The 60948-nt window shown below is 39.4% G+C and overlaps 2 protein-coding genes and 1 pseudogene across 3 annotated transcripts; 1 reads left to right on the plus strand and 2 right to left on the minus strand.

The window, feature by feature from the left end:
* Positions 1-11334: 11334 nt before the first annotated feature.
* bysl (bystin-like) lies at positions 11335-41461 on the minus strand. Its single transcript, XM_062053518.1, has 7 exons — positions 41074-41461; positions 30203-30356; positions 29998-30136; positions 26870-27003; positions 26631-26791; positions 16059-16161; positions 11335-11869 (listed from the first exon to the last, which is right to left on the minus strand). Exons 1-7 carry the CDS (start codon positions 41333-41335, stop codon positions 11515-11517), a joined length of 1308 nt encoding a protein of 435 aa, XP_061909502.1. The 5' UTR covers positions 41336-41461; the 3' UTR covers positions 11335-11514.
* Positions 39675-40362, minus strand: LOC133630863 (transcriptional activator protein Pur-alpha-like; annotated as a pseudogene).
* A 12568-nt stretch (positions 41462-54029) lies between the features above and the next one.
* Positions 54030-60740, plus strand: med20 (mediator complex subunit 20). 2 transcript variants are annotated; one of them, XM_062053529.1, is made up of 5 exons: positions 54030-54180; positions 54387-54532; positions 56897-57150; positions 57214-57400; positions 59915-60740. In XM_062053529.1, exons 1-5 carry the CDS (start codon positions 54167-54169, stop codon positions 60103-60105), a joined length of 792 nt encoding a protein of 263 aa, XP_061909513.1. In that variant the 5' UTR covers positions 54030-54166; the 3' UTR covers positions 60106-60740. The 2 variants fall into 2 exon arrangements, with proteins under 2 accessions (XP_061909513.1, XP_061909520.1); XM_062053536.1 differs by lacking the exon at positions 59915-60740 and having other exon boundaries at positions 54031-54180; positions 57214-57569.
* The last annotated feature ends 208 nt before the right edge of the window (positions 60741-60948 follow it).

Raw genomic sequence — 60948 nt, forward strand, 5'->3', positions numbered from 1 at the left:
CTAGTTTGGGTTGCTCCCGACGTGCAGACCGCTGCTATCAGTTAGCTCGGCTCCTCACGTGTGGTGTGGGCAACGACAGAATTATCCTCGCACAACTCCCCCTCTCGTTCTGCTCCGTAGGTGATCACTTTAGTCACCGCTGCCACCATGAAGTATTATTGTATGTGTATAAATAATACATTGGGTAGTTATGACTGGAACATGTTTTATTTCAACCCGGTTATTTACATAACAGTAGTGGTGTTACATCATAAAAGGTCTGTCGTGCATCCGCCGTGTCATATCCGTTCTCAGCACATATCACTACACCCATGAGGAACGAGAGACCACCAGCTGTCATCATGAGATTCACAAACAGTAAAAAGAAAATTGCACTAATGAGGCAAGGACGCAAACTGGAAGGTACAGATGTTTTCATAAATGAACACTTGACAAAGAAAAATGCTGATATCGCAACGATCACACGACAACTTAAAAGGCAAAGCAAGAATCAAGAAACCTGGGTAACGAACTGTAAGATTTTCATCAAATTAAATGGGACGCCGGAGGAAGCAAAAATCTTGGTGGTGAGGAACATAGAAGATCTTGATAAGTATTGACATTGATGCAGTACTTGGTATCAATGTAGCTTTGTGACTTCTACATCATCTCAATGCTACCCACACCAAGAACATAGACCACATCAAGTATTAATATGGACATGTTACAGAAGATCCTACAACATCAACAAAAAGAACTGGACATGTGTGAGTATCAAGAGCACGCCACATCAGAGACAGATATGGAGACAGACCCTGATAATAATATTTTGTCTGCGATTGTAAAAAACTGTAATTATTTTCCTGTGAACAATATGAAAGCAGTGTAAAATCAGAAGATAGTCTGTCAATAATACATTTCAATAGTCGAAGCATGTACACTAACTTTGAGGCTATCAAGGATTACTTGAAATAATTTAGTCATCCATTTACCATTATTGCAATTACTGAAACCTGGTTCAACAATAAAAAAGGTATTTATTTTAGTCTGAATGACTATGAATTAAGATACATAAACAGAATAAATAAAATAGGAGGAGGGTTCGCATTGTACATTCATAAATCTGTCACATTTAAAGTTTTAACAAACATGACCATAGCAGTCGATGGATTATTTGAATGTTTAACAGTGGAAATCCTAAATGACAAAAAGACAAATATCTTCATGAGCTGTGTATACCGGGCACCTGGTTCAAGCATAGAAACTTTCAATGAGTGGATGGGTAAACTATTTTCCTCTGTGAACCATAAAACCATATTTATCTGTGGTGATTTTAACATTGATTTGTTCAACTCAACCAAGCAAAAACATGTTGATGACTTCATTGACACAATGTACAGCTTGTCTCTATATCCAACCATAACCAAACCAAGCAGAATAACAACACATAGTGCCACAATCATCGACAACATTTTTACTAACATTATGGGAAATCAAGTCACCAGTGGCCTATTTATATGTGATATCACTGACCATTTACCTGTTTTTACTTTATATGACTGTCATCTCAAGAAAACCAAAGACACTATGGCAAAAATCTCTAAACGAATAACAACTGAGGAAACAATCTGTGCCCTAAACAATAGTTTAGCAGTTTAGGATTGGACTTCAGTATACAGAGAACCAAATGTGGACAGTGCTTATTGTAATTTTTTAGACATCTTTACTTCCCTGCATAATAAACATTGCCCCGTGAAAGAATATTTTATAAAAGGAAAAAATAAAAATAGCCCTTGGATCACAAAAGGGATAATTAATGCCTGTAAAAAGAAAAACAATCTCTACAAACTTTTCATCAAAATAAATACAAAAGAAGTCGAACAACGACACAAGAAGTACAAAAATAAATTAACTGATATTATAAGAACAAGCAAACAGTTATATTATAAAAAAAAACTATATGAAAACAAAAACAATATAAAAGGAACTTGGGATGTTTTGAATAGTCTAATCAAACAAGGATATTCAAAATTGACATATCCTGATTACTTTATTGATAAAAACGGTGAAGATTATAATATGAGTAATGTAGTGAATAATTTCAATAGTTTTTTTGTAAATGTTGGTCCTAAATTGGCTGTTTATCTCCCAGACAATGGAGTTACAAAATCAACTATTGAACAGAATTCTTCGTCATTCTTCCTCTCAGCTACAAATGAGCAGGAAGTGACAAACATTGTGCGGAAGTGTAAAAGTAAGTGCTCCACTGACTGCCATGAAATCAACATGATATTGGTTCAAAAAGTTACACTGAATATTGTAAAACCCTTAACTTATATATGTAACCTATCATTCCAGACTGGCTGCTTTCCAAGTCAAATGAAAATCGCTAAGGTAACTCCGCTCTTCAAAAGTGACAGCAAACACGCTTTCACCACTTACAGACCAATCTCTCTTTTGCCTCAGTTCTCAAAAATCTTTGAGAAAATATTTAACTCTCGACTTGAATCTTTTCTTGAGAAGCATCATATAATCAATGACGGTCAGTATGGCTGTAGGTCCAAACGAAAAACCTCAATGGCGATAACTGAAGCTATTGAAGAAATTACTAATGCACTGGAGCATAAAAGATATGCAGTTGGTATTTTTATTGATCTAAAGAAAGCCTTTGATACCATTAATCCTTCAATTCTACTAGATAAAATGGGAAGATATGGAATTAGGGGGCTGTCTGGTGACTGGTTAAAAAGTTATCTAACAGGGAGGGTACAGTTTGTAAAAATGGGTACATTTTTATCTGATACTCTTGGCATTGCTTGTGGTGTCCCCCAAGGGTCCGTGTTGGGGCCAAAACTGTTTAATGTATATATTAATGATATGTTTAATACATCCAAAGTACTGAAATTCATACTATTTGCAGACGACACAATTATATTCTAAAGTAGTGATGACTATAATGAGCTCATAAATACAGTAAACACAGAACTAAACATAGTAAAAAAATGGATGGACACAAATAAATTATCTTTGAATATAAATAAAACTCAGATAGTGATGTTCGGAAATCGCAACATAACGTCTAAACAGAAAATAAGTATTGATGGTACCCAAATTGAAATCGTAAATGAGAATACATTTTTGGGAGTAATAATTGATAGTAAACTATCATGGAAACCTCATGTCAGACACATTAAAACAAAAATCTCCAAAAGCCTCTCAATTATAAACAAAGCAAAACTATACCTCAATGAAAATGCACTCCATACTGCACCTTGGTACTGCCATACCTTACATACTGTGTTGAAGTATGGGGGAATACTTACCCCAACACAATTCATCCTCTGATCATATTACAGAAAAGAGCAGTGTGGATCATTCACAACGTTGGTTATTTAGAACATACTCATAATCTGTTCATGCTAAGGCTGAAACGACGCGTCGACGTAGTCGACGTCATCGGTTACGTAAATACGTCGACGCCGTTTTTGTGCGTCGACGCGTCGCATATTTACGTCACACTACCGTCATGGCGGACCGCAAAGCAGACGATCAAAGCAGACGATGCGAGCGGTGCGAGCGAGGGGGGAAAAGCATGCCAAAAGTGGTCAAAAGTGTGGGAGTATTTCAATAAACGGCCTAATAATGTTGTTGTATGCACACTGTGTCGAGCGGAAATGGCCTATCATAGCAGCACAACGGCTATGAACGAACATTTGAAAAGAAAACCATCAACTAGTCAATCGTCCGCGCGAGCATACGTTGTCATCATTACACAAAAACATGAATGTGTCATTTGTATCTGCTAGGGGTGTAACGGTACGTGTTTTGTATTGAACCGTTTCGGTACGGGGCTTTCGGTTCGGCACGGGGGTGTACCGAACGAGTTTCTAAGCTAAAGCTAACTTTAGCTGCTAAAGTCTTAACAAGCTGCTTCGCTCTTCTGCCTCTGTCTCAGCACGCAGCATTGTCCCACCCACACAACCACCTGATTGGTACACACGCAGCATTGTCCCACCCACACAACCATCTGATTGGTACACACAAAGCATTATCAGCCAATCAGCAGTGTGTATTCAGAGCGCATGTAGTCAGCGCTTCAGCGTGGAGCAGATAGGTGTTTAGCAGGTGAGCATCAGGCAGCGGACTCTCCCCAAATGATAATAAACACCTCCCAGTCAACTACTAGTAACATCACTATGAGCCCGTTGACCTTCTAGAAATATAAACTGCAGCTCAGCTCACTCGCAGTCCTGGCTTGAGGTGAAGGCTAATTACCTCTCAGTTCCAGCCACATCGACCCCTTCTGAGCGCCTATTTTCAGCTGCTGGGAATATTGTAAACAAGAAAAGAACCAAACATGTACACATGCTAACCTTTCTTCATTACAACTGTTAGTCACTCACTGGAATGAGTAGAATTGGTTATTGTGTACTGTGTTGGACTGGATGTTTATTTTGCACATTTTAAAAGCAATACTTAATGTTTACAGTGCTCCAGAATATTTAGATTGGCACTTTTTTGTATTGGATGTTTATCTTTATTTTTGCACATTTTAGCAAATAAGCAATACTTTCACTTTTGTTGAAATGTTTACACTGTTGTTACAGAATATTTTGTTTTGCACTTTTTTTGTACTGGATGTTTATCTTTATTTTTGCACATTTTAAAGTAAAATAAGCAATACTTTTACTTTTGAAATGCTTATACTATTGCAGAATATTAAGATTTGCACTGGATGTTGACTTTTATATTTGCACATTAAAAAGCAAATAAGCTACTTTTAATTTTGTTAAATGTTAAAAGTTTTAAATGTTTACATTGTTACAGAATATTTAGTCATGTTGATGTCAATGTTGACTGAGTGGCCATACTTCTTTTTTTTTGTAAATAAAAGCCATGCCTTTTGAAAAAACGGGCCTACATTTATTTTTTCATCTTCATTTTGAATAAAAAAATAATCGATAAAAGGAAAAATAATCTATAGATTAATCGAAAAAAATAATCTATAGATTAACCGATTAATCGAAAAAATAATCTATAGATTAATCGATAGAAAAATAATCGTTAGCTGCAGCCTTAGTTCATGCAATCAAAGTTGCTAACATTTGATGACCTTGTTAAATATAATACAATTAATAATCTTATATAAAGCATTTAACAAATTATTGCCGCCTAATCTACAACGTTTTTTTTATAAGACGAGTGCAGGCTCATAACTTGAGAGGCTTTGGACATTTCTTATTGCCGAGAGCTCAAACCACTCGTAAACGTTTTTGTGTGTTTGTATGCGGAGTAAAACTATGGAACAAACTGGACTTACAACACATGCAATGTCAAACTATTAATCGATTTAAACTATTATACAAACATGGGGTCTGGTTCAAATATAGAGATGAGGGTCTTTAATTTGACCTGCTGCTGTAATTTGTCTCAAAGTGTTAACATGTGCTCAATGTTTTCTTACCATTATTGCTATGTTGTCTATTACCATTATTGCTTTGTTGTCTATTACCATTGTTGGTATATTCATTATTCCTACATTGTTGATACAAATTATTGTTACAGTGTAATAATTATTGTTACCTGTGGTAATGCCACTATGATACAACATCTGTATTATAATCCTTGAACAAAGTAAGAGTGAAACTCATGTGAATAATCACTGAATGGAGAACTGGGGATGGGATTAAATAAATGATCTTCTTCCCACTCCCTTTCAGGCAAAACTGTACAATCATGCATTACATACTATACATTACATTTTGCACTATATTAATTTATATTATTATGTGTTGTCAACTTTGTACTTTTTTATGTCGTTGCCTAAAATAAATAAAAAAATAAAAAAATGATTAGTGATTTAGAAGTAGCTAAAACACTGCCGACTGCGGATGGACGTTAGCCGCTAGCTAGCTAGCCATGTCTTAAAGCACCTCTTCCTGAGGGCGTTTCAGTGTTATAGCTTCACCTTTATCTTTAGTTTTTAAGGCAAAATGCGTCCGTTCTCCCTTTTCAGTCTACACACTGTGTCTGCTTGTAAGTACTCCGTGATTGTGCGCTGCCGAACATGCTCCTCTGCTCGTAAAACAAGCAATGTCATGATGTGACGGCACTGGTACTTTTCAAACAGAGTATAGTACCGCTTTTGATTCATTTGTACCGCGATACTATACCAGTATCTATACAACCCTAGTTCGGTCATTAAAATTTAAGAATTTGTGCACAAGTAGCAGTAACTTAGTACATGTGCAACGTTCGACTTGTCCTGATAAGAACTCTTGCAGCATTGTCCTAAATGGCCGGCAGCTGTTTAATGCTGCTTTACTACCGATGAAAGCTACTCCAGCCTTCGTTAAATATTTGTCTAATAATCATTCTGACTGTGAAAACAAACAGCATCATTGATGGAATTAGTATGTTTAGTTCAAACAAGAGCCACGCCACTACTGTTTTCTTATCAGCTCACAATTCCTATTGACATTTGATGTAACTTGTTATGTAACCCACCGATGCTGCCAGGGCCACGTAGAAGCCAACGTGTCTGTGCACGTTGGGAAGGTGCTGGGCTCCAAGAAAGGAGAGCGCGTGAAGAATCGGCTCCAGGGCAGTCTAACCTGGACACCGTGGACAACTCCCACCCAAACACACACACTCCTTGAAAGTCATACATGACGATAGCATTAGCATTAGCATGTGCCTTTGTTTTGGTCATTTCTAGCTGCGTATTGTCTTCTAAAAGTACCTGGCAGGAGTGCTTCTGAATGTATTTATACACGCTCCATGTGGCCTGTTGAGGCAAAGGATGTCATTCAAGAGATGTTTCAGAGATAAATTATCCTGTTTACTGAACCGGAGGAATATTTGTGCAGCTCAAACATGTTTTTCTGCTGCTCTGTCCTACTAACCTTAGGACCCCTTAGTGTCCAAATGTTTTCTAGATAGAAAATTTAAACATTTTGTACATTAAACATTTTAAAAAATACTAACGATGTGAACAAAGCATTTGTCATTAGTAACAAAAAAAAAAGTTTGTTGTTATATATGTCCCCATTATTTGTAGGTTTGTCTACGACCCATAAAGTAGACGGGCACGGAGCTATTTCTTAGCGTGTCTTTATTTCAGCCGGCACTTCAATACGACACAACATCCGGATTCCCATCATGCATTGCTTACAACTACGACAAGTTGCGATGTCCAAAAACATAACATTTGTCCTCTTTGTCACTTACGTGCGCATTCATCTGTGCGCTGCGCAGAGCACAACTCCGAGAGCGCAACTCCAAGAGCGCGCAAGGCACGCGCCAGACCAGCTGCAGCAAGCAGCTGCAATCAATCGCCGGCAATTAGCACACCTGGAGCTGATGATCAGACCCGCTTTGATAAGCCTGCTCAACCTGCTATCCCGTGGGGAGAACTAAATCATTTGTTCCTGTTCCGTAAGCGATCCTTAGCTCTATGCAACCTTGCTCTCTCTCTTCCCCTCCGTGTTTCATTGTGCGTTGTCCTGTGTTCTGTCGTTCCTGAAGCAAATCCCCGTTCCCGTTTGACGAGCTGTGCTTCTCGTCTTCATCATTTGTTTCTCTCTGGTTCTCTGGCTGCCCCTTTGGATCTCAACCTCTCGCCTGGACACAGACCTTCTTCTCCCCGCTATAGCCCCCCCGACTTCCTGCTTGTCTTACGGACATTCGAGCCTGCTTCTTCGCTCAACACTCACGGTAACACTCAACAAGTAATTCCCACACATAGTCTCACACCACACACCCTTTGGATTTTTCTCACACTTCATTCACTTGTTGATTATTATTATTGTTTGATTATTATATATATTGTAGATATATATAATTAAAAAAATAGAGCTACTACGCCCCCATGTGGTCTGTGCCGTCTACTTCCCCCAGTAAACATAAAACTCTTATTATTATTCCTTACAAAAATATGTCTTCTTCCCCCTACTAAAATCTTATTGAGGGTTTTTTAGCTAGCTTAAAACATTTCCATATCTAGCAAGAAATCTTGTGACAGAATATATGGAAATCATGAAAAGGCCATATCGATTACAATTGCAATGATAAACAACAGTAAAATTCAAGATGATTGGTATTACCGTTTCAAATGACTTGTGGTAAAACTGTTGATTGCTGCTGAACAATTATTAGTCGCCTTGAGACCATCGCCCTGAAACCTAATAATCAAGTTAGAAATCTAGGAGTAATAATGGACTCACAGTTGAATTTTAACAGCCACATTAAGGCAGATTTTTACCACCTGAAAAACATTGCCAAAATCAGAGGAATTATGTTTAAACCAGAGTCAGAAAGACTAGTCCATGACTTTGTCTCCAGCGGATTAGACGACTGTAATGGTCTTCTCACTGTGCTCTCTAAACGAGCAGTAAAGCAGCTCCAAGTACATCTAAAATGCTGCTGCTCGAGTCCTGACTAGAACCAGGAAATACGATCGTATTAGTCCAGTGCTTAGGTCTGTCTTGGTTGACAAGACTCTGCAACATTGCGTGGACATCGGGGGCGGTATCTCTGGCAGACCGGGGTGGTGGTTCCTCTCTTTAAGAAGGGGAACTGGAGGGTGTGTTCCAACTATCGTGGGATCACACGCCTCAGCCTTCCCGGTAAGGTCTATTCAGGTGTACTGGAGAGGAGGCTACGCCGGATAGTTGAACCTTGGATTCAGGAGGAGCAGTGTGGTTTTTGTCCTGGTCGTGGAACTGCGGACAATCTTTATACTCTCGGCAGGGTCCTTGAGGGTGCATGGGAGTTTGCCCAACCAGTCTACATGTGTTTTGTGGACTTGTAGAAGGCATTTGACCGTGTCCCTCAGGAAGTCCTGTGGGGGGTGCTCAGAGAGTATGGGGTATCGGACTGTCTGATTGTGGCGGTCCACTCCCTGTATGATCGGTGTCAGAGCTTGGTCCGCTTTGTTGGCAGTAAGTCGGCCCCGTTTTCAGTGAGGGTTGGACTCCGCCAGGGCTGCTCTTTGTCAACGGTTCGGTTTACAATTTTTATGAACATAATATTTAAGGCGCAGTCAGGGCTGCAGGATTAGGTCTCTGCTTTTTGGAGGTGATGTGGTCCTGATGGCTTCATCTGGCCAGGATCTTCAGCTCTCACTGGATCGGTTCACAGCAGAGTGTGAAGCAACTGGGATGAGAATCAGCACCTACAAAGTCAGAGTCCATGGTCCTCGCCCGGAAAAGGGTGGAATGCCATCTCCGGGTTGAGGAAGAGATCTTGCCCCAAGTGGAGGAGTTCAAGTACCTCAGAGTCTTGTTCACGAGTGAGGGAAGAGTGGATCATGATCGGCGTCTTCAGTAATGCGGACACCGTATCGATCCGTTGTGGTAAAGAAGGAGCTGAGCTGTAAGGCAAAGCTCTCAATTTACCGGTCAATCTACGTTCCCATCCTCACCTATGGTCATGAGCTTTGGGTTATGACCGAAAGGACAAGATCCTAGGTACAAGCTGCCGAGATGAGTTTCCCCCGCAGGGTGGCGGGGCTCTCCCTTAGCGATAGGGTGAGAAGCTCTGTCATCCGGGAGCTCGAAGTAAAGCCGCTGCTCCTCCACATCGAGAGGAGCAAGATGAGGTGGTTCGGGCATATGGTCAGGATGGCACCTGGACACCTCCCTGGGGTGGTGTTAAGGGCACGTCTGACCGGTAGGAAGCCACGAGGAAGACCCAGGACACGTTGGGAGGACTATGTCTCCCGGCTGGCCTGGGAACGCCTCGGGATCCCCCGGGAGGAGCTGGACGAAATGGCTGGGGAGAGGGAAGTCTGGGCTTCTCCGCTTAGGTTGCTCCCCACGCGACCCGACCTCGGGTAAGCGAAGGAAAACGGACGTATTAACAGTTACGACACTAAAAGGGCAGCACTGAATTAGTGCAACAAAAAATGTTTTGAGTCTGGAATGACTATAATTAACCCTTGTTTATAGCTGTTAATTGGTTCTGGGCCTGACCATGGTAAATTAATTTGCGCAAAGTAGAAATTAAAACTCAAATATTTTCATGGCTTGTTTACAACATTTTAAATATTTTTTAACACTGAGAACCCTCTAGACATGAAATAACACTCAGTCATCTTTACACTAATTTAATCCAAAATGCTAATGGTGCGTTCCGGGATTTCCGAGTTCCTTATCGGAAATTTCAACTGGAACGCCCCTCGAGGTCGGATTTCCAACCTGGAATGTCGGTGCAAAAGATGGCTGCTCTGAATGTAAACAATAACATAAGCTTCTATAATATCCGTTATTAGCACTTCTGATCATTTTTTGTCACACTATATCAGCCATAATTGATGTATTGTTGGACGTTTATAAACGGTAACATTACTGTGGTGTAAACAACGTTTTTCATGTGGTATATAAAAGGGTCTGTTTCCTCTTTATCCACCATGTTTTAAGGTTGCAGAAAGAGTGCATATTTCCCATAATTTGTTTAGATTCAAGCAAGGAAACGCAAGAATAGCTCTCGTGGATATGGCCACCTTACGTTTTTGTTAACAAGTTAAAGGTGTGTAATGATAATACAAGCATGTTTAACACATATATATTCCTTTCTTTCATGAAGACAAGAATATAAGTTGGTGTATTACCTGATTCTGATGACTTGCATTGATTGGAATCAGACAGTAGTGCTGATAACGTCCATATTTTCAAAGGGAGGAGAAAAAAAGTCCTCCTTTCTGTAAAATACCACATGAAAGTGGTTGGTTCCATACTCGTTTGTATACACTTTACAAGAAATAGATTGGTGGCAAACTCCGCAGCTTGCTAGCTTGTGCACACCAGCTTTCTGAGACTCTTATTTTGTTAGCGCAGGCCGGATGAAGCAGCGCTTTTATTGTGAAGACAGGAACTGTGCAGTCTGTCTTTTGAGTTTTGACGGCAGGTATGGCGCGAGAGTCTGTTGAAATAAAAAGTGTTTTTCGCCTTCCTGTCGGTCGTTTTTTCTTAATAATGATCTGGCAGCAGCCAGCGTCATCTCACAAGACCCTCGGGTGTCGTGAATGTCAATCAAGTGACGAAAGTGACGTCTTGGTGAAGATTGATGATTGCTCATTTTTAGGTCTATTTTTTTTAATGCCTGACTGAGACAACGTCCGCGATCGACCGGTAGCTCGCGATCGCCGTAATGGTCTCCCCTGATTTAGACCAAAAATACATAGGATATTCTTTTAAAAAATACAAAAAACATTTGTGATAATAGTAGAGCCGCAAACTTCAAAGTGCTACTATGTGACAGTAAACTGTAGTACTTGGAGATATGGTTTCATACAATGGATGCTCCATGATCCATAACAAACATACAGAAGTAATAAGCCATTCTCATGTCCAACTTTTACAGATTCAATTAGCTTTTAATTCAAAATCCTGCATCAAAATTTATTAATAACCACATACACGCACAAGTCAGTCCAAGTAGTTATGAACCCCTGCTGAGATAACTGTGTGTTTACACAGTTAACAGTTAACACAGTCCTCGAGTTAAAGAATGATGCCTGAAACAAAATAATTCTTAGTCCATATCGACACAAACAGGAAGCCCGATTTCAACATCCCGCGACTCTGAATTCTGCAGTTCTCTGCGGATCTCGGCGCAGAGCTCAGGGTGTGTTTGTATCTTAAGCAGCTCCAGCAGGGCCGCCTTCTGTTCTGAGGCCAGGTCGGCCTTGTAGCGCTGCGCCAGCGTGAGTAGACTCTGATGCCAGAGCACAGGAAGCGTGCGCTTTTCGCTGCGGAAGGACAGGAAGTGAGCCACCAAGGCATCTAGGACACGGAAAGGCAGGGCGTATTTCTTGTCGAGCAACAGACGCAGGAAAATGCTGTTGGCGCCGTTGTAGTCCATCTCTGCCAACTTGAGCAGGGCAGCGCTGAAAGGAAGGAGACGGGAGAAAAAAGGCATGTTGTGCAATTGTCTACCAAAGACACTCAAAGACAAATTGTATTATCTTAATAAGTCGGTGTATTGCATTTTTTCTTTAATATTATTATAATATAAAATCAACATATTTTTTCTGTAAAGCAAAGGTGTCAAACGTATGGCCTGAGGGCCGGATCAGGCCCACGGGATGAGTTTGCTAAGTATAAAAATGTACCTGAAATTTCTGAATGAAAGAAACTGCTGTTCTAAATGTCTGGATGTCGCAATAGCAATTCTTTGTATCTTTGTAGATGATGCTACATATGTTCAAAATAAACCACATGATGTTAGTGCATCAGTCGAGGAAAATGAGCAAACTACATAAATAACATACTGTAATTTGATTTTGATATTATAATGATGTTATAATGATATTATAAAAAATATATAAATAACGACAAAAAAAGATAGAATACTATTAACTGCAACATGTAAGTGTAAAAACAACAACAACAACATTATGATTTGTGCAATTTCAGAATGTGTTTTTTTCTATTTTTAAACAAAGAAAACAATCTGAAGTTGTCTTTATTTCTAAGTTATCGTGCCGTGATTTTACCAGTTTGTCCAACTTTGGAGTAGATTTTTCTCCATGTGGCCCCCGATCTAAAATTAGTTTGACACCCTTGCTCTAACGTCAAAGGGTAGAGTCTCGAGTGTTTTAATAAAGTGGTACATGAAGAGCGTCAACACGCTTTCTCACCAAGGATGCCAAAAACCTCCGAGGCCAATAAGGATCATTCGGGACTTGAAAGCAAAATAACATCCAACATGATGCTTGTTATTAGGGCTGCAAATCTTTGGGTGTCCCACGATTCGATTCAATATCGATTCTTGGTGTCATGATTCGATTGTAAATCTATTTTTTTCGATTCAACGCTATTCTCGATTCAAAAACGATATTTTTCCGATTAAGAACAATTCTCTATTCTATCTAATCCATTATTATTATTTCAGCAGGATCTACCCCAGTCTGCTGACATGCAAGCAGAGTAGTAGATTTTTGTAAAAAGGTTTTATAATTGTAAAGGACAATGTTTTATAAACTGATTGCAATAATGTAAATTTGTTTTAACTATTAAATGAACCAAAAATATGACTTATTTTATCTTTGTGAAAATATTGGACACAGTGTGTTGTCAAGCTTATGAGATGCGATGCAAGTGTAAGCCACTGTGACACTATTGTTCATTTTTTATTTTTTTTATTTTTATAAATGTCTAATGATAATGTCAATGAGGAATTTTTAATCACTGCTATGTTGAAATTGTTACTAATATTGATACTGTTGTTGATAATATTAATTTTTGTTTCACTACTTTTGGATTGTTCTGTGTCGTGTTCGTGTCTCCTCTCAATTGCTCTGTTTATTGCAGTTCTGAGTGTTGCTGGGTCAGGTTTGGTTTTGGAATTGGATTGTATTGTTATGGTATTGCTGTGTATTGTTTTGTTGGATTGATTAATTAAAAAAATAAAAAATAAATTAATTAATTTTTTTTAAAAATCGATTTTTGAAAAATGAGAATTGATACTGTACAACGTGAGAATCGCGATTTGAATTCGAATCGATTTTTTCCCACACCCCTACTTGTTATATTATATTTTTATTATAATATAATATAATATAATAACAATATAATATAGTGGGAATGTTGTCTGTCTATCTGTGTTGGCCCTGTGATGACGTGGCGACTTGTCCAGGGTGTACCCCGCCTTCCGCCCGAATGCAGCTGAGATAGGCTCTCGCACCCCCCGCGACCCCAAAAAAGGGACAAGCAGTAGAAAATGGATGGATGGATGGATATAGTAATATAATATATCACTACATATTATATACTGTATATCCATATATCCATTTTCTACCGCTTGTCCCTTTTTGGAATATGACTGATCTGATAACATGGTCAGAGTGCAGAAATGTTACTACCGTGATGTCAATCTCCGAAAATAGCCAAAGGTATTCGGAGCGGGATATTCAAAATGGCGTACTGAATTTGAGGCATTTTGTGATGTTTTAAGGGGTAATGCACTTTTTTTGGAATTTTGCCTATCGTTCACAATCATTATAAAAGACATGACGATGAATGGATTTATTTTATAATGCATTACAGCAGAGCTAATGGGAGGTCCTCTATTCTGCCCATAAAACCCAATAAATAACCATCCAAAAACAGCCAACAATACTCCATTTCATAATTTGATTATAAACCAAGTAATAGTCATATTTTTATTATAAGCGCTAATGTAGACAAACTATTTATAGCAGCGACGTGATCATTACCGTGTGTACCAATAATTTAGTACCGTTACCGGTACCAAAATCTATATCGATACGTTGATACTTTACCAAATAAAGAGAACTATGAAAAATATCAATATTGGCTTTATTTTAACAGAATGAATGGATCTTACACTACACACTAAGCACTCACAATCAAAGAACAATTTTACAAGGTTAAAATATAAACTAAAAGATATTGAAATTGCATCTACCCTGAAGGGAACGTCTTCCCTGTGCTCCTCGACTACAGTCTGCACCAGACCGAACAGCAGGACAGGTGTAACAACTACATTATTACTTGTCACTTTTTCTAACTCCTTGTGCAGATCAGAATGCTTATTATTTAAATGTTTACCTAAGTTTGAAGCAAAGGTGGTAATAGTAATCGCCACATTTGGCGAGGCGTGTTTTAAAGCAGCTGTTGTAAGAGTAGCGTATGTGTGTGTGTGCTCCTTTAAGAATGGCAGTATGTTGGGTGAGTGACGTGAGTGAGTGAGCAAGTTAGGAGAGGTAGCGCTAGCATGTGCAGGAGTGTCAATAGCATGGTGGATGTCCGGTTGTGCCCTGTGGAAATGATAAATTAAGTGACCAAGTTGTAACTAATCGTCAGCCTTGTCATTCTGACCAAAGAGCGGAGCATTACGAAACAATTTTAAAGTGAAATGTCTCCCCTGCTCTCCTCGACCACGGTCTGGTAGCCGACAAGCACGAAAGGTGTAAAACGGTACTTGCAACACGGTGCTTCCCTGTTTAAAGTGTTAGTTTTGAAGCCCAAATACCTCCATATTGCACTTCACTCTTTATTAACCAGTAGAATTGTAGTTTTTTGCCATTTTTCCTCTCCCAGATGTTATTAATTGTAAGCACTTTGTGTGTGCGTTTTGACACACTCTACATCATGCGCCTCGGCTCTGTAGTCACCACCGCAAAGCGGCACTCAGATGAAAGAGCGGTACCGGTACTTTTCAAAGGTGGTATAGTACCGATTTCAATTGATTAGTACCGCAATACTTTTTTAGTACCGGTATACTGTACAACCCTAGTACCTATGTTTACATCATTGAGTGGTCTGCTGTTTTTGATTCCCGGCTCCTTGAAAGTTTATTGTAGATCATAAATCATGCCTCTCGCCGGTACAGAAAAACGGCTTAAGACGTATTCCGACAAGTTGGTACACTTTGACATCCAATTTAGACCCAGGAACGACACAAAAAGACGCTTGGTCACCCCTCCAACCACCACCACCTTAATGGAGGTGTTTGGATGTTTTTAAAGGACTTTATAGGCACAATAGAGCGGCTCCCATAAACTCTATTTTAAGCAGTCTTTTGATCGCATTAAAAAAAACATCCGTCATTATGTCTTTCATAATGATTGTGAACAATAAGCAAAGTTTTTTTTAAAAAGTGCAGTTTCCTTTTAAACTGTGTTTTCACATACTTTACGGATTGTAAATACTATTGGATATGGTTTAATGGATACAAAGAAACACAAATAAGCATATAAAGTCAATTTGTTTTTCCACTATGCTCGTACTTTAAGGCCTTTTAATCAAATTGTTGGATTTAAGAGTTGTTAAGAGCTCGCAGATACCCCACAAACATAAGTTCTAATTAGACAGTTGACGCTCAGAGAAAATTCGATTGACCAAAATGTGCGGGGAAGTTGCGGGCGGCGCATGATTTGTGGCGGTTAATTAAATTTGCGTGAACTGGCACAATCGCGACATCGCAAATTCCTGGAGGGACTGGTTTGTAGCCGAGCTGGCACAATAGGTTAGTTACAGGGACAAAATGCTACATTTATAAACAAGACAATAACGTATGCTTGCGTCTTTCTCAGGAGGGAGAATCATTACCTGGAGTGGAGCACAGGGATGGAACACTTTGTGAGGATGCTTCCGATGATGATGGCCTCTCTGAGGGTGCACGTCCCAGATTCACACAGCGGTATCAGTATACCTGTTGGACAAGGAGGAAAAAAAGACATTAAGTTGTAATGTAATATGTTATCATTTGATTACTTTGGGGACACATTTGGATAGTATACATGATTAATATATTCTATGAATAAATCTTACTTGCATTTGGTTGTAGATTAGGTCTCATGACATAACTTTTATGTAACAGTCATAATTCCTCACGGCTGGGAATACCTATCATCGCATTTGCAAAGTTTATAGACGGCAAGGCAAACAAACTTAACACACACACACACACACGCACGCAAGTAGTACTTGCTCTTCAGGTGGTGAACATGTTACACAACTCTTGAATGTTAAATTGTAATTTTTAAAGTTGAACTCTTGTTTAATCCGTATTGAATAGTATACCACAAATGGCAAACTATATTGACTTGACGATGGGATGTAAATGACATGTAGCAGCGGTTTTCCGAGTGGAAGGCGCCAAAAAGACTGAGGAGGAAGCGCCGCAGTTTGAGAAAAAAGAAAAATATGCTCCAAAAAACCTGCTGAGCCAAATTCAGTTATATTCATACAGAAAGAAGAGGAGTTGTTCAAGATGACAAGATGGCGCCAGCATGGGCCGATTGCAGTCTGTCTGCTCTGCTCAGATTATTGCTAACTATAGTTTTAATTGGTGCTTTATGGCAAGATATCTCTGGTCTAAGCCATGTCCACACGAACATGGAGAGTTTCAATAACGCATATTTGGGGTTAAAACGATCTCCATCTACAAAAGTGTACCGTATTTTCCGTACTATAAGGCGCACTTAAAATCGTTTTTTTTCCTCAATACTCAACAGTGTGCCTTATAACCCGGTGCGCCTTATGTATAGAATAATTTGGGTTTTGCTTACCGACCTCGAAGCTATTTTATTTGGTACACGGTGAAATGATAAGTGTGACCAGTAGATGGCAGTCAAACATAAGAGATACGTGTAGACTGCAATATGATGGCAGTCACACATAAGAGATACGTGTAGACTGCAATATGACTCAGGTAAACAACACCAACGTTTTATATGTTCCATTGAAAATATAGATCATTACACACGGCGCTCAAAAATCTATCAAAATATTTTAGTACAACTTTGGTAAGCTATGAAACTGCACCGCTTGATGGATTGTACTGTGCTTCAACATACTGTACGAGCGTTATTATGGTGTGTGTATAAGGTAAGACTTTATCTGGCGTTTTGTTTTGCAATATTATGCAAAAGCAACTTTTCTTACCTTCTGGTACCTGCTGATCTGTATTTGGTATCTGCATAAGTCCTGAAAAACTGCGCGAATCCGCCTTTGTAGTCCGTGCCGACACCAGTCGATAAGCTTTTTCTTTTTCTCTATCTTCTTGTTATGGGACATCCATCCTCCGCTGTTGCCATTTCTAATACAAAGTAGTGTAAAGTTCTTACTTATATCTGTCAGTAAACTCGCCATGAAAGCGCTGAAACATACCGGTGTAGTGAGTTTACATTATATACCCAAGGAACTTTAGTTATTAGAGAGTTCCAGTCGGACGCTTTTTCAAGGGACACATTTCCGGTGTTGTTGTTTCCGGATGAGGAGATGCTGCTCCGTTATTGATTGAAGTAAAGTCTGAATGTCATTAAAACAGTTAGCTCCATCTTTTGACACTTCTTCCACTCCCGTCCTTGCACGCTACACCGCTACAACAAAGATGACGGGGAGAAGACGCTGCCGAAGGTGAGCTACGTAAATAAAACCGCCCACAAAATGGCGCATCCTGAAGCGACTGTCAGATGATCTGTAAAACATAATCTATGGTCACTTGCCGCTGGAGACGCCACAGTGTGGATTTTGGATGCCTGCGGACTCTGTGCCGCAGCTCCCCGCGGGATTCCTTCACTCCTTTTCCAATATCACCTTTTTCCCACCTTTTTTTTAAGGAGCGCCGTAAGTGGCTGATCTGTTGGCGGTCCCGTCTTGTCTCCCTGTACGTATGTCTGCTCTTAGTGGGACTGTGCCGAAAATGTAATTTCAGTTCTTATGTGTCTTGTACATGTTAAAGAATGGACAATAATAAAGCATCCTGAATCCTGAGTCCTGAATCCTGATCACGAAGATCTGACGCCCCGTCTCGGCGTACTGAATGCTAGATCGCTAGCGAACAAGACGTTTCTCCTGAATTAATTTTTTACCACACGTAAACTAGATATGTTGCTCGAAGCCAGTGAGTTTACTGCCTTTTCAGAACTTTTACCTCCTGAGTGCGCATTTTTGAGAACACCACATACCACTGGTAAAGGTGGAGGGCGAGCAACAGTGCACAAATCCAGCTTCATCTACCGGAAGGTACCAACAGATTATTTTTCCAGCTTCAAGTTTCAGACCTTTATTATAAAACTCGATAATCCGATCTTGTGCGCACTGGTGTACCGCCCACCAAAATATGATAAAGACTTCATACAAGACTTCCCAGACTTCGTAACCAGTCTAGCTTTGAGCTACGATCGATTTTTAACAGCTGGGGATTTTAATATCCATGTTTGCTGTGAATCACGACCCTTGGCTAAAGACTTTTTAAGCATAGTAGACTCTTTTAATTTGACGCAGTTGGTGTCGCGCTCGACACATGAAAAAGGACAAACACTGGACATTGTGTTATCTTTTGGCTGCAATGTGTCTGAAGTTGAAATTGTTGAAACACATTCCTTGGATCACTTTTTTACATCAATGAACATCTTACCAAGAAGAACGCTGACATTGCAAGACAAGCACGCATCCTCAGAAAAGAAAACAAGATACAAGCAACATGGACACGGAACTGCAAAATCATGATTCGGCTAAATGGACCATATGAAGAAGCCAAAGTTGTCATGATCCGAGAGCTCCGCGACTTGGATCAATATAGATGAGACCTGCTAGACTTATGACTGACACGGCTCATCCTTGGCTGGAGACGGGGAAGGCTACGCAGCGAGAAGGTGAGACAACTGAGAATCAAAAGTTTCTAAGAGCTGAATACATGGACTATAAACTGTATGACTTTGAAAATGATGTTGACCCAGAAAACCATCTGTTCAACTCAATCAATGCTACATGTGACTACTACACAGAGGAACAATTCAATGACAATGTTAGTTTAGATAATACATTTTCTTTAATACATTTCAACTGTAGAAGCTTATATGCAAATTTCTCAAAGATTGACGAATACCTGAAGACTCTAAATGGCAAATTCAAAATAATAGCACTTTCTGAAACATGGATCGATAAAGACAGAGGTATCGATTTCTCCATTGACGGGTATGAGTTGTATCACTGTAGTAGAAGAAACAAGAAGGGAGGAGGTGTGGCCCTGTTTGTTGACTGTGAATTGAAATGTAGACCTGTGGAATGTATGACAGTGGTAATTGATGATTTATTTGAATGTGTAACTGTAGAGGTAGAAATAGAAAAGAAGAGAAATGTTATTGTTACGTGTATGTATAGGACACCTGGGTCTAAAGTAGAAGCATTTAATGATAGTTTGGAAGAATTATTGTGTAAGGTGAAGGAAAATAAAACATTTGTCATGTGTGGCGACTATAACATAGACCTGCTAAGATCACCCAGAAATAAATCAACAAGAGACTTCTTGGATGTGGTATATAGTAGAGGGCTTTATCCATTGATCACCAAACCCAGTAGAATAACGACAAATTGTGCAACGTTAATTGATCACATCTTTATAAATGACATAAAAAATAATATAAAAAGTGGACTAGTAATTAATGATATAAGTGACCACTTACCTGTGTTTCTTACTTATGACTGTCCAATTGATAAAAAGAGGGAGGAAAAAACTCATAGATATGTAAGGAAAAGAACTGAAGAGGCAATAAATAGGTTTAGGAAGGACTTATTTGAAACAGACTGGAATGAGGTGTATGGGGGAGAAGCAAATGCTGCATATGAGGCTTTTCTTAATATATATTTATCATTGTATGAAAAGCATTGTCCGAATGTATGGAAACAAAGAGACAGCTACAATAAAAAGCCTTGGATTATAAAGGGACTACAGAATGCTTGTAAAAAGAAAAACAAACTTTATAGAGATTTCATAAAAGTAAAAACAAAGGATGCTGAAACAAAATATAAGGTTTACAAAAACAAATTGATAACAATAATGAGACAAGCAAAAAGAGAATATTATAATAATTTACTAGAAAAAAATAAAAACAATATCAAAGGAACTTGGAATATTCTGAACAAGGTAATAGGAAAAACATCTGGGCCTACAAACCCACCAAGCCATTTTATCAATGAGGATAATAAGATGATAACAAATATGAATGAAGTGGCAAACGGATTCAATTCTTTTTTTGTGAATGTTGGACCCAAATTGGCAGAGTATTGGAGAACATAAAGATATACAGAGTGGATGGAGAGGGGGAAGCAAAGTGCTACAGTCCATGCTTCTAGGAGATGTTAGTGAAAATGAAATTGTATCGGTGGTAACAAAACTGAAAAATAAGACATCAACAGACAGTGATGGTATAGACATGATAATTGTAAAAAAGACTATTGACTGTATCATCAAACCTCTTTGTTATATTTTTAATCTTTCTTTTCAAACAGGGACCTTTCCAAATAAAATGAAGGTAGCAAAGGTAATTCCACTCTTTAAAACGGGAGATAAACATAGATTCACTAATTACAGACCAGTGTCACTACTGTCACAATTTTCTAAAATAATTGAAAAAATATTTGTAAAAAAATTAGATAGTTTTATTGAAAAGAACATGCTGTTGAGTGAGAGCCAGTATGGATTCCGGACCAATAGATCCACTGCTTCAGCTGTAATGAATATAATTGAGGATATAGCAACAGCAACTGATAATAAGAAATACACTATAGGGGTATTTATCGATCTTAAAAAAGCATTTGATACTATAGATCATTCTATATTATTGTCCAAGTTGTATTCATTTGGTGTGAGAGGAGTAGTTTTAGACTGGCTAAGAAGTTATTTAGATAATAGACAAGAGTTTGTGGATTTTATGGGTAATACATCTGAACAAATGAGGATTGAATGTGGAATTCCACAAGGTTCGGTTTTGGGACCAAAATTGTTTATTTTATATATTAATGATATATGTGAGGTATCAAAGTTATTGAAATTTGTATTATTTGCGGACGACACCAACTTTTATAGTTCGGGACACGACTTAAAAGCATTATCAAAAATTATTGAACAGGAAATGATTAAACTTAAGAGATGGTTTGATGCCAATAAATTATCATTAAATGTAGAAAAAACAAAGTTCATGATTTTTTGTAAGAGGAAAAGGGAGGAAACGATCAAATTGTCAATAAATGGAATAGATATTGAAAGGGTTTCTGAACTTAGATTTTTAGGAGTGATACTGGATGACGGTCTGACATGGAAATCTCATATTGCACATCTGCGGAAAAAGATGTCTAAGAGTATTTTTATATTAAATAAGGTAAAATATGTGTTAGATTATAGGGCAATGCGTATATTGTATTGTGCACTTATATTGCCATATATCAACTACTGTGTGGAAGTGTGGGGGAACACATATAAGAGTAACATAAAGGCATTGTATCAACTACAGAAAAGAGCTATAAGGATTATTCATAAAGTAGATTACTTAGAACACACTAACATATTATTCATTAATTCAGGTTTATTGAAATTACAGGAGCTAGTAAAGTTACAGACATTATGTGTCATGTTTAAGGCTAAAAGCAAAACATTACCAGCAAATTTACAAAAAATGTTTGTCATCACTTCTGAGAATGAAGAGCATAGAAGAAAAGGTCATTTCCAACATCAGTATTCAAGGACAACTTTAAAACAAATGTGTATATCAGTGGTGGGGGTTAAACTATGGAATTCTCTTTATAATGAGATAAAAGATTGTAAAAATATATTCAAATTGAAAAAAATATATAAAGACAGAACAATAAAATCATATGGACAGCCATAAGTGTTTACATTTTGCTTTATATTTATTAATTTACTTGTTTTTTGCCTGGTTTTGTATCTGTTTTGTATCATCCTGTGAGGTGTACCTGTATATTACTTCTTTTGTATTTTTGTTCGGTTTGTACTTCATGAAGTTTTGCACTTGTGTTTTTTTTGTTTTGTTTTGTTTTGTTTTGTTTTCGTTATATTTGGATGTAATTGTTGGTTCACATATCATTGAGTAAGACTATGTATTATGTGAAGGGGGCAGGAAAATATAAGATTTTTCTTCATCCTGCTCCTTCTCAGGCATTGGTGTGTAACGGTGTAACTGAATAATTGTGGTATAATTGTCTATCAAAGATGCACATCAATGAAGGAGATAAATAAAAATGATGATGATGATGATGATATTGTTTTCTGTAACGTGCTTACAAAGCCAGGTTACTCCGTGCGTCTTTGCGCGCCAGGTACGCAAAATTAACCCGCAAACTGCATCATTGTTTTCCGAATCTATCACCTTATCCGAGATCCTATCTCATTGTGATTTGCTTAAATCCACCCCAGATGAACTGCTCTGTTATTTTAATAACGCCTGCATGGAGGTCCTGGACACAGTGGCCCCATTCAAACAGACATGCACCAAACCAATGACGCGTGGCTGAACAAGACCTCCCACGAGCTCAGACGCACATGTCAACGCGCTGAGCAATAGTAGGAAAAAAGACAACCTTTGCGTCTCTCTACAACAGACCTGGGCAAATTAAGGCCCGGGGGCCACATGCGGCCCGTTAAGCTTTTCAATCTGGCCCGCCGGACATTCCCAAATATTTTTTTTAGATCTTTAAGATGGAAAGTGTAGCTGCCATTATGATGTGCAGTCATGTTTTCTAAGGACCGTAAGTCTTGAACTATACAAAGTATTTCAATGGTTGGAATCTGCGCTTATGAATGATATACCAGTTACTATGGTAATCTAATTAGTTACTATGGTCATCTAATTAGTTACTATGGTCATCTACGTCACAGCAGCTCAGACGAGGCACCAAGCAGTGTGGGCGGGAAGCGTTTTCACAGACGCGGAAGGAGATTTTCACAACAAAGTTCTAAAGCTTAGTGATATATCAGATATATCAGATTGTAGGTGGGTTTATTTTGTACCCTTCGCGTTCCTATTTCACTGTTTGTTGCATTTTTGTTGCGTTTCACTTGATTGTAAAATATGTCGATCGAAAGGGGGTGTGACGTTCATATTTTGTCAATATTCAGTGTTTTATCGTTCATAGAAAAATGTAAAATTCCATTACGTTTTTTAACGTTTTTAGCATTCAATTAGACTTTATTGTGAGGTTTTGTATAAGTGTTCTTAAAAATAGATATACCGGCCCCCAGACACATTTTTTTCTCTAAATGTGGCCCTGGAGTCAAAATAATTGCCCCGGCCTGCTCTACAAATATTAAGGGACAGTCTAGTAAAATATCAAAGAGATGTCAAAGCAGCAAAAAGCACCTATTTTTCTCATCTTGTGTCTAACAATAGCCACAAACCACAGGTGCTATTTAACACTTTGAATTAGCTTATTAATCCACTGAACTGTGATGCCTTCTTCTACTCTCTGTGAACAATTTTTGAGATTTTTACAGAGAAAATATTGATGATCAGATTGTCCCTTCCTGCTGCTGTAGTCTCAGTGGAAACATGTCCTACTGCCTTCCAGTGTTTTGAGCCAGTGTCCCCCCCTGACTAAACAAAAATAGTTCAATAGATAAAACCATCTGCATGTCCACTTGACATTATTCCATGCCGGCTTTTTAAAAATGTTTTTAACTCTATTGGGCCTTTTATTGTCCATCTAGTAAATTATTCCTTGATGTGTGGATGTTTCCCAACCTCCTTGAAACATACTGTGGTCCAGCCACTAATCAAAAAGAATAGTATTGACCCCAATATTTTATCAAATTTTAGACCAATCTCAAAGTTGCCAATTCTTATCCAAAGTCCTAGAGAAGGTTGTTTATGATCAACTTCTTTTTTATCTTAACTCAAATGATATTGGGGGAAAAATTACAATATAGCACTGATGACCTGCTTTTAGCTGTGGACTCAGGTCAATCTGCAGTTCTTGTGCTTTTAGATTTGACTGCTGCTTTTGATACAATAGATCACAGCATTCTTTTAACTCACCTTGAGTCTTGTGTGGGTATTAAGGGTAAAGATCTAAAATGGTTTCAGTCATTTTTGACCAGCAGGAGTTGTAAATCTAGGCCAGGGGTCGGCAACCCGCAGCTCCGGAGCCGCATGCGGCTCTTTGACCACTCTGATGCGGCTCAGCTGCATACTTGCCGACCCTCCCGATTTTCCCGGGAGACTTCCGGATTTCAGTGGCTCTCCCAGAAATCTCCCGGGGCAAATATTATCCAATTTTCACCCTAACAACAATAATAAGGGCGTGCCGTGATGGCACAGCATTTAACGCCCTCTACAACCTGTACAAACAGCGTGCCAGCCCAGCCACATGTTGTACACTGCGTACAACATGTACACCCCCCCCCCCCCCCTGCCGTGCGTCGGTTGAGGTGTGCAGGGTTTGGTGGTAGCGGGGGTGTATAATGTAGCCCGGAAGAGTTAGGGCTGCATGGGATTCTGGGTATTTGTTCTGTTGTGTTTATGTTGTGTTACGGTGCAGATGTTCTCCCGAAATGTGTTTGTCATTCTTGTTTGGTGTGGGTTCACAGTGTGGCGCATATTAGTAAGAGTGTTAAAGTTGTTTTATACGGGCACCGTCAGTGTAACCTGTATGGCTGTTGACCAAGTATGCCTTGCTGTCACTTACGTGTGCAAGCAGAAGCTGCATACAACATGTGGCTGGGCTGGCACGCTGTTTGTACAGGTTGTAGAGGGCAATTAATGCTGTGCCATCACGGCACGCCCTTATTATTGTTGTTTGGGTGAAAAACAGCAGACATTCGAGAGAATAGTTGCCCTGAAAGTCGGGAGTCTCCCGGAAAAATCGGGAGGGTTGGCAAGTATGACGCTGTCAAGCGGCATTCATATAAAACTTGCGGGTCGCACTAACATTACATTTTCATATTAAGGTGCGGGCCGCGTGTCTGAGACCCCTGGTTTATACATAGCACAAAGCAAAAAAAAACTTTGTATGCAGTGTTATTTCATTTTAAATTTCAAAAGAGTTTTGTGGCTCCCATTGTTTTCTTTAATTTGTGAAACTGGTCAAAATGGCTCTTTGAGTGGTAAAGGTTGCAGACCCCTGACCTAGGCCAATACTCCTCCTCTGAGCCTGCCCTTAAGTATGGTGTACCCCAAGGTTCAATTTTGGCACCTGTCCTCTTTTCTTTATACATGCTTACCCTGGGTGCTGTTTTTAAAAAGTGATATGTCTATTTTCACTGTTTCGCAGATGATATTCAAATATATGTATCAGTAAGCAATAACCAGGTTGGTATGACTACTCTGCAGAACTGTTTGCATGATATACAGGAATGGTTGGTGGACAATTTTCTATACTATGCAAAAATAAAACAGAAATTGTCGTATTTGGTCAAACGAAACCCGCTGCAAGGACATGACAGTGTTATTGGTCCTCTGTCCTCATATTGCCACACATCAGCAAGGAGCCATGGAGTTATTTTTGACAGCTAGCTTAAGCTCAACAGACAAACCAGCTGTCATTAAATCTAGCTTCTTCCAGCTACAACTCCTTACAAAAATAAAACAATACATTCCACAGGCTTTGAAAGAGCTATCCATGCATTTGTGTTGTCACGTCTGGATTACTGTAATTCTTTGTAAAACCAAACAACGTGAGCACATTAGCCCTGTACTGGCCTCCATTCAGTGGCTCCCATATACTTTTAGAGTTCATTTTAAAATTGGACATACATATTGTTTTTAAATGCTTAGACCAAGTAGCCCCACCCTATCTTATTGAGCTGCTGCAGCCTTATTCTCCCAGCAAGACCCTGAGATCTTCGGTCCAGCTCCTCCTGGCTGTCCCTAAAACCAGACAAGCTAGAGCCTTCTTAGTGGCAGGGCCCAGACTGTGGAACAACCTTCCACTATCTATTAGATCCTCCCAGTCTCGGAGCCAATTTAAATCTCGGTTAAAAACCTATTTTTACTCCCTGGCGTTCAAATCCAGTTAGGCAGGATATCTTGGTCGTTTTTGTTTCTTATTTTAAACATTTTTATTTATTTATTACAATTTAGTATATTATGTGATATATTTTGCCCTTCTTGTAAGATATATTTTCCTATTATATTGTATTAATCTTTCTGTGTTACAATGTAAATGTGACACTGTGTGCACTTTTTTTTGTTTCAAATTGTTTCTTATGTCTGTACAGCACTTTGGCCAACTGGAGTTGTTTTTAAATGTGCTATATAAATAAATAAATTGAAACTGGACAACGTAAATTAGACAACGTAATTTGTTAAAAATATCTCTTCTACGGATTTCAATAGATTTGGATATTTTTTTAATTTGTGAGCAATCGCTCTCTCGCCTCACCTTTAAACCATGCCCCTGGTTTGAACAAGGCCTTCTTCAGAGCACTGTAGAGGTGAAAGTTGAGCTTCTTATACTCCGCAATGTCATCCCGAATTCTGGGCAGCAACACCAAGTTGTAAAACCTTTGCGCCATTCGCTCTTTCAGATTGGATGAAAAGATTCTACAAAAAAAGCCAAAAAACTTTGTGATGTATGTCGCATGGGTCTGATAAAACTCCTCACTGAGGTAGGGCACTGACCTTGTGGCTTGATACATGGCAGCTGCAGTCCAGGTCTCAGGCTCAGTCAAATAGAGGACCTGCTCCCAGTTTGAAAGCGATGGTATGATTTTGAAAGCCTTTGGCAACTTACCGCTGCGATATCTGGACAGGACCTGAAGTCAAATGAACATGACTTTAAGTGTGGCTAATAGGGTTCGTACACCTTTTTCATGGCCAAATTCAAGCACTTTTTAAGGACTTTCAAGATCAATTTTCCAGTTTTTCCAGTACCCTTCAAAAGGCGAAAACCAGTGTGAATCAATCCATAGCCTTGTTGTTTGAGGTCACCAAATGCTGTCTGTAGGAAAAATACGAAAAATCTGCTAAAACCTAAGCCTAACATTGAACCAGCAGTTATCATGAACTGAATGGGGCATAAAAAATGAAACAGTGTTTCTGTAGACTATTCCATGTCATTGGTGTTTGCAAACGTGTCTCAATTTGTGTTGTCTTTTTCTTACTTACACACTCAATGACATCGAACAGTAAGGCTGAAACGACGCGTCGACGTAGTCGACGTCATCGGTTACGTAAATACGTCGACGCGTCGCATATTTACGTCACACTACCGTCATGGCGGAGCGCAAAGCAGACTGTGCGAGCGAGGGGGAAAAAATCACGCCAAAAGTGGTCAAAAGTGTGGGAGTATTTCAATACACGGCCTAATAATGTTGTTGTATGCACACTGTGTCGAGCGGAAATGGCCTATCATAGCAGCACAACGGCTATGAACGAACATTTGAAAAGAAAACCATCAACTAGTCAATCGTCCGCGCGAGTATACGTTGTCATCATTACACAAAAACATGAATGTGTCATTTGTATCTGCTAGGGGTGTAACGGTACGTGTTTTGTATTGAACCGTTTCGGGACGGGGCTTTCGGTTCGGTACGGGGTGTACCGAACGAGATTCTAAGCTAAAGCTAATTTTAGCTGCTAAAGTGTTAACAAGCTGCTTTGCTCCTTCTGCGGCTGCCTCTGTCTCAGCACGCAGCATTGTCCCACCCACACAACCATCTGATTGGTACACACAAAGCGTTATACAAAGCGTTACCAGCCAATCAGCAGTGTGTATTCAGAGCGCATGTAGTCAGCGCTTCAGCGTGGAGCAGATAGGTGTTTAGCAGGTGAGCATCAGGCAGCGGACTCTCCCCAAATGATAACAAACCCCTCCCAGTCAACTACTAGTAACATCACTATGAGCCCGTTGACCTTCTAGAAACTTAAACTGCAGCTCAGCTCACTCGCAGTCCTGGCTTGAGGTGAAGGCTAATTACCTCTCAGTTCCAGCCACATCGACCCCTTCTGAGCGCCTATTTTCAGCTGCTGGGAATATTGTAAACAAGAAAAGAACCAGAGCATGTAGACATGCTAACCTTTCTTCATTACAACTGTTAGACACTCACTGGAATGAGTAGAATTGGTTATTGTGTACTGTGTTGGACTGGATGTTTATTTTGCACATTTTAAAAGCAATACTTAATGTTTACAGTGCTCCAGAATATTTAGATTGGCACTTTTTTGTATTGGATGTTTATCTTTATTTTTGCACATTTTAGCAAATAAGCAATACTTTCACTTTTGTTTAAATGTTTACACTGTTGTTACAGAATATTTCGTTTTGCACTTTTTTGTATTGGATGTTTATCTTTATTTTTGCACATTTTAAAGCAAAATAAGCAATACTTTTACTTTTGAAATGCTTATACTATTGCAGAATATTAAGATTTGCACTGGATGTTTACTTTTATATTTGCACATTAAAAAGCAAATAAGCTACTTTTAATTTTGTTAAATGTTAAAAGTTTTAAATGTTTACATTGTTACAGAATATTTTGTCATGTTGTTGTCAATGTTGACTGAGTGGCCATACTTCTTTTTTTTTGTAAATAAAAGCCATGCCTTTTGAAAAAACAGGCCTACATTTATTTTTTCATCTTCATTTTAAATAAAAAAATAATCGGTAAAAGGAAAAATAATCTATAGATGAATCGAAAAAAATAATCTATAGATTAACCGATTAATCGAAAAAAATAATCTATAGATTAATCGATAGAAAAATAATCGTTAGCTGCAGCCTTATCGAACAGCATGAATTGATTCACACCGTACTTGTGCTTGTAAACTGCATAATGTGATATAAATACACGCACCCTCAAAATGTCAATTTCACTCATTTATTAACAAAACTGTTCCACATTAATATAAGGATAATAAATTAAAGGAAAATATTTTGTTTCACAACACCTCAGTCACCTTTCATGAAGCACATCTAGCCGTATAACTGTGGCTATGACAAAAAATTAACAAAAAGAAAAAAGTTAACTTTTTTTTGCTTTCACTGAGGTAGCCAGATAAGTTAAGTAGACAACGAAAATAATAGAGCAAGAAATGCATACAACCATGTTGTCTAAAAACTACAAAATCATTCGTATTAACTCAGCTCTAAGTTGTGAAAAAGGTTACAAATTATACATTACATGACCTTCACAGTAAAAAAAAAGTCCAATAATGTAACCGTTTTAATGCAATTAACCAAAACGACAAAATGTAACTGGTTTGCTTTAACAGAGGTAGTCAGACAAGTTAAGTAGACAACCAAAATAATGGAGCAAAAAAACACATCGAACAATTTCCTTTTTGCATACTTTGCGGCAGGCTACACGTGGATTTGGTCCACATTTATCCAAAGTTTGTATTTGTCATTTTCCATCCATAATTCATTAAAACGACAACCTCCCGGCATGATGGACCGATGCACCACTGTCCTCTTGGGGGCGACACAGAGCCGTATATACAACTCCGGCATGTCAACAACCTAATGTAAGGGCTCTTGCAAAGCCAAGAGATCAAGCGTGTAGCTTTTATTTTTAAGGAAACGTATTAAATTTTTTTCCATTTAATAATTAGCCTAGTGAGTCAGACTGCCGAGAAATATGATGAACATTTCCAAGCATTTACAAGCACTTCACCCAAAATTCAAGCATTTTTCAAACCTTGAAAACACAACATTAAAATCCAAGCATTTTCAAGGTTTTTAAGCACCCGTACGAACGATGGGCTAAATTCTTGCAGCTATATTTGTTGTGTTCTCCAGTGAAACTCACCTTACTGACACCTCTGTAGACTTCTACAATCCTGGGATCAAGCTGTTGGATTGGACAACCGGACACTTCAGACATCACTGTCCCCACTTCAGTCTGCTTCTCTGTAATCTTCTCCATAATAATGTCCGCTAGGGTCCGCCTGCAAAACCCAAATGAGGTCATTTATGTCCAAACTCTACTGAGATTAAGTCAATATTGTCCTTGCCTCATTGGCGGGTTCTTATTCATGAACATCTGAATAGCTTTCTCATCGTCAGGGTCGACCACAACTTCAGTGTCGCACTCAACCGTGTCACCATCACCAGCGGCTCCCATCGCAAGCCACTCCTCGTCTGAATCTGCATCCTGGGACTTGGAACCTAAACAAACCAAACAAAATAATCCAATAAATCAAACACATGCCATGCTTCCTCGCCCCACAAAACATGTATTCATGTAATTATTTATTTATTTATAATCAAGACTAGTCCAAAGAAGAGTCAATAACAAATGATAACGAGCGTGTCTAGCCGGCCAAGGCAGGGGTGCAAAGTTACCTGGCGTGCAAAGCTACCGAGGACAGGGAGAACAAAAAAATTATACATTAAATCTCATGTTAGCGTTAAGCAAGATCACATTTTTTAGGCAAACCAAGTGTGAATGTTTGTTTGACTACATATGTCCTGTGATTGACAGGAAACCAGTACAGAGTGGAGATGTAACGATTACCAGTATAATGATAAAGCGCCGTAAAATTCCATAGTTAGTATTTCCATTTCCAATCTTAATTATTCTAAAACTGTGATTGATTACCACACATTGAAAAACTTTGCGAATCTGCACATATCCCAGAGAAGCATCTAGCATGCTTATTGCTTACATGGTAGCATAAATAGAGGGCTTCGATTTTTTTGGCTAAAATTACCCCACAATGCATTGCCAGAAGCCATAATAAAAGGCTAGTGTCCTCATTCACAATAGCGCTACACATAATATTTCCAAACTATTCTAACAGAAATAACACTGTGATACGATGGAGAAATACTGTGAGTCATTATATAAGAAGTCCCTTTGTCCTTATAAGGATAAAACAGACGTAACTGGATGCAAGGATCCTTACGAGATCGATAAGTCTCAGTGTAGTAGAGACCACAAAATTTTTCCCAATGTCTCATATCCCGACTTTGTGCACTACTTAGTTTTTCAACCCAGCCCATTTATTAACACATTGAAGAATTTCCAAAACTATAGGAGTATAGAAAGCTATGGGCGCTTTGTTTATGGATGGGTTCATGACATTTGTGTTTTTCTGTGGAAAACCCAGTGGACATCGTGTTGTCAAGGCGACAGTCATGCACTTTCAGAAATGATCCGACCCAAGTTTGACACCCTGCATAATTACAGATAACCAATCTAATGCCATACAACAAAATGTTGTTCTCATGTTCCTTCAGTTTTGTTTTATATGGAGGCTACAGTCCTGATGAGAAATATGGGTACTGTTTTTATCAATGCAACTACTATCAAAGTTAATTGACCAAGCCCATCAAGTTACTGAAATGTGGAGCAGTCATTTATTTTAGATTTATTTTTACTTACATTTTATATATATATATATATATATATACATATATTTCTATATGGCCAACTGCAATGCATTGTGGGAAATGTAGAAAAATCTGAATCCTCTATACAAGACATATTATCCATCCATCCATTGTCTACCGCTTGTCCGTTACGAGGTCGCAGGGGTTGCTGGAGAGCTGCACATGGGCAGAAGGTGAGGTACACCCTGGAAAAGTCGCCACCTCATCGTAGGGCCAACACAGATAACATTTTAAAAATAAATCTTGGTTAAAAAATTTCAGTATGTATGTAATTTGTAAGTAGTTTTTGGGCACTTTCAAAAATACAGTAATAATAATGATAAAAGTGTTAAAAAACTGCGATGTACATTTTTCATATCGTTACCATCTAGATTCTAAAGCAGGGGTGTCAAACTAATTTTAGATCGGGAGCCACATGGAGAAAAATCTACTCCCAAGTGAGCCAGACTGGTAAAATCATGGCATGATAACTTAAAAAGAAAGACAACTTCAGATTGTTTTCTTTGTTTAAAAATAGCACAAGCACATTCTGAAAATGTAAAAATCATAATGTTGTAATTTTTTAATAATTTGTCTTTATTTATATTTTCTGAATAAATTATGTGATCATGTTTATCAGTCAACTCATTTGTGTTCATTTTCAATCAAGATAAAAAAAATGATATCAAAATCAAATTACAGGATGTTATTTAAGGCTGAAACGACGCGTCAACGTAGTCGACGTCATCGGTTACGTAAATACGTCGACGCCGTTTTTGTGCGTCGACGCGTCGCATATTTACATCACACTACCGTCATGGCGGAGCGCAAAGCAGACTGTGCGAGCGAGGGGGAAAAAAGCATGCCAAAAGTCGTCAAAAGTGTGGGAGTATTTCAATACACGGCCTAATAATGTTGTTGTATGCACACTGTGTCGAGCGGAAATGGCCTATCATAGCAGCACAACGGCTATGAACCAACATTTGAAAAGAAAACCATCAACTAGTCAATCGTCCGCGTGAGCATACGTTGTCATCATTACACAAAAACATGAAAGTGTCATTTGTATCTGCTAGGGGTGTAACGGTACGTGTTTTGTATTGAACTGTTTCGGTACGGGGCTTTCGGTTCGGTACGGGGGTGTACCGAACGAGTTTCTAAGCTAAAGCTAAAGTCTTAACAAGCTGCTTTGCTCCTTCTACTTCTGTCTCAGCACGCAGCATTGTCCCACCCACACAACCATCTGATTGGTACACAGAAAGCGCTATCAGCCAATCAGCAGTGCGTATTCAAAACGTTACCAGCCAATCAGCAGTGTGTATTCAGAGCGCATGTAGTCAGCGCTTCAGCGTGGAGCAGATAGGTGTTTAGCAGGTGAGCATCAGGCAGCGGACTCTCCCCAAATGATAATAAACACCTCCCAGTCAACTACTAGTAACATCACTATGAGCCCGTTAACCTTATAGAAACTTAAATTGCAGCTCAGCTCACTCGCAGTCCTGGCTTGAGGTGAAGGCTAATTACCTCTCAGTTCCAGCCACATCGACCCCTTCTGGGCGCCTATTTTCAGCTGCTGGGAAAATTGTAAACAAGAAAAGAACCAGAGCATGTAGACATGCTAACCTTTCTTCATTACAACTGTTAGTCACTCACTGGAATGAGTACAATTGGTTATTGTGTACTGTGTTGGACTGGATGTTTATTTTGCACATTTTAAAAGCAATACTTAATGTTTACAGTGCTGCAGAATATTTAGATTGGCACTTTTTTGTATTGGATGTATATCTTTATTTTTGCACATTTTAAAGCAAAATAAGCAATACTTTTACTTTTGAAATGCTTATACTATTGCAGAATATTAAGATTTGCACTGGATGTTTACTTTTATATTTGCACATTAAAAAGCAAATAAGCTACTTTTAATTTTGTTAAATGTTAAAAGTTTTAAATGTTTACATTGTTACAGAATATTTTGTCATGTTGTTGTCAATGTTGACTGAGTGGCCATACTTCTTTTTTTTAATAAATAAAATCCATGCCTTTTTAAAAAACTGGCCTACATTTATTTTTTCATCTTCATTTTAAATAAAAAAATAATCGGTAAAAGGAAAAATAATCCATAGATTAATCGAAAAAAATAATCTATAGATTAACCGATTAAGCGAAAAAAATAATCTATTGATTAATCGATAGAAAAATAATCGTTAGCTGCAGCCTTAATGTTATTTATGTAGTTTGATCATTTTCCTCAACTGATGTACTAACATGTGGTTTATTTTGTACATATGTAGCGTCATCTACAAAGGAACAAAGAATTGCTACTGCGACATCCGGTGGACACATTTACAACAGCTGTTTCTTTCATTCAAAAATTTCAGGTACATTTTTATACTTAGCAAACTCATCCAGCGGGCCGGATAAAACCTATTCGCGGGCCTGTTCCGGCCCCCGGGCCGTACGTTTGACACCCCTGTTCTAGAGTGTAACGATATGAACAAAACTAGAGTCTAGAAAGTGAACCCCACCTCTGACCCAAAATGAGCTGGGATTGGCTCCAGCTCACCCATTACCCTTATGAGGATAAGTGGTCATGCCATTTATCCATCTATTTTCTACCGCGTGTCCCTTTAATTTACAGTAAGGCTATGTCTACACTAAGCCGTATAACCCCTTAAACTAATAATTATTTAGCCTAAGCCCCGTTTCAGCCACATTAAATCAGCGTTTAAGGTCCCCCTCCTCTGAAAAATTTGACACGGGTAAGTGCGCCGTGTATTTCTTCAATCTCCGGCTCTGAGCTTTGTATGGACTCATTGATCATTTACAAACTGAGTTCGGAGAGGAAATGACGCCAGAAAGACCGCGCCCACACAGGAAGTGATGTCAGAAAGAACGCGCCACAGCCAGCTTCATAATAAAGCGGTTTTGTAACTCGGAGCTAACAACTGGAAATATGAAGGGAGTCATCCAGACATGCCCATGTTTCTCCTCCTTCTACATGTACAGACGCTTGTGGAAATCACACATGAATACCTTAAGAGAAAGCGATTACAGCTATTTGGGATACAACACTTCTCAGACGGCAAGAGAACTTTTCAATGTCCAGGTCTGCTGTGATTCTACATAGCGAAAAACTTCGTCCACTTGTCGAAGGAGAGACAACGAGAATATTTTTAGGCCATATCGCGATACACAATATACCAGGGGTGGGCAATTAATTTTTACCGGGGGCCGCATGAGCAACCCGAGCACTGCTGGAGGGCCACATCGACAATATTTCAATTAAATTTTGCTCAATATTATTTTTGATATATACCGTAAGATAAATAATAATAATGATAATAATACTAATAATTAATAATAATAGTAATACTTCAACATAGTGTGTGTAACAGCATTCCATGACTAATATAAATAAATTAACATTAATAATAAATGACAGTAAAATAAGCACACGTATGACTGAGGAGTCATGGTGTAACTTTGTGTGGTGTTTGAGTTGTCCGACTTTTTGTGTGGCCATAAACGCACCAGTGGTTTAGTGCTATGCGTGTTGGTGACAGATGACAAGTTGGTTTTGGCCTGGTTTCGAGATAGAAGTGTTTTACTTATGTTTTTGGTGTGGTTCTGGCCGAATACAAACAGTTTTGCTCAATAAAGTGATCGATATAATTCCTGTCCTCGAAGCATCTCGATAGACGTTACAATAATTGAACGGCGTTCAATTGAACGGTGTTGACGAACACCGTTAGGGCCGCTTGTTGTCACTGTCACTCAAAGTTGCATTGCAAAATTACATAGAATAAATATGTTTATTTTGTTTAGAATTCAGATGGGATTTGATTTGGTGCGCGGCATATATTTGCTGCGCGCAGCAGACGCTTGAGCAGTGCGCCATTGCGCAGGCACGCACCTTAGAGGGAACGTTGCATGGCAGTCCATGTCTTGTTGGAAACACGCCATTCTTCATCAACTTTTCTCTTTTTAGCGTCTCGGGTGTAAACCGTGCATCACTTGTCGCTGCATGTGCACCTTCACTCGCAGGTTACACACGGACACACGCCCATGAATAATACTTTTCAAAATAAAAGCAGCACAGTTGCATTGCGCGCACGACATAGATGTTTTTTCAACTTTATTTTGTAACTAATGATTGCAGCTGTTCACATTCACTCACAATCACGCACACGCATACGTCCACACGGAAGTAATACAAATAACGATTTTCAAAACAAAAGCAGCACCGTTGTATTGCACACTCGACATAGATACTTTTTAAAATTTATTTTGTAATTTATAATTGGCCTCACGCGGGCCGGACAGGGACGCACAAAGGACTGGATGCGGCCCGCGGGCCGCAGAATGCCCAGGTCTGCAATATACTGTATATCTCGATATTTTGCCTTAGCCTTGAATTAACACTTGATACATATAATCACACCAGTATGATGATTCTATGTGTCTACATTAAAACATTCTTGTTCATACTGCATTAATATATGCTCATTTTAAACTTTCAGGCAGAGAAGGAAATCACAACTAAGTCAATTTACCAAAACTGTATTTATTAAACTGTTATTAAGCAGTGGCACAAACATTCATGTCATTTCCAAAACAGAAAGTGCAATATTGTCAGAGACATTTTAAAACAAGCTATTAGTGCACTTTTGTGCATGGTGTCACTAAGATGCAGTGTTTCCCACACATTTATTTATTTGTGGCGGCCCGCCACGAAAGAATTACGTCCGCCACAAATAAATAAATATAAAAAAATATATATATATTTTTTTTTTGTCCTGTCCAGCTTCTCAGGCAAATCATATAGTTGATGTATCATATAGGCTGTTCAGATTTACTTTACAAAAGAGAAGTGTAGGATACTTCTCTTGTTGCCTTATTTGTATTTGACCACTACTGTTTTCTGTTTATTTGTTACTGACTGTGGCAGGACACCTCTGCCTCTGTTTCACTTTATGTTGCTGGTAAATAATATGGTTGTAGTAGTAGGCTAAAGTTAAATTATTTAGTATGCACTAATTAAAGGGGCAGAGCTTTAAGAGACATTTTAGCTTTTATATTTTATAAGATATATTTTTTGTAAGAACCACAATTAATAAATATATTTCAGTGAATAACTTATTGTTCAAATCTGTATATAAATATGTACATAAAGTGTTGTAATTATATTGTAAAATAGATGGATGGATGGATGGATGGATGGATGTTTAAAACAAAACTGTTATTATTAATTAGTAAGTATACATTTTTTGAGCCTTTTTAGAGAAAATCATATCATTGTAGTAAATTATGCAAATTACTCGATGATGTCATGGTGACCACGCCCATAGCCACGCCCCCACCGCCACAGGTATCTTGGCAGTTTATGGGAAACACTGAGATGACTTATTAAAACCACACTAAATTAAAGTGCACTTTTTGTACAGAACGCCACTACAATAGTTTAAAAACATGATGTCACACAAGATATTTCAATAAGTGTCAAATAAAAATGAGCTACATAATAGAAAATCAAATAGTGTTCTTCCTTCGCTACGTGGTAAGTTCCTGCGGACATTATCTCCTTTTGTTGTCGACTCTTTTTTTATACGGTGTTGATCTGGAAATGTTTGCCTCTGCATTTTGATGGTGTGGCACCGACCGGAGATGTTGATATGCGGAGTAAGCACTCTTCATTCTCTAACAGGTGACTTTTCAAATGATGCTACATATTAGCAGTAATGCTACTTTTTGTAGAACCGCTTTTGCCCCACACTTGACAAATTACGGTTGTCTGTTCGACATATTCCCACTTGAAGCCAAACCACCGCCAGACGATGGACCTCCTCCTGTTTTTCTTGGGAATTAATTATTCCTTCATTTGTTACCAGATTCGCACCTTCTTTCTCTCGTATTATCACTCGCACCACAGCTAACGTTACCCATGTTGCTACCTCTCTGCTCCGCGAGGGCGTATACGTATGTGACATATGACGTGACAGTATGTGACGTATGTAGAAGGTGCGCTCGCTGTCTGTGAGAAGGAGACACAAGGAGTGGGAAGAGCCTGTAGTGCAGGGGTGGGCAATTAATTTTTACCGGGGGCCGCATGAGCAACCCGAGCACTGCTGGAGGGCCACATCGACAATATTTCAATTAAATTTTGCTCAATATTATTTTAGATGTATACCGTAAGATAAATAATAATAATAATAATAATAATTAATTATAATAGTAATACTTCAACATAGTGTGTGTAACAGCATTCCATGACTAATATAAATAAATTAACATTAATAATAAATGACAGTAAAATAAGCACACGTATGACTGAGGAGTCATAGTGTAACTTTGTGTGGTGTTTGAGTTGTCCGACTTTTTGTGTGGCCATAAACGCACCACTGGTTTAGTGCTATGCGTGTTGGTGACAGATGACAAGTTGGTTTTGGCCTGGTTTGTACGGCAGAAAATGACTAGTTTTTCGAGATATAATTGTTTTACTCATGTTTTTGGTGTGGTTATGTCCGAATATAAACAGTTTTGCTCAATAAAGTGATCGATATAATTCCTGTCCTGGAAGCATCTCGATAGACGTTACAATAATTGAACGGTGTTCAATTGAACGGTGTTGACGAACACCGTTAGGGCCACTTGTTGTCACTGTCACTCAAAGTTGCATTGCAAAATTACATAGAATAAATATGTTTATTTTGTTTAGAATTCAGATGGGATTTGATTTGGTGCGCGGCATATATTTGCTGCGCGCAGCGGACGCTTGAGCAGTGCGCAATTGCGCAGGCACGCACCTTAGAGGGAACGTTGCTTGGCAGTCCATGTCTTGTTGAAAACACGCCATTCGTCATCAACTTTTCTCTTTTTAGCGTCTCGGGTGTATGCATCACTTGTCGCTGCATGTGCACCTTCACTCGCAGGTTACACACGGACACACGCCCATAAATAATACTTTTCAAAATAAAAGCAGCACAGTTGTATTGCGCGCACGACAGATGTTTTTTCAACTTTATTTTGTAATTTGGGATTGCAGCTGTTCACATTCACTCACAATCACGCACATGCATACGTCCACACGGAAGTAATACAAATAACGATTTTCAAAACAAAAGCAGCACCGTTGTATTGCACACTCGACTAAGATACTTTTTTAAATTTATTTTGTAATTTATAATTGGCCTCACGCGGGCCGGACAGGGACGCACAAAGGGCCGGATGCGGCCCGCGGGCCGCAGAATGCCCAGGTCTGCTGTAGTGTAATGCCAGCAGCTAAAAGCAACTGCGTGAGAATGTATACTCGAATATCACGATATAGTAATTTTCTATATCGCACAGAGACAAACCAGCGATATATCGCGTATATCGCCCAGCCCTACTTAGAATATGTTCCTCTAGTGTCCAAATAACTCTAAATTAAGTCTTTGTTACTTAGAATATGTTCCCCATACTAAAGTGTTACCAAAAACATATAACTTTATCTTGAATTTGAAAAAAACTAAACATTTTATTTTTCATTAAAGAAGGGTTCAGTGAATGCGCATATGAAACTGGTGGGGTTCGGTACCTCCAACAAGGTTAAGAACCACTGGTCTAGGTCCAGAGTATATAAAGTCACCAAAAACGAATGGACAATGAAGATGAAGGCAAAAGAGTGAGGAATGTCCTGACCACATATCTAGATCCCTAGTTTGATTGATGTAAAATGTTCTTTATCACATTGTGTACTTTTGTGTCCAATAAAGATGTGATTAATGTATGATGGGTCAGGTGTGAATCACTATAATGGGTGAGGGCGGACCTACGTCACTTCCGCCTACCAATCCCCTAGCAACCGGGAATTCGTTGAAAACAAACCAGCTCACAGCGAACACAGCATTGACAGAAAAAGCATTTAACGAGCGTTGTGGCTTGGAAGTCGGCGTTAAATCCTTCATCTACGCATTTTTACTTATTCGCATATCTTGTGAAAAAACGAAAATGTATTATTTGCGTCAGACTCGTCTCAGTGAACTTTAAAGCTTCTCAGGCTTAGCTTAGCTTGCTAGTTAGCTTAGCCTGCGTGCTACTAAGAAAGAGACGCGGAAGTTATCAACAACTTTGTGTGAACACGCCGTACTTGTTAGAGCCCACGTCGAAGAAGAAGCGCTTGTTGTCCACAGTCATCGACGAGCCCTCCGGCAGCTCCACGGGCTCCTCGTCCACGCCGTAATCGTCAATAAGTTTGGCCAAAGCGTCGCGGAACTCGATAAGTCCCTGCGCCGGGAGTGCGATGGTCTGACCCCAAGCCGGTCCCCCTGTTCACGGTCTGCCGGATCCTCAAGAACCGTCCCCGCTGGTTCTCTTTCAGGTCCATGTAGTACTTCCGATTCTCCCGCACTAGGAACTCGCTTTTCAGGGCCCGCCGCGGCTCATCCTGCACCATGCCCGGGTTGCTGGGACCCAACTGGGCGTAGTGTTCGATGAAGTCCCCCAAGTAGTCGCGGAACTCGACCGCCACCGACATAGACAGCGTGAGGCGGCTCTTGTTGCCACCGGCCCCGACTTCGGCTATCTTCAAGAAGCGGCCTTTGGCGTTCTGCTTGACGTCCAAGTAGAAGCGTTTGTTTTGGATGTCAACTCGCTTGGACGTCAGCTCCTGGACGTCCAGCTGGACGTCCAGCTTCCGGCCTCCATGCTGGAGGCCGGAAGCCGAGCCCGTCCCTCCCGCTGTAGCGTGCATGGAACCGAAGCCTGGGCCCGTGGCTGCTCCTCCCTGCTCACTTCCACTGTCTCTGTCCGCCATGATGCTGCCTGCCTGCCTGCCGACTTTGGGGGATTCCAGTGACAACCGTCCTCGTTTTCCCGGTGTAAAGCTGCGAGCCATTTGTCTCTTCTTTGTGGGCTTTTATCATGCGTTGGCAGAACAAAATACAACCTTTGTTTTCCATGTTTCCAGTTGTGGTTAGCACAACCAAAAACAACACAGTTTTTCGGCATTTTGGAGGCAGAATGACGGGTTTAACCAGCGTAGGTCGACAGGTTAAAGAGTAATGGCAACGGTTTGTTTTCAACGCCAGTCTGGTTGCTATGGCTCGAAGAACCCGTATGTAGCTCAGTTGCCCGGATGTCGGCCCTCACCCATAGCGCCCCACAGCACACTGGATTCCAGTTAATTGAAATACAACACTGGATATTGTTGAGATAAGTTAAATTTAAGAACTTGCACACAAAACAACACTGGAGGTGACTATGACGTGCACATTTTCCGCACATGCGTATTAGGTCGCGAGGGGGTCTTAAACGACCATTGTTGTGTGTGGACACGGACAAGGTTAGGTGGGATTTACCTTTGATAACCTTAGCCGGTTTAGTGTAAACGGAAAATGGAAATAGTATCAGTATTTATTGAATAGCACTATATTTTTAATGGTACTAAAAGAACAGAGTAAAAACTGATACACCAAAACCAATGAATAATGTTTTTTCTTCTTGCATACAGTTAAAAGTACTGTTTTTCTCTTACCGAGTACCGTGACGGGTGCTTTCTTCTTCTCAGGTGCGAGGCCATATTCGGTCTGAAGTTCCTCCTGTTGAATCCTGGCTTGTTGCAAGATCTTCCGCGACAGGCGTTCGTCCACGTACTTGTCTTCGTCCTCTCGCCGACCGTCCCTGCTTTTCACCCGGCCTTTGGCTCGTATGGTGTCCGCCTGTAGCATCTGGTCCACCAGCGTCTCCGTCTCTCCTCTCTTTTCGCCTCCTCCTTTGGATTTTTTGAATTTCGGCATGGCTATTTTTTGATTAATCGGTACAAATAAACGTAATAATCGTCTAAGTACTGTAAACACACATGAGCGTCACACGTGCAAGGGTCCTGCAGGGCGGAAATTGCGTTCACGTTGCGTCACATCCTAACATTTTCTCGTCGCTTAAAATTGCATTATTTAAATATTATGTATATTCATTTGATCATCCATTGATGTTTATTATGTTTTGATAATATTTTATGATTGTATTCGATTTTTTTAGACCTACTTTATTTCCATCGGAAACCAAAATGTATGGAAGTAGAATTGTCCCACGTCAATTTATATATATATCAATATGATATTAATAAATATGCAAAGATTAATAAATATACAAATACAAATGTGATATACAAATAAATCAATAATTTGTATAAATAAATGCGTATTTGTAAATATATTTTTGAGACTTGAAAATATATACAAATACACATTTATTTATACAAATTATTGATTTATTTGTATGTCACATTGTTATATTTATACATTTGATTTGTATATATTTTCAAATCTCAAAAATAAATTTACAAATATGCGTTTATTTATACAAATTATTTATTTGTATATCAAATTTGTATTTGTATATTTATTAATATATGCAGATGTATTAATATCATATTGATACCTATATGTAGGTTGATGTGAGACAATTCTACTTCCATAAAAATGTCACCTTAAGAAGAACTTTACAGAGGTGAACAGAACAGAACAGAGGTGGACTTCGGCGTTTGCAGGAAAATGGAGTTGAGATGGTCAGACTAATGGTAGGGTCGACACCATACAAAAAGGGATTCGAGTAGGAGTGAAGAAAGTATGGAGGATATTGGAATAGCTCATCGAGCAGCATAAGTGAGACAGACAGAGTTGTGCAAAATAAGACTGATGGGGAGGAAGAATTAAAAATAATTCTAAAGTGGAGCAGGGGTGCAGGAAAAATGTGTAAATTGTGGTGGAGCACACAGTGTTGGCCACAGAGACTGAGAGGCAAAAAAAAGCAACTGAAATACAGTAAATAAGAACTGGGGGGAAATATGCAGAGGCATATATATACAGTACAGGCCAAAAGTTTGGACACACCTTATCATTCAATTGCGTTTTCTTTATTTTCATGACTATTTACATTGTACATTGTCACTGAAGGCATCAAAACTATGAATGAATACATGTGTACTTAACAAAAAAAGGTGAAATAACTGAAAACATGTTTTATATTCTAGTTTCTTCAAAATAGCCACCCTTTGCTCTAATTACTTTTTCGCACACTCTTGGAATTCTCTCGATGAGCTTCAAGAGGTAGTCACCTGAAATTGTTTTCACTTCACATGTGTGCTTGAAGCTCATCGAGAGAATGCCATTAGTGTGCAAAGCAGTAATCAGAGCAAAGGGTGGCTTTTTTGAAGTAACTTGTCATGACGCGGAGTCGAACCCGCGTTTCCTCTGCAGCTGGAGCTGCAGGCACCTCTGCTAACCCCTCTGCTGGCAGCATGCTCAGACACGCCTCTGCTCGCGCTGAGCACAACACACCCACACAGCAACAAGCCTGCAAACAATCACTTATCAGCACAGCTGGACTTGACGAGGGGGAGCGGCATAAAGACCAGCGGACCCGAGGAACCTTTGCCAGAACGTCGCTAATCTTCCCAGTAAGCATCACGTCTGGCATTCCCTCCCCTGTGCTTTGCTATTTGCTCTCTCTCCGTGTCTCCCTTGTTCATGTCCCTTGTGTCTTCCGCAGTGACCGACTTCCTCGATCCACGACCTCCCTGCTCGGACCCAGACCACGCTGCCTCGCTCCTGCCCTCGACCTCTTGTTCACGAACTGCCTCTTTGCCTTGCCCCTCTGGACTCGACGAAAGATACAACCAACACTCACAGACAACAACCCCCGGTAACATTTACACTATTAATTAGTGATGGGTTGATGAGGCCTCATGAAGCGTTTCGACACATTGCAAAACTGTATTGATACTGTGTCGATACTGTGTCACTAAATACTGACATTTGCTGGACATTAAAAATCCCTACAGGCAACCTATGGACCGACTCAACTGACACTGATTTTATGACCTAGTATATACAATAATATAAACCAAGTCATTGTATTTCATTTAGGATTATTTCATATCTTCATTTAAATAAAAATATATTTTTATCTTTTTTAGATACAGTCAAATAATGTGAACATGTATCGTGACTAGGATGGTAGAAGGTGGGGATTGAACCCCAGTAACAAGCACGGCCACTCTACCAACTTCGCCACGCCGTCATTCCTATACCTTCTCTAGTAACAGTAGTGATGGGTCCTGCAACACAGATGCATCGGCGCATGCGTCGAGTTCATAGAGCGAAACCCTGTGTCGGTGCGCGTACCGCTTTTAGAAAGTCACATGACCGATCATGAGCTGCTTTGGTCACGTGACCGATACGCGAACTGTATCGCACTGACGCCTCCTCTGTGCCCTGTGAGCAACGTTCCCTCTAAGGTGCGCGCCTGCGCAATTGCGCAGTGCTCAAGCGTCCTCCGCGCACACCGTGCGCCGCACAGCCAATATATGCCGCGCACCAAATCAAACCCATCTGAATTCTAAACAAAATAAACACATTTATTCTGTGTAATTTTGAAATGCAACTTTGAGTGACAGTGACAACAAGCGGCCCTAACGGTGTTCGTCAACAACACGCATTGCGCCGCTTCCTAATAAACAGTGCGATACAGTTCATGAGCGGTCACGTGACCAGAACAGCTTATGAGCGGTCACGTGACCAAAACAGCTCGTGTTCGGTCACGTGACTTTCTAAAAGCGATACGCGCACCGACACAGGTATGAGCTCGACGCATGCGCCGATGCATTGGTGTTGCCGGACCCATCACTACTATTAATATATTACACATAGTCTACACTCATTCACTTTGAGTAGCATACACACGCCACGTAATCATCAAAGGTTTGAATAAACCTTGTGAACCGCAGTTGTGCCCTGGTTGTCGCCTCCTTCCCTTCTCTGTACATAACATAACTAGAATATAAAACATGTTTTACAGTTATTTTACTTTTTTTTGTTAAGTACATAACTCCACATGTTCATTCATAGTTTTGATGCCTTCAGTGACAATCTACAATGTAAATAGTCATGAAAATAAAGAAAACGACTGAATGAGGAGAAGGTGTACTATACTGTACTATATATATATATATATATATATATATATATATATATATATATATATATATATCCATTCATTTTCTACCACTTGTCCCTCTCAGGGTCGCGGGGGGGCTCGAGCCAATACCAGCTGTCCAGGGTGTACCCTGCCTACCGCCCGAGTGCCGCTGGTATTAGCTCCAGCCACCCCCGCTACCCCAAAAGGGACAAGCTGTAGAAAATGGACGGATGGATGGATATTAATATAATTATTTTTAAATTATGTATAATGGCATACAAGTTTAAATTGTAAGTTATTAGTAAAAGATCATTCACATCCAAAGGATGGCGGTAATAAACTAATTCTGTTTGCAGCTGATGTGAAGCAAAAAAGAAGAAGAAGAAGAAGAATTTCACCCATAGGAATTGGGTTTTAAAATATCTGTAGCTAAATCCAAGTATGTTGTGTTTGGGTATAAAAAGTCAGCAATATCAAAATCAGATCTTAGTTTGTATAAAAAATCAATTGAAAGGGTCAAAACTCTTACATTTCTTGGTGTAGTGTTTGAAGAGAATATGACTTGGAGGAAGCATATAAAGAAAATGATGGCCAAGTGTGAAAATTGCATTAACGTATTGAGGTGTCTTGTGGGAACAGATTGGGGCGCTAACAAGGAAACATTAATGAGTAAATATAAGGCAGCAATTAGATCCAATATAAACTACGGTTGCATTATATATGGGGCTGCTGCCCGCTCCATCCTCAAACAATATAGGCACCATAAAGACTAAAGCACTTTGGGTATGCACATGGGCGTTCAGAACTACTCCTCATCAAGAACTTTTGGTAGAAACAGGTGAAACTTCTTTAGAAGTGACACAGAGCAAACTGGCGCTGACCTACTGGGCTACATTGCAGAGCTGGGGGTCCTTAATCCACACTGACAGGGTGATGGGAGAGCACTGGGAACTACAAGACACTTGCAGTAGAGGTAGGAGGGAACATTTTATGCACTCAGGAAGGAACAGAGCGGTGGAGATAGGATTATGTGATTTGCAGTTGGGCCCCGTGGTGCGTTGGTCACCTGTTCCTCCATGGATCCTGTCAGAGCCAGATGTGGATCTCTCAATACTAGAATTAGTGAAAAGTATTAATGCAGGTAATCTTGTAGAAGTAACATTGAAACATTTAAAGAACAAATGGCCAGATTAGGCAGCACGGTGGAATAGGGGTTAGTGCATGTGCCTCACGATACGAAGGTCCTGAGTAGTCCTGAGTTCAATCCCGGGCTCAGGATCTTTCTGTGTGGAGTTTGCATGTTCTCCCCGTTACTGTGTGAGTTCCCTCTGGGTACTCCGGCTTCCTCCCACCTCCAAAAACATGCACCTGGGGATAGGTTGATTGGCAACACTAAATTGGCCCTAGTGTGTGAATGTGAGTGTGAATGTTGTCTGCCTATCTGTGTTGGCCCTGCGATAATAATAATAATAATAATAATAAGTTTTACTTATAAGGCGCCTTTCTGGGCACTCAAGGACACTGTACAAAATCAAAACAATAAAATCAAATTGGATAAAAACAACAACAACAACAAAGATAGAGAAGATAAGATGATTACAATAAATACGCAGTCAGGAATAGATGTGTTTTGAGTCTTGATTTGAAGAGGGATGTTGAGTCCAAGTTACAAAGGTCTGGTGGTAAAGAGTTCCAAAGATGTGGGGCAGAGCGGCTGAAAGCTTGGGCACCCATGGTGGACAGTTTAAATAAGGGGACAGTGAGATGGATGGATGAAGAAGATCTTAGGGAACGTTAGGGCGTGGCGACATGGAGCAGGTCAGAGAGATATGACGGAGAGAGGTTATGGATGGCTTTGAAAGTGAGGAGAATTATTTTAAAGTGGATACGATGTTTGATGGGTAGTCAGTGGAGTTGCTGCAGTACAGGGGTGATGTGCTGGATTGAAGGGGTTCTGGTGATTATCCGGGCTGCAGAGTTCTGGAGAAGCTGAAGTTTGTGAAGGGACTTGTGAGGGAGACCAAACAGGAGAGAGTTGCAGTAGTCCAGGCGAGAGGTGACAAGGCTATGGACTAGTATGGCAGCAGTATGTGGGGTAAGGGATGGGCAAAGACGATTAATGTTTCGTAGATGAAAGTAAGCAGATCGGGTAATGTTGTTTATGTGGGCTTGAAAGGAGTGTGCTGTAGAGGATGACACCCAGACTCTTGACTTGGGAGGAGGGTGAGACCGAGGAATTGCCGAGAGTAACGGACAAGCTGTTGGTTTTGGCGAGAATTGGTTTGTACCAACAAGTAAGATTTCGGTTTAATTACTATTGAGTTGAAGGAAATTGGATGAGAACCACTGCTTGAGTTCACTGAGGCAGTCTGTAAGGGAGGAAGGAGGAAGAGAGGCAGTTGGTTTGGTTGAGATGTAGAGCTGGGTGTCATCCGCATAACAGTGAAAATGTATTTTAAATTTACGGAAAATATTGCCAAGGGGAAGAATGTAAATGATAAAAAGCAGGGGACCAAGAACAGAGCCCTGGGGGACACCAGAGGAAACGGGAGACGGAGGGGATTTGAGTGAACAGAGTTGAAAAAACGGAGTGCGGTCGGAGAGATATGATCTAAACCAGTGAAGGGGTGTGCTTGTGATGCCAATACTGTGCAATCTATGGAGGAGGACAGTGTGTGAAATGGTGTCAAAGGCTGCAGTGAGATCTAAGAGAATTAGGATAGTGAGAAGACCAGAATCCATACTTGCCAACCCTCCCGTTTTTAGCGGGAGAATCCCGTTATTCAGCGCCTCTCCCGACAACCTCCCGGCAGAGATTTTCTACCGACAAACTCCCGGTATTCAGCCGGAGCTCTCCAGCTCAATGCGGACCTGAGACTGAGTGGGGACAGCCTGTTCTCACGTCCGCTTTCCCACAATATAAATACGCTTGCAAGTTCCAAAACGAATGGAAACAAGAATTTCAGTTCATCCAGGACAGTTCGAAGGGGAAGGTGTATGTTGCCTGTAAATATGTAGAACAGACTTCTCCATTGAACACGGTGGCCGAAATGATTTCTCAGTCATGAACAGAGAAGTTAAACAGGACAATACTGCCATCTAATGGATAGATAATTCAAGTGTTTCTTTTATGTAAATAAAATAAATATATATATATATAGCTAGAATTCACTGGAAGTCAAGTATTTCATATATATATATATATATATTAGATTATTTTAAAATTAAAGTACATACATACATACATACATACATACATACATACATATATATATATATATATATATATATATATATATATATATATATATATATATATATATATATATATATATACTGTGTATATATATATATATATATATATATATATATATATATGAAATATTTATGAAATACTCGAGTTGGTGAATTCTAGCGGTAAACAACCACCCCCCCAACCACAAGTTTTTCAACTTGTTTAAGTCAGGGTCCACGTTAATCAATTCATGGTAAAAGCTAGCAGGTAGCTCATAAGCCTACTTTGGGACAAGATAATTAATGATGGTTATGGTTTGAAGTCATATCGAACAATTGCGTCAGGTATTTGATGAGAACGACTTTAGAGATAGGGTGAGAAGCTCTGTCATCCGGGAGGAACTCAGAGTAAAGCCGCTGCTCCTCCACATTGAGAGGAGCCAGATAAGGTGGTTCGGGCATCTGCTCAGGATGCCACCCGAACGCCTCCCTAGGGAGGTGTTTAGGGCACGTCCGACCGGCAGGAGGCCACGGGGAAGACCCAGGACATGTTGGGAAGACTATGTCTACCGGCTGGCCTGGGACGCCTCGGGATCCCCCGGGAGGAGCTGGACGAAGTGGCTGGGGAGAAGGAAGTCTAGGCTTCTCTGCTTAGGCTGCTGCAACCTTGGATAAGCGGAGGAAAATGGATGGATGGATGGACTTTATATTGTCAATATAGGCTATTGAGTTTCATTTTTAACATTTTCTGCTGGTGGTGTCTGTCATGTATTGGTTACTCGGGTCACAGGACAATACCGGAACCATTGTAAGGGGAACTTAAGGGCGGGGGACACAGGATATGATGGCATGTGTTGTGTGTTGGACACCTGGAAGTGGAAAAAGTAAGAGCGGTAATAAAAGGCAGAAGAAGACAATAAGCTTTCTTTTGGTGTATTATTAAGCTTAGATTGCTAATAAGTGAACTAATAAGTGTCAAGTTTGGCACACAACAATGGCGACGAGGATGGGATAGTGTCTCCCTGGATTTTTTCAATGAAAAAAATGTGCCTTGGCTCAAAAAAGTTTGAAAAACACTGTACTGAAGGACCTGAGGTGATGGGAGGGTGGGAGGACGCGGAGAGTGGTCAGAGAAAAGCCTTGGTCGACGGAAGGCGGAAGTAAACCAAGAGCGGTGGCTAAACACGTGAGAGTATCCAAATCTTCTTGGCGGTTGTGCATAAACTGTTTTGTGACTGGATCGAGATGGAAGGGGATAGTGACGGGATGTATGAGGAAGGTATGGACGTGGATAGGACTAGAGGGGAGAAAGGAAAGAAGGGGAGCGGAGGGCATGAAGGAAAGTTGAGTGCTAAAAGAGCCCATGAAGAAGATGAAGAAGTAGAAAAAAGGAAAAAGACTATGGAAGATAATTATAGGATTATATATACATTTAAATCAAGTCAAGACATGAATGACATAAGTTTAATGACACTGGTTAAGGGGTTAAAGAAGGACATCGGAGAGGTGGAGATAGCGAAGGTGCTTAGGGACGGGCGACTTTTGATTAAATGCAAAAATGGAGAGCAAAAAAGTAAAGCAATGCGGTTGCAAAAACTGTGCAATAAGATAATAAAGGAAAAAATCGAAGTGGGAGAACGAAAGGGGGCAAGAGGAGTAGTGACAGGAATTCCAAGAGGTGAAAATTTAGAAGAATTGAAAAGACAAATAAAAGGGGGAACTGTCAAGATGTTGACAAGAATGATGGCATATAGAAATGGAGAAAAGATGGAGAGCGAATCAGTATTAGTACAGTTTGTCGAAGAAGTCCTCCCGCAGAGAATCATGATTGGGTTTTTAAGCTTTTATGTTAGAGCTTACGTCCCACCCCCAGTACGCTGCTTCAAGTGCCAACGCTATGGGCACATAGCCAGTGTGTGTCATGCTAAGTTGAGATGTGGAAGGTGTGGAGGGGAGCATGAATATGGACAATGTGGAGATAATGATCTGGTCAAATGTTGTAACTGTGGCGGGAATCACACAGCAGCGTATGGGGGATGTGTCATTAGGAAACAGGCAACAGAAGTACAGCAAATCAGAGTAGAAAGAAATATTACATACGCAGAGGCAGTTAAAGTAAGAAATCAAGGAAGTGCAGAACAAGATAGAAGTGAGAATAGTTCAGAACGAGACAGAAGTGGCAATAGTTCAAGTAATAAAAAACAAGAGGCAACAAATACAGGACTTTCTATGGACAAGCTAGTTGTGTTCCTGGCATATGTCATAAACTGTACAGAACAGGCAAGAAATAAAACTGAGAAGATCAAAATAATTGTCAAAGCAGCAGCAAAGTTCTTAAATTTAAAAGAACTATCTTGGGAACAGGTACAAGGTGAACTACAGAGAGTAGACGAGACAGAGTCATGTTACCACAATCCAACGCCATGTTAATTATTCAGTGGAATGCCAGAAGTTTAGTAGCAAACGGACAGGAACTAAAGGGATATATTAATAATATGAAAAATAAACCACATATAATATGTATTCAAGAAACCTGGCTGAAGCCAAAATTGAGCTTTATAATAAAAGGATACGTAACAATACGTAAAGATAGGAATGATGGGCAAGGAGGAGGATGTGCCATATTTATTAAAGAAGACATGCATTATACAATATTAAAAGAAAATCAAGAACTAGAAAAAGTAGGGGTAGAAGTATGGAATAATAAAGAAAGATACAAAGTTCTAAACTTCTATAATCCGTGCAAGAAATTACAAATTCATCAACTAGAAAAAATAGTCGAGCACTGGAGTGGCAATATCATTTGGTGTGGTGACTTTAATGCACATAGCACAATGTGGGGTGAAAGGGATGACTGGAATGGGGAAACATTGGAAGCATTTTTGGAGGAAAAAGAACTGGTGTGTGTGAATGATGGGTCGGGAACCAGATTAGATGTAGTTACGGGTAAAGAAACAGCAATAGATTTAACACTGGTGTCACAAGGGTTAGCAGGAAAGGTAGAGTGGGAAGTAAATAAAGACAGCACTATAGGAAGTGATCACTACCCAATCTTCATTCACATAAACATAAACCAAAGGACAGAAAGCACTAAAAAAGAAGGAAGATGGAAGTATAATCACAGTGATTGGGGACAATTTAGGGAAAGTACCGACATGACATTAAAGGAAGTGGATATAAATCAAGATATTGAACAACTGAATACAGATATTACAAAGTGCATAATAGAAGCAGCCAAAAAGAGCATACCAAGGAGTAGTATAGGGAAAAGAAGGAAGATAGTGCCGTGGTGGACACAAGCGTGCACAGACGCAATAAAAGAACGGAATAGAGCATTTAGAATATTGAGAAGAACACATAATTTCCAAGATATGATCCAATATAAAAGGCACCAAGCTAAAGTAAGGTACGTTATTAAAAAGACAAAAAAAACACTATTGGAGAACGTTTTGTCAATCATTAAATAGAACTACCCCTTTAGGCCAAGTGTGGGGAATGATCAAGAAAATGTCAGGGATCAGAAGTGAACATAAAAATCATGTGATGAAAGATGGGACACGGTGTGTGGTAGAAAATAAAGAAAAAGCAGAACTTTTAGCAAAGACATTTGTTAAAGTGCACAGTAATGATAATTTGAGAAATGTAGAAAAACAAAAGAGAGAAGAAACAATTAGTTTAAATATTGGGGAAATGGTGGAAGACAATGATAATAGTTTAACCAACACTATAGATATGAAATTTTCTTTGAATGAAATGGTTCGAATATTGAAAAAGGTTAAAATACAACACCAGGAAAAGACCAGGTGAGTTATCAGATGATCAAAAACTTAAGCAGCATTGGCAAAGAAGTGGTCTTGAAATTATATAATAGGATATATGAAGAAGGGAAATTACCAGCAGAGTGGAAAGAAGCTGTAATAATTCCGATATGCAAACCAGGGAAAGACCCGGAAGAGGCAGGTAATTATAGGCCGATAGCATTGACCTCAAATTTGGGTAAAGTAATGGAAAAAATGATTAATGAAAGACTAGTATATTATTTACAGTCAAAAGAAATAATAAAAAACTACCAAAGTGGATTTCGCAAAGCAAGAAACACAAACGACCCAGCAGTGCAGCTGGAAGAGGAAATTAGAAAGGGACAAATAAATAAATAAAGTATAATTGCAGTATTTTTTGATATAGAGAAAGCTTATGATATGTTGTGGAAACAGGGGTTGCTGATAAAACTAAATATAATTGGGATTAGAGGGAAAATGTATAGATGGATAAAAGACTTCTTAACAAGTAGAAAAATATTAGTAAAAATAGAGAATGAATACAGCAGAGTATATGAAGTGGAAAATGGGACCCCGCAAGGGAGTATAATAAGTCCAGTATTATTTTCAATAATGATAAATGAAGTTTTTAGTGAAGTGGAAGGATTAGTGGATGTGGCACTGTTTGCTGACGATGGAGTGATGTGGAAGAGAGGTGGAAATACTAATCATATAGAAAAGAAGATTCAAAAAGCGGTAAATAAAGTTCAAGAATGGGGAACGGCGTGGGGTTTAAGATTCTCTGTTGGAAAGACAAAAGTCATAAATTTTACAAAGAGGAAAGTACAAAACAAGATCCAAATTAAACTCTATGGAGAAAATATAGAAGAGGTACAAGTATTTAAATATTTGGGTATATGGTTTGATAAAAATATTAACTGGTCAACCCACATCAGCAAAATAGTGGAGAAAAGTAAAAAGGTGTTAAATGTAATGAGGGCTTTGAGGGGTAAAGACTGGGGGGCTGATAGGCAGACATTGAAAGCAATATACATCAGTTTAATACGACCTGTTATTGATTATGGATGCATTATTTATCAATCTGCTGCAAAAACATTACTTGGGAAAATAGACAGGATCCAATCACAGGCTTTAAGATTATGTTGTGGAGCTACTAAATCAACCCCAGTTGCAGCATTACAAGTAGAGATGAATGAAAAACCTTTATATATGAGTAGAGATCAACTGTCAGTAGTTTATTGGGCAAACTTAAAAGGGTCCAAGCAAGGACATCCAACCCATCAAGTACTATTAAACTGCCAAGAAAAAGAGAAGAAAAAAATGAATAGTTTTGGGTGGATAATAGGAGACAGATGTAATAAAGTTCAAATTGATAATATTAAAGTTAGCCCTACAGTACCAATCCCCGCAATACCACCGTGGATGTATGAAAACCCAAATGTAAACATGCAATTACTAAAGAATAGAAATTTAAATAGTTACCAGATAGAACAATGGATTGAGGAAACGTTTTTAGACAACATCATGGTGTACACAGATGCATCAAAAACTATAAATAATAGGGTAGGAGCAGCAGCTGTTATTCCACAAGGAAACATAGTATTAAATAAAAGAATTAATGATAAATTATCTGTTTTTACGGGAGAATTGGTAGCAATTTATATGGCAATTAATTGGATAGAAGAAAATAAAGCAAGAAAAGCAGTCGTGTGCTCGGACTCCAGCAGTGCATTGACTAGCATAAAAAACATAGCGTCAGAAACAAGACAAGATTTAGTTTATGAAATAGTTCAGGCAGTCTACAGAATAAATAAAGCGGGAGGTGTGGTAACATTTCTTTGGGTTCCTGCTCATGTAGGAGTTGAGGGGAACGAATTAGCTGATAAGTACGCAAAACAAGCAACCACTAAAACAGAAGTAAACATGGAGATTAAGCACAGTAAAGAAGAAGTGAAGAACATCATTAAGATAGAACACAATAAAAAGTGGCAGGATAATTGGAATAAGGAAACAAAAGGTAGAGAGTATTACAAAGTCCAGAGGAGAGTAGGTGTAATGAGAGGAGGCAATAGAAATAGGAAGGAAGAAGACATTATTACTAGAATGAGATTAGGACATACATATCTAAATAGTTCATTGAACTTGATGGGGAAACATGCTACAGGACTGTGTGATTCTTGCCAACAGATAGAAAATGTAAGACATGTTTTAATACATCGTGGAAAATATAATAGAGAAAGGGAATACTGGGAAATAAGTTAGCGAAAGAGAATATTAGGTTAGCAGTGGAAGATATATTAGGATTGCACTCAGAACACACAGGTTATAAAGCAATACACACATTTTTTAAAAACACTGGGTTAAATAAAAGAATTTAGAGTAGGAATCCACCTCGATCCACACTCCATTACAGTAGGTGGCGGTAATGCTCACCACAAGGTTGCTTGCCAACCGCCATAAAATCACAAGAAGAAGAAGAAGACCTGAGGTGATGAAGGAAATTAGATACGGACCAGTAGATGGCAGCAATGCGCCTAAGATGCGTTCAGTCTGTTGGAAAGTAAAAAGAAGAAGAAAAACGTCACCCGGAAGTGTTCACCCTGTGACAAAACGAGTGGCTGAAAGCAAACATCAATAATGGGAGTCACTTGGTGAGATTCTATATATATCTTTTTTTTAATTCAATGTTCTCTTATTATTTCTCTTGCTTTATAGCTCTTCTTCGCAAATTGCCACGAAGCATGAAATTACTTTGTTGCACAGCATCGCTTTGTTCTATTCACCAACGTTACTTATTATCAGGTTTAACTATCTGGCGGGTGATTTTAAAGGAACAATGTGCATTGTCTTCACGCAGTGTGTGTCAAGTACCAGTGGCAGACGGGAAGAGTGTGCAACAGACTGTGGACATGGTGCACAAGAAACTGGAGCAATTGGGAGCTGTGAAGCAGGGCAGCTTCTGTGTAGACTGTGAGACATACCATGCAACTGGAAGTGTCAGTGGTAATACTAAACATTGTGTTGTTGTTTTTTGAATGTACTGTCACAATTGTCTACAGCCCTCACATTTCAGTAGGCAGGTTATGATTTATCCAAGTAGTCAGTGTACAGCTTGTAGCAAAGTCATATAGATGTAATATTCGCTTACATTTTAACACAGCCGTTATTATGTAAATAGCTGGTAACACAAGTGACACCTTATAGTGAAAAATATGTTAAAATGTCATAAGTACTTTGCATTGGTTTATGCATGTAAAACCAATTATTCTTTATGAAATGCGTTTTGTGTTCATATATTTAAGATTACTGAAAAATTTCTTGTGGAAAAAATGCTTTGGTAGGTAGGGAGGTAGGTAGGTCTTTATTGTCATTGCACAAGTACAATGAAACTTTGTTTTCAACACAAACCCGTTCAAGATTAGACAAATAAACAGTGTACAGGGTTACAGAACAGGAACGCTGATGGGTCGCCACAAGGCGCCCCGTAAAAGATGGGAAAAAGGTCAATGCTGGGGAGGATGAATAAAAAAAATACTATCTAGGCTGGGCTCCTAAGGGGGCTCAGTCTGGAGTGTTAAAAAAAACTCCATAGCAAAGCACATGTACATATTACAACATACAAATCGAGACTTGCAACAGAGGGGAGGGAGTGGGGCCTACGGTAGCAGGCTGCAGCTCTTTAGGTGCTGCCCATCCATCCATCACCCCTAAGGGATTTGCGTCAAAGTTGTTGGATGGAGGAGGGGTATGTGTGTGTGGCATATATTTTTTGTGGATGCATGTGTATGTGTAAGCCTGCCGCATGTCTCTGTTCCGCGTCCTTGGTGTTCTTGTCAGTCAGTCCAAAGTCAACAACAACAGGTGTGTGTCCATGAGAGACAAGAAGGGAGTTTGTTGTGTCCTCGCCGCACTGTCCTTCAGAAGAGTCTCGAAGCCAGGGAAACAATCCAAGTTAGAATGTTTTGTATGCGAGTGAAATTAAAATTTGCTTTTCACTCTAAATTGTCTATGACTGGTCCTCAAATTCATCCTGCAGGGCAGACAGTCCAGTGTTATCCAAATCACAAGGTGTCCACAGTTCTGCCCGCATCCTCCAATCATTTGTGGCAGCATTCGGGTACTTTAGAGAATGCCAGCAACTTCCAATTTGTCGACAAACAAGAGCAACGCTTACTCCAATCAGCAGATGTCCTGTTGTCATAATTCCAAATAGGTGGATATCTTCACGTCCTCGACTGAAAGGGTCGCCAGGCATGCGGCACTTCTTCTCCCAAGAGTCCATCGTGTGTCCAGCAACAACCGCTCCATCGATACAAGCAGGTTACCCCAAACCCAAGATCTTGTCAATTTTGTTGAGGCCAGTTAAATAGTTCCAATGTTTAGATTTGGAGAGCAGTGCAAAAAGAGGCAACAAGAAAGTTAAGACAGGACAAAGAAGAAAGCAGGAGAGATAAGGGAGAGGAAAAGGGAGTGTTCGCCCTCGACAGTAGTTTCAGTATGATTCAGTCTGTATTGAAACCTTTTAGAAAGGATTACTTTCAAAACAGTGGTACATCAACTTAAGAGTGTTTTGCGATAAGAGCTGTCTCTTGACTAATTGTTATGCTTCAAGCAAAACAATTTAGCTACAAATCTCAACGCCATTCACTCGCTTACTCACTAGCATTAACTTAGAACTTAGTTTTTCTAACCATGGGGGGGCCAAGCGGTAGAAAATGGATGGATGGATGCATTGGAAGGAAGGAAGTCAGTGTTAGGACAGTGCTGAGAAGAAGTGGATGATATTCATTGAATTAAAGAAATCATCAATAACATGACAGAGGGTGTAGCAAGCGGACTTGGTGAAGTAGTTTGAGCGTATCACTGCAAGTATGCGCCATACTGTAGCACAAAAAGTCAATAGTGCTGTTCAAGAATGATAAAATCATATAAAAATATGGACATTTATCTATAAAAATATAGAGAAACTGCTGGTGGTGTGTTTGACAGCAGCAACTGGAAGGAGATACAGTAGAAGTCTGCTCTCCAGGGTAAATGCTATATATCATTATGACATTACTTCATAAAACTCCCGTAGTTGTATTTTTCTTTTTAAAATGCAGGTTAGAAGTGTTGTGTTTTGGGAAGGTCAAGCACCAAATAAATTGATTTCAATTAATTTCAATGGATGACGTTGACCTGTGATACTAGTGTTTTGAATTAGGAGCTCTGGTACAGAACCAATTGAGCTAATGAGTTGAGGTACTACTATTACCACTATAATAATAATGTAATACAACGCTTGCTGGAATGTGAGGAGTGGACTCACTTTTATGAGATACTGTTTCTAATGTATGCAGTAAGAGTCAGTGTTTGTGTTTCATCCAGGTCAGCCCTCCAAGCTCTTATACGTGATGCACAACTCTGAAACTCCTCTGAGCTGCCTGGCTCTGTTCGAGAACAGTCCCTGCCTTGTAGCTGACGGCAACTTTGACGTTCTTATGGTGAAGCTGAAGAGCCACTTCCAGAATGCAAAGGGCCACAAAGTGGAGTGTCGGGGATCCCGATTCCGCTACTGCGACTTCTTGATTAAAGTTGGTACAGTGACCATGAGCTCCAGTGCCAGAGGGATATCAGTAGAGGTATGGGGAGTATGAACATTCTGACCCCAGCTTGGTGTGACTGTATCCACTCTTATTTTTCAGGTTGAGTATTGTCCTTGTGTGGTTCCCGGGGACTGCTGGAATCTTATGAAAGAGTTCATGCAGTCTTTTCTGGGCCCGAGTGTGCCAGAGCTGCCGTCTGTGTTTGCTACCAAGCCCGAAGGCATTTTCGCAGCGTCTGACTGCGTTGACACCATGACTCAGTACCTGGAGTTGTTCAACAAACTTCGTAAGCTGCAAATTCAAAGCAGTAGTGTGCGTTGAATTGTTAGCATGAAGTCAAATAATTTTTTTATTTTTTATATTGCTATTCATTTAGTTTAAATAATTGTTTTGTTTCATATAATGTGCTTTGGATTAAAAAATAATACTTGTATAAATGTGTCTTTATAACTTTCACACATAAGGCTACTAAATCATGTATCTACATTATTCAGAAAACCTATGTTTCAACAATATGGTATTAATTTATTTATTTATTAGCATTTAACTCTTGTCTTAATCCTACAACTAACTTCTAGTTAATGAGGTTTTGTATTTGGGAGCACCAAATATCCATCCATCCATTTTCTACCGCTTGTCCCTCTCAGGGTCACTGGGGGTGCTGGAGCCTTTCCCAGCTGCACTTGGGCGAAAGGCGGCGTACACGCATATATTATTTTAATGAAATTATTGACATAAATAGACACTAATTGTACAAATGTATTGTATTTGTATTGTAATTCATATAAAATGTTCCTTAGCTATTTCCTTACCTCATACACTTCAAGTATAATCTACATACATAACTGTAAAGAGTTAGCAGAAGTAGAGAAAAAAAACCTTACAGGACTATACGCTTAGATTTTTCACTCGTAGCACTGTGCTACTAAATGAAAAAAAAGTAGCACAGAAATGCTTTGGGAGCACAGAATTTTTTTTGTAGCAATATGAAATTAAGTTAAGTTAAAGTTAAATGTCTCAAATATCACAATTTCATTATTAACACTCAAACAAGGTACACGTGTGCCCCCATACATTTAAACACAATGTCATCATCATAAGGCCAATACAACTGTAATGCTCAATTAAACTGAGAACATCCCTAAACTGTGCGAGCACTGTCACTAACACGAGTGTAGGGGTGGGCCATATGGATCAAAACTCATATACCGATATAGTTTGGCCCATAAACTAACCTATAAATTGAAATATTCGTTGATGTAACTAAATACCGTATGTCCACTATGCCTTGATTTTAAATTTTCGGGGCTAATGGGGATCCCAAATACACAAAAACAGGTACTAACAAGTAAGAAAAGTAGGTTTTGCATAATGGGATCCCAATTTAAGAGGTGTTTTTAGATAAGAAAAAAGAAAAAGCCTTGAAAATAATATAAGAAAAGTCAAATATAATCTACAATCTTTTTTAAAACACATTTAGCTATGCTCAATTATTCAGATGACAAAAACACAAAAGAACAAAATATGAAATAAAGAGTTCTGGTTTAAGAGGACATTTGAAAAGGTCGGCAGGAACATGAAAATAATTGACCTTTAACAATGGTGTTTTTATAGGCAAACATTATTATAGGACATACACACAAAGATGTTAACCACGAACACCAACCTACCAACTGCTTCATGATGCTGTGTTCTGAAAATTACTTTTTTAAAAGTCATTCATTATAGTTACTCGTTACTTTACCAAAAAAAAACTGCATTACTAATGGAATTACTCTATTAATAAATGTAATTAATTACTAGGGAAAGTCCTTAATACGCTACTTTAAAAAAAAAAAAATACCGGTAGTTCATAATGCAGTTAAGATAAGTTTGCGTATGCATCTGTGCGTGTGTCTTTAAAAGGTGGGGCCTGTTGCCTAGTGACGTCAGCGAGTTAGTAGTAGCTCAGAGCTTGAGCTGTTTTGTTAGCTTAGCGAGCTAGCAGCAGCAGTTTGTAGGCTCTGACGGCAGCTCTTTTGAATTTTTTACTGGTTTGTGTTGCCTCTGTTTAATAAATAGATACAGCTACTACACAGATCCCCTCTGTACATGGTGCTGTGGCACAGGAGGGAGACACACACACACACAACTGTCAGCACATGATCCGTGACACCTCCGTGTCAACCACTTCTCCATGTGGTTAACCATTGTGGTTTTAAGTTTATGTCAAACATGTTATACAGATTTGCAAAAATTTTACTCCAGTTTGATCAAATTTGGATGGATTTATTTCAGGAGTAAAACGCCTATTAAAAGGTCAAATCTGTATTCGCACGTGTGCTACTTTTTCCCCAATACTCCATCCATCCATCCATTTTCTACCGCTTGTCCCTTATGGGGTCGCGGGGGGTGCTGGACTCTACAACCTAGTTTTGCAAATGCGACTGAATTGCTTGCACTGTACAGCTCTGCCTTACAATATTTGCAAAAGAAAACATTTTTGAGTAGTAAAAAGTTAGACAATCTTTTCAGATCTTGTATCTGCAGATTTGGTTTACTATATAAACCAAATCTGCAAACCAAAAAGTCAACGCCCGCAGGCCAGATCCGGCCCGCGAATGAATGAGTATTGGCGCTAGGAATTTTCAAAATGGGGTCTCACAGTAAATTTTTGAGGTCCCATTTTTTTGTAACCGTTTTGAAAATAAATGATAAATGTATGCATTATCCTGTTATATCTCACATTCTATATTGTGTTTTGGAAAGTTTGTCATAAACGTTACTTAATTCATTTGTTTCGGGCACGTCCGACCGGTAGGAGGCCACGGGGAAGACCCAGGACACGTTGGGAAGACTATCTCTCCCGGCTGGCCTGGGAACGCCTCCGGATCCCCCGGGAGGAGCTGGACGAAGTGGCTGGAGAGAGCGAAGTCTGGGCTTCCCTGCTTAGGCTGCTGCCCTGTGACCCGACCTCGGATAAGCGGAAGAAGATGGATGGATGGAAAATAATACAAAAGAAAATTCAGTTATAAACATTCATTCACTTCCTTCTTTCCTTCATGGAGCTAAACTTTACCGCTGCCAGTATTTTTTTCAATATTTTTATTGTAAGATTTTCAGAATGTGTTTGTTCTATTTTTGGCCAAAGTAAGACAAAGAAAACAATCCGATGTTGTCTTAATTTTTTTGTTTTAATGCCATGATTTTAATAGTCCGACCCATGTGTGCACAGATTTTCCTCCATGCGGCCCCTGAGCTAAAATGAGTTTGACACCCCCGGTTTATATGAATGTTGCTATTTCTTGCTTTTTTTGCAAATATATTTTATTGAATTTTACAGTTAAAATCACATTTGACAGTAAAACTTTGCTCACGCAGACCCTTCATACAAGCACACGTCCACTCATACACACTCACATGCACACTTAAAGAGAGAGGTGCACTTGAACTTTAACAACTCAAGGTTTACAGTATAGACATTATTAGAAAAAATACCCAGATATTGTATATATATCCATCCATCCCGCTCTGGCTCAGGATCAGCAGGCTATCCAGACCATAGCAAGATGGATGAATATTCCTCTGCATCAAGGATCCTCTGTAAGTGATCACAAGATCACCTCCCAAGGATCTCTCCACCGTTCACACTTAGAAAAGAAGAAGAAAGTCACAGGGCTTGATCAGATGCAAAAAAATACAAAATAAAAAGTCACAAAAAAAAAATGCAAGAAAAAAACCGTGACAAAACCATATCAAAAGTGACACAAAAAAGCAATAGTAGTGTGGTATCAATACAAAAAATAATAACAATAATAAAAAAGGAATCATTTTTTAAATGTCTACAAGTTATGA

This window comes from Entelurus aequoreus, linkage group LG01 (genome assembly GCF_033978785.1).
Source record: "Entelurus aequoreus isolate RoL-2023_Sb linkage group LG01, RoL_Eaeq_v1.1, whole genome shotgun sequence".
Lineage (NCBI taxonomy): Eukaryota > Metazoa > Chordata > Actinopteri > Syngnathiformes > Syngnathidae > Entelurus > Entelurus aequoreus.

What these genes read in the sequence shown, in the direction of transcription:
- bysl (XM_062053518.1), bottom strand. Translation starts at nt 41,335, where the DNA reads ATGCCGAAATTCAAAAAATCCAAAGGAGGAGGCGAAAAGAGAGGAGAG. An exon ending in AATAAGAACCCGCCAATGAG is followed by an intron (nt 30,137 to 30,202) that starts GCAAGGACAATA and finishes TGGGTTTTGCAG; the next exon opens with GCGGACCCTAGCGGACATTA. An exon ending in ACCAGGGGCATGGTTTAAAG is followed by an intron (nt 16,162 to 26,630) that starts GTGAGGCGAGAG and finishes CTTGTCCAACAG; the next exon opens with GTATACTGATACCGCTGTGT.
- med20 (XM_062053529.1), top strand. An exon ending in CCAGAGGGATATCAGTAGAG is followed by an intron (nt 57,151 to 57,213) that starts GTATGGGGAGTA and finishes CTTATTTTTCAG; the next exon opens with GTTGAGTATTGTCCTTGTGT. An exon ending in GGAGTTGTTCAACAAACTTC is followed by an intron (nt 57,401 to 59,914) that starts GTAAGCTGCAAA and finishes TCCGACCGGTAG; the next exon opens with GAGGCCACGGGGAAGACCCA.